This window comes from Bos indicus x Bos taurus, chromosome X (assembly GCF_003369695.1).
Source record: "Bos indicus x Bos taurus breed Angus x Brahman F1 hybrid chromosome X, Bos_hybrid_MaternalHap_v2.0, whole genome shotgun sequence".
NCBI classification, from domain to species: Eukaryota; Metazoa; Chordata; class Mammalia; order Artiodactyla; family Bovidae; genus Bos; species Bos indicus x Bos taurus.
In genome coordinates, this window is record NC_040105.1 from 58,515,372 (window position 1) to 58,585,660 (window position 70,289).

General features: G+C 48.1%; 3 protein-coding genes across 16 annotated transcripts in view; 1 reads left to right on the top strand and 2 right to left on the bottom strand.

Moving 5' to 3' along the window:
* The window catches only part of UBA1 (ubiquitin like modifier activating enzyme 1), a 21,939-nt gene extending 10,510 nt beyond the window's left edge, over nt 1–11,429 (bottom strand). Inside the window, exons 1-11 of one of the 4 annotated variants that reach the window (XM_027533507.1) lie at nt 11,285–11,429; nt 3,530–3,646; nt 3,341–3,399; nt 3,072–3,240; nt 2,849–2,983; nt 1,813–1,919; nt 1,462–1,552; nt 1,222–1,354; nt 629–726; nt 362–508; nt 54–230 (exon numbers count right to left, since the gene is read on the bottom strand). In XM_027533507.1, coding sequence (XP_027389308.1) covers nt 54–230; nt 362–508; nt 629–726; nt 1,222–1,354; nt 1,462–1,552; nt 1,813–1,919; nt 2,849–2,983; nt 3,072–3,240; nt 3,341–3,399; nt 3,530–3,646 — 1,233 coding nt within the window. In that variant the 5' untranslated portion in view covers nt 11,285–11,429. Of the gene's footprint in view, nt 1–53; nt 231–361; nt 509–628; nt 727–1,221; nt 1,355–1,461; nt 1,553–1,812; nt 1,920–2,848; nt 2,984–3,071; nt 3,241–3,340; nt 3,400–3,529; nt 3,647–8,102; nt 8,337–10,464; nt 10,752–11,284 lie in introns of those variants that run through there. The other 3 variants (XM_027533508.1, XM_027533505.1, XM_027533506.1) reach the window with 3 other exon arrangements.
* Nucleotides 11,430–18,884: 7,455 nt separating this feature from the next.
* RBM10 (RNA binding motif protein 10) lies at nt 18,885–44,932 on the bottom strand. Of its 11 annotated transcripts, none has more exons than XM_027535237.1 (24): nt 44,463–44,932; nt 42,444–42,585; nt 33,815–33,998; nt 32,089–32,322; nt 30,217–30,286; nt 28,323–28,396; nt 26,869–26,955; nt 24,722–24,782; nt 24,402–24,578; nt 23,879–24,039; nt 23,611–23,708; nt 23,437–23,524; nt 22,658–22,844; nt 22,418–22,557; nt 22,199–22,316; nt 22,017–22,108; nt 21,770–21,934; nt 20,706–20,855; nt 20,333–20,398; nt 20,067–20,255; nt 19,913–19,987; nt 19,519–19,625; nt 19,314–19,443; nt 18,885–19,227 (listed from the first exon to the last, which is right to left on the bottom strand). In XM_027535237.1, the coding sequence occupies exons 2-24, from the start codon at nt 42,458–42,460 to the stop codon at nt 19,102–19,104; spliced, it is 2,796 nt and encodes a 931-aa protein (XP_027391038.1). In that variant the 5' UTR covers nt 42,461–42,585; nt 44,463–44,932; the 3' UTR covers nt 18,885–19,101. The 11 variants fall into 11 exon arrangements, with proteins under 11 accessions (XP_027391038.1, XP_027391031.1, XP_027391029.1 ...); XM_027535230.1 differs by having other exon boundaries at nt 23,882–24,039; nt 44,432–44,877; XM_027535228.1 differs by having other exon boundaries at nt 44,432–44,877.
* Nucleotides 44,933–44,958: 26 nt separating this feature from the next.
* NDUFB11 (NADH:ubiquinone oxidoreductase subunit B11) lies at nt 44,959–47,497 on the top strand. Its single transcript, XM_027535239.1, has 3 exons — nt 44,959–45,489; nt 46,987–47,117; nt 47,272–47,497. Exons 1-3 carry the CDS (start codon nt 45,283–45,285, stop codon nt 47,396–47,398), a joined length of 465 nt encoding a protein of 154 aa, XP_027391040.1. The 5' UTR covers nt 44,959–45,282; the 3' UTR covers nt 47,399–47,497.
* Nucleotides 47,498–70,289: the final 22,792 nt, after the last annotated feature.

A 70,289-nucleotide genomic window follows, 5' to 3' on the forward strand; every position in this document is an offset into this window, starting at 1 on the left:
GGCAGGTAGGCGCCTGGCCTACCCCAACCCTGCCCTTTTCCACCTACGCTGACCTTCATGACCTCCTGGGCAGCAAGGCCCCCAATGAAGGCATTTATGGGAGCCAGGTCCCCAGCAGCCACATATGCTAGCTTCCGGATGAGGTCCTCATCCAGGCTGCCCTGCTGCACTGCGGGCAGGGATCGAGCGTTCACAGCCTGGGCTATGGTCACCAGCTCTGCTGCATCCTCCTAGTGGGGCCAAAGGAACCAAGAGCACGCTTGTTAGGTCACTGTGTCGGGGGTGAGAGGTGTAGACAGAGGGGCAGAACAGGCCTGCAGTGCTAAGGTCATCTGCCCTGGCTTGGCTCACCCACACGCACCTCATTGTGGGGCCGAGGGGACCGGCCATGCTGAGCACAGAAATGGTGCAGGGCCTGGAAGCCAATGTGTAGCTGGGCAGGGCGGGAATACTTGGCGAAGTCTGTCATCACAAAGTCAGGCTCTGCTAGGGAGGCTGGCAAGGATTTCTGTGGGAAGCAGGGCATCAGGAAAAAAAAAAAAAAGAATCAGAAGAGAAGAATTGAGAACCGTGAGATACCCAGCCCCAGCCCCCACATCCCCCACAGCCCACCGCCCCTCACACTCACAAAGCTGATCTTCTTGGGTACTTTGACCTGGCTGACGATGCCTCCGCGGATGTAGTCAGAGAAGTTGGAGGTGTCACAGATGCTAAAGGTGTAAGGACCTAGGATAGACAGGGAAAATGTCAGGACACCCACTCTCCCTAAAACCTACAACCACCTACGAGATGAGGGAAAATCCATTCCTGACCCAGCTCGGATATCAGGAGTAATCTCCTCTCCATCCTGAGTTCTACTCGAACTTCAGAAACCATCTCCCCTCTACCCCAGACCCAGCACCCATGGGACCCCGCATCTCTAACCCCAAGTCTACAATGGAAGACGTTCTCTGCTCCCTGTCTGAATCAGCTCAGACACAAGTGGATCCTCTGATCTTTGTTCAAACACCAGAGACCTTGCCTCCCCTCAGTGCAGACATCAGGGGCCTATTCTACGAACAGCTCAAACACAAGACAGCACTTCTCTCCCACACCCTGCTGGGTAGACCTTAGGAAACTCTACCTCTGGTTCATCCCAGATACCCAGGATGTGTCTCCCCTCACGCAGAGCCCAGGGAAACACCTCCTATCTCCCCTGGTTCCCCCCTGGCCCTAGCTCACCCAGAACTTTGATTTCCATGGGCTGACTTCCATTGAGTTCAATCATGCCCTGTACTTCCGAAAAGGAGACGAAATCACCACTCTCAAAGCCATGTCGGGCCTCATCCAGACAAGTAACAACACCGGGGTTGTCCTGGTTGAAGGAGGAGTACCTCAGAGGCAGGCTCAGGGTACTGGGAGTAGACAGGAAGGCCTGTGACCGCCCATCCGCCTGCCAGGACCCAAGGCTGGCCTCCTCACCTTGGTGACCATAGAAACCATAGCACTGAGCGGCTGCTCCCCATTGGAATCAGTGAGGATCATTTCCTCTCCAAAATCACAGAAGAGCTGCCTGTAGAGGGAGGCAACAGGGCTGATGCCCAAGTCCCACGCACATTGAGACTGCACGTGTCCCTCAAGATGCAGTGAGTATTTGCTGAGCAAATCAGCCCATCACTGCTGGGAATCAGACTGTGCTCATGCTACGTGAGGCAAGGTAAACACGCAGCATCCAAAACCCAAAGGCCTAAGGGGGGCTGAGGGCAGTCAGAGCTTGGGGGTTTTTTCTTGGACAAGGCAGGGGTCAGGGTGGAAAAGAGCAGGGGCACTCACCCGAACAGGCCCCGGGTGTCTGCCACCACCAGCTTGATGCCATGGCTGTGACAGAACTCACCTACCCGCAGCTGGTCCTCCAGGGGGCTGTTAGTGAGGACCACCACCTGTGGAGAGGTGGAAGCTCAGGCAAGGGCCCAGCACCAGGGTGAAGGGTAAAGGGAGCAATCATAGAGGAGGGCTGATAGGAGGGCTCACGGGGTCCTTAAGGCTTTGCTGGTTCAGCTCTCTATCACAAACAGAAAGTATCTACCACGTATCAGATTCAGCCCAAGCAAAACTCAATGAAAGGAAATGTGAATCCCTAGACTATGGCAGGCAAGGTAAAGAGGCAACTGGGAGGACAGAGTCTGGATAACAGCTGACTCCTTCATTTGCCAACACCCACTGCTGCCTGTTTACAGCCCTGCCATGCCCTGGGAGACACAGAAGTAAAACTTTGTCCTTAGCCAAAGTCTGAGCTCACTCCTACCACACCCACTTGCTCCCAACTCTTAAAACACCTGCTCAGCCATGAGTCTCTGCTGAATGCCTACCCACTCCCATCAGGGTGAGCTCCCACGGCTACAGCAGGGTTCAGCAGCAGTGTCCTGGCTCGCAGGGACACCCTGGGGCAGAATTTCAGCTCCCACAACTCCTCTTTCTGGCCCAGAGTTTTATTTAACCAACAACCAGCTGCTAGTCCATAGCCCTCACAAAACCTTTATCAAGTCAGCATTACTACCATTCCCATGTCTGCAGACAGACAAAGGCAGGAACAGGAGACTCCATTACTGGCCCGACATTATGCAAGTACAATGAGAGACTCGTGCCAAGGCAGTTTGGCTTCAGTCTCTGCACATAACCACTATGCCTTCCCACCTGTTGGCTTACAATATTCCTCCTAAAGAGGCAGGCCCAGGGCCTAAAGCCTGCTCGCATTCCCTTGCTGCAGCGTTAGCGGGAAACCTGACTCACAGGCTAGCCCATTAAATGTTTATCAAAAGAATAAACCAGAGCTAGGCTCTGAGAGAACTGGGCATGAGGCCTATGGTACCTGGAAGTCACTGAGAAAGTCCTCCACAAGGGGCCCGGTGTAGGCACTGACAGGCACATAGCTGTTGAGCTCAGCGAGACGGGGCTGGGAGACCTCAGCTCGGTTTTTTCCTATGTCTTCTTCCCGCAGGTAGAACTGCAAAGGAGAGTGTAGGAAGAAGTGAACTGGCTGTGTAGCCCAGAGGGCTGGGGCCTTGGCAAAGAAGGGGGATGGAAAGAGGAACCTGGGAGGAGAGGTCGGCCCACTGGGCAGTGCCCTGGTCATGCAGTGTGACAGCCTTGACCCCACCGAGGATGATGTTCTTGGCAATCTCCACGCCCAGGCCCCGAAGGCCTGATACCAGTACGCTGGAGGTCTGGAGCCGCTTCATTGCCTCATGGCCCAACACATACCTGCCGGGTTAGAGGGTGTCACAGGTCAGAGTCACGCCCTCCTGACCCTATCCATTCAGAGCCCCCTCCCACCTCACAGTCCAACTTCGGCCCCACTCACAGCTGCCGGGAGTAAAGGCCTTCATCTATGTCTGCGTCACTGACATTTTTCGCCATTCCCTAGAAATGGAGGGGAACACTAGGTTCAGGGAGATGTGCAGGAGGAGGGACGGGACAGACAGGACAGGGATACAGAAGATGTTTCCCACCCACCACCCCACCTGCCAGTCTCTAGGAAGAACACACTCACGTTAGCTGGCACCGAGGGCACTTCGGACAATACGGAGTGGGCAGGGGAACAGTTAGAACCCGGCTTTGGATCAGGCCCGGACACGCGACGTTTCTTGGACAGCGGCGAGCTGGACATCTGGAGAGCATAAAAGAAATCAGAAGTGAGCCTGGGGCATGGGGGTGTTCCTGCTGGTTAGTGATGACTGGGGGGCAGAAAGGGAAGATGTAAGAGCTAATATCCCCATTTTACAGAAGAGGAGACAGGTACAGAGAGGTGAGGCGACTTTCCCAGGGTCACACAGCTGTCAGAGCTAAGATCTGAACTCAGGTGGTCTGGCTTGCAATCCATGCTGCTGACCACCAGGCCATTCGCTTTTCTCCCCAGCCCAGCATAATGAGGGAGAGACTCCAATCCTGTGGGGGGAAAGGAGTGACAAGAATGTACTTGTGGGGGAGTCAGAGGAAGGATGTAGCTTCAGGTCAGACCTTGCCACTCCTCAATAGATATCATTTAACCCTTAAGGGCTTGGTTCCCTTGCCTGGAAAACACAGGTGAGAATACCACTTACCTACCCCATGGAGTTGAAGTGATGAGATATAACACAGACCAGAGAGCCTGACATGGAGCAGGGAGGGAGGCAACAGCAAGGAGCCATTCTCCTCCCCTTTAATCCCAACGACCAGGGTTAGAGAGGGAAACGTGGCTTGGACATCCACCAGGTGGCACGATGGCAGGAGATATTATGCCGAGAACTCAGCTCCCAGAGGGGTTCACAGAAAAGAGTTTCACAAAGTCCAACCCCCTCCCCACCACCTCCAGCTCCAGGAGGGGAAATCACCCAGAGCCAATAAAAGAAGCTGCAGACAGAAAGAGCAAATACACACTTCCCAAGCCTTGTCCCTATGTGGAGTCCTTTAAACAGGTCAACAATGATAAATGAATATTTATTAGGAGTCCTCCTTGTGCCAAATATCAAACTAAGCACTTAATGAGCTATGCCTCACTTTGTCCTCAGGGCACCTCTGTGGGGTTTGGACTACTACCAGTAAGACGGCCCCCCAACTCACACTGGAAGAAAATAATCCACTCAGGGACTTTGGAGACTTGACTGAGGTCCCCACAAAGAGAGTGGCCAAGCTGGAATCATACTAGGACCTGCTGACCCTGGAAGCCCAGGCTGCTTCCTAACCTTATGGCGTTTCATCTACTCAATGGTCCTGACCCTGCGAGGCAGGGCTGACTGTCCTTGCCAGACAAATGGAAAAACCTGAGCTCATGAGGACTAGGTCCCAGAGACAGAATAATGCAGCCTGCTGTGAAAGTGAGATCTTGGAGCGAGGGGGTGACTGGACCCAGAGGCTGGAGATGACAGGACTCTGAATCATTTCCCCTCACCACCAATGCACCTCTAAGCCTCTGTTCTCCTACACTGAGCCTTTTCTGACACCCAATCACACCAAGTACCCCCACTGTACCTGAGGCCACTTTGGCACTTGTCACATGCTAGCAGTAAGCAAGACGACAAGAGCACCCTAACATCTACTAGGAGCTTACTGCCCATCAATCTCTGGGTAAGGGGCTTTGTCTAGTTCTAACAATGCTCACAAACCAAATAACGTTATACCTATGCAACAAATAAGAAAACAAGGGCTCAGAAAACTCCAGTCACTTGCCCAGCGTCATGCAGCTGGTGCTAGACTGTTTGCCAAATGCCTCCTGGGGGAACAGAGTCAGGACCCAGCTTGGGGCACAGTCCACATGGCTGACAGATGAGAGGTGAGGGAGGGGTACCCAGGAGGCAGGAGGCTGGCTACAGTCCAAGGCACCCAGCTGAACTGCTGGGAATACCAAGAACCAACCCAGGTAGAAGCTTGGTGAATTAGCTGGGAGACCACGGCAAATTCCATTTTCTATGACTGACTTCCTGAGACAGAGTAGGGAGCTCATTTCCTTTGAGCCCCATTTTTTTTCCCCCGCAAAGCAAAAACAAATGGAAATACCCTCAAGGGGCTGCTAGGGAGGTTAAAAAGTCAGTCTGTGGTCAGAACTCAGCGACTTAAGCTCCTCCCCAGATACCTCCAGAGAGACCTCTATTACTTAGTTATCTCCTTGCCTTGCCACTGATTTGGTTGTTGAACACACACCATCTCCCTGCACCTGAAATTAAAAATGGTCCAGGGCCAGAGAGATCTCTGCTATCTAGACTTTGACATCGGGATCCCTAGTGCTGGCAGTGAGGGTCTAAGCAGGTTTCAGCAGATGGTCTGAGAGAGGACTTCAATTGCAGAGATTGGGAACAGGCCAGTCTCAGGGCAAGCAGAAAGGGGTCTGGGGCAGAAACCCCAGAGCAGATCTAAAGATCCTCCACCCCAAGTATAAAATCAATACCTTTTCTCTCTCAACACATGCTATGGCCCCAATTAGGACACACGTACTACCAAATGTTCAGCAAACCTGAACCAGGACTCAGAGAGCTTCAGAGCTTGCCTGAGATCTCCAAACTGCTGATTTTGAAGCCTGAGCATTCTCTACCACCCAAACCAGAGGCGGTGTGAGGTAGGAGCCCTGGAGCAGGCTTGAGAGCAAGCAGCCACAGGGTTAAGACATCAGCACGGGGAGAAGGTAGGGCACAGGATGCTGGGGCCTGTCAAGCTTCCTAAGAGGGATTAAATGAGAAATCCCTAGGAATATAAAACAGAAGCATCAGGAAGCGGTTGCCTGAGCCTCTGGAGTGTCAGAGGGAGACAGGAAAGGGGATGTTACAAGTCCGGGGCGGGGGGGGTGGGGGTGGTGTGTGATGGACAGCCAGGGTGTGACTGGGCAAGGTTGTTAAGACTTAAATCAGGGTCTTTGGATAAGGAGCTTTCAGGAAAGGGCAGGGAAATTGCACCGGAGGCCCCAGAGGCTACACAGGGAATGGATGGGGGATTCTGGGGCCCATCCTCCCATCCAGGAGGTTTCAGGAAGATGATGGGGTCTGGGGGCAAGGGTGCTCTCCATGAGGAGGATGCTGGGGCCCTGGGGGTCTACACTGGTGGCAGAGGGAAATCTTTGACCAAAATTAACAGGGACTTGCAGGGGAAAAGGTGTCTGTGACCTTGATGTCAGAGATCCAGGAGGCTACAAGGGTGGATGCTGAGCGTGGGGTTGTGGAGGGATTTCTAATAGAGCAACAAGGCCTCGTGTTGATCTCTGATTGGTACATGCTAGGTACTGCAACTGCTCTGAGGAATGGAAAGGGGAGGTTGAGCCCAGACAGTTCTGGCCCCAAAGATTTCAATACGCAGGGTTTCTCTGACCAATTATGTGGAAGCCCATGGAGGCTCTAAGAGTCAGTGCTGAGGAGGGGTTTTCTACTCTGATGGAGAACAACTGGACCTGTTGTGGGAAGGGACAACTGACCATGATGTTGGGGTCCAACGAAGCTGAAACCCTGAATGAAGATGCTGGGATCCTGGAAGGCTCTGAGGGCAGATTCTGAGGCCTGATTCAACGTTAAGCGATCTGTGAGAGAAGCCAGAACCCTGGTTGGCTTTTGAAGGCAGAGGTTGAGTGAAGGGTGGGATTTGAGAGGCAAGTCTGATGCAAGGGGCTAGGAGCCAATAGGGTCTGCAAGGGCAGAGGCTGGCAGAGACATCTCTGATGGAGGATTATGTGTCCAAGCAATGCCTCCCTGGTGTCTGGTCCCCTGGGAAACTCTGAGGTAAGATACTGGGGTTTAGAAGTGTCTGATGGGGGAGATGTTGAGGCCCGCAAAGGATAGTCTCTAAAGAGAATACTTGGACCACAAGACAAAAGGAGACACTCTTAAAATAAAGAAGTCTTTAAGGACAGATTCTAGGAATGAAAGCAGTCTCTAAAGGTGAATGCTGAAGTGGACCTCTGAATAGAAATGCTGGCCCAGAAGGGTTTCAGAGGGAAGATGCTAGAGCCAAGGTGGGTTGGGAGACCTCTGGTTTGTGGAGGAGTTGTCTCTGACATGGAGGCCAAGCACAAATAGCCTTTTACAGGGTCTAGACTCCTTGAAAGCTCTAAGGGCAGACTGTGTGTGTGTGCGTATGCGTGTGGAGGATGGTTCTGAAGGAAGATGCTAGAGAAGGTTAAATGAAACCAAATGGACCCTTCCTGAGGTTTGGCCCCTCTTGGAAGCTGCGAGGACAAATTCTGAGGAACGAAGGGTGAATGAAGAAAGCTTCTGGGGGTAGGTCCTTAATGACATACACTGGTAGGAGGCTTTGACCAGGAATGTCGATCCCGTTTAAGTCTCCATTGCTGACTGGGGGAAGTTCCGATCTGCTATGCAAGATGCAGGACAGGGCCAGGTCCCTGATTAGGAATGCTGGCTGAGTCTCTAATAGCAGATTCTGGAGGTCTGAGCCTAAGGTCAGATTTTGGAGCCCGAGGGACTGGACTGGTCCCAGATGGGGAATATCGGCCCCGCCCAAAATGGACCCCCGACTTCTCTTCAACGATCCCTCCGTCCAAGTCATCACCACTCGCCCCGACATTAGCTTGGCCCAGCACCGGCCCAACACCATCCAATCCCGAAACCCCTGCCCCGGCCAAGGCGCTGAGAAAGGCCGTTTGTTACCAATGCCGGTTCCCCGGGTCGCGCCGCCGCCAACTCCTCTAGGAGCCGAAGACAAGCCCGGCCGCCACCCTCCTCCTCCTTCTCCTCCTCCTCCTCCTCCCCGCCGCCTGGGCCGCCTAGAATCACCGCCGCCGACTTCTCCTCCCGCGTCGTAGTGGTTCTGCTCGTTCCTGCCACCTCCTTCACCTCCGCCGCCGCCGACACAAGATGGCGGCCGCGGAGCCCGAGGCCGGAACAAAACCTTGGGCCCCACCCCCCAGAAACCCGGATGTACGCAGGCCGCGCCCATTCATGAATCATGTATGACGGTCCCCGTTTGTAACTCATTCGAAGGGGAATACCACCATCTGCTGGCTTCTCTGGCAGTAACTAGGCAAACAGGTAAAACGACACAGAGGGCACGCCCGTCAAACGTGAATAATGAATACATTGTTACAGCCAGGATACCATGGAAACCCAGAAAGGCCACCAAAGACACACTTCCTGATTGTGAATTATGCATGAGGCCGGGTGGCTGGTTGACTAACACCCCGCAACCAGAAAGCCAATGTTAAAACATGGAAGCCACACCCCAATGCTCATGAATAATGAATAATCTTGCTGCAGCCTGGAAGCCAAGGAGACTGAGGCCACATTCATGAATAATGCATAAGGTGGGCAAGGACAAAAGAGACAGGTCCACCCACTGCTGCATCTAATACCCTGTAAACAGGGAAATAGGGCTAACACAAGAAAATACTCTCACCTGGCTCATGAATAATGAATAGTGATACTGCAGCAGCCCAACCTGGAAACTCAGAGAGGTCAAGAAAGGTACCACCCAGTTACTCATGAATTATGCATGAGGCTGGAGGGACAGAAATACAGTAAGGATTATGGTATTCCAGCCAAGACAACACGGTCACCGCTTCCTGTTCATGAATAATGAAAGATGCTGCAGAGCCGCAGGGGAAACCCAGGGGGAAGTGCAGCTGCCTCCTCCCCACCGTTAACTAAAAGCACGTGAACCAGAGCTGCTTTGGTCCACCCAAATCCAGGTTTACTACCGGCGTTTGGCAGTTGCCTCAGTTTCTACAACCGTAAAATGGGGGTAGTAGTAGAACCCACCTACATCATAAAGGCAAAATGTGTCACTATGAAAACCAGAGAGTATAAACTATGAAATGAACTCAGAGCAGTGCTGGCACAGAGCACTGTTACATTTTTAAAGTATTATATATTAATGTAAAGGTAACATGTAAATATAATATTTTGTATTGATATAAAATTAGTTATGGGTGAGAGTATACCCAGACACCAGAGAAACCCCCAATTTGGGGCATTATCTAAAAAATATTGCCTTGAAACACCCTTCCAGATTTACACTGTAAAACAGAGCACTAAGGTCACCAAGAGACACAACTGTATACCAAAGCCCCAGGGACATGATAAACACCCACTACATTTCTATTTAATAATAATAGATCACATTAACCGATCGCCTGCTATGTGGTGGTTCCTTTGGTGAGTCCTTTCCATGCATTGTGCCACTTGTCTCAGGAATGCAGAGCAGGGAATCAGTTCCTTCAGGTCTCAGGTCAAAGAGACCTCCTGAGTTCTCAAATCCTCACAAAAATCACTTCCACCCATCGATGACTAGCTTTGTGACCTGGGACCAGACACTTCTCTGGGCCACTGTATCCCCACCCATAAAATGAGAACAATAGTAACCTACCTTGTGATGAAGTTTAAATGAATAAACATGTAGAAAGGGCTCAGAACAGTGCCTGGCCACCTGGTGCTATATGACTAACAGTAGTAGTAGTAGAAGTACCAGTGAATTGGGTGGGTGGGAGAGAGACATTATGGTATTTAAGACTACAGACTCTCGAACTAGACTAACTGGATTTCAATCCTGGCTCAGCCACTCGCTAACTGTGAGTAACCTTAGGCAAATTACTTAGCCTCCTGGTGTCCCAGTTTCCTCATCTATAAAGTGGGACGATAATAACCTACCTCCCAGGGTTGTTGTGGGGATTAAATGGTCTAATAAAGCTGCTAAATGAGTGCAAACTAACCTGATCACCATTATGCTCAGACTCATTTTTTCAAGTTCACAGATCTGCCAAAGATCACACAGCTGGCAAGGATCGATGTAACTCGAATCTAGAGTCTTTGTTGATAATCTGGGATTATCGGGCAGCAAAGAATGAACAATGCGCCAGGCCTCATCCCTTCGTGAGACGCAAAACTTTTAAATCCTGAAACCTCTTAAGGAAAAGCTAAGAGCGGATCGTGCCGATGAAGCCCTAAAAGCTACGCCCCTCATGAATTATGCACAATGCCCCTAGACAAGCCACAGAAAACTCCGGCCGCTACTCACCTTTTCACGCTTTATCAGTGTGATCTAAATTTTCCCGGCAGACTGCAAGGCGCCCCTTTCAGCACGCCCCTTAAGCACAATGAACCGCTCCCTTGTGAATAATTCACAAGCTGATACTTCAACGAACCAGGTGTGAAAAGGGCCAAAACGGTCTTCTTCAACAGCTCATCTCCTCATGCATAGCGAATAAAGCCATGGCAAAGGAAAGCCGGTGACACTCTGTCCCCTCGGAAGAGCCTAGCACGCTCGGCTCCAGCGTCCCTTCTACAGCCTGGGCTGGGGGTTCCTCTTCCTAAAACAACATGTGGGCCCCAATGTGTCCGGTCTCTCAGCCTTTAATACCCAAGCGCGGTGAGACATCATAATAGAAGCAGAGGTCACAAAGGCCATTAGATACCTCCACATGCCACGTCGGTCCCGCCTGTTCCCACCGTCACCAGGACCCTTCCTGAATCAAGCCCTCCCCAAATTCCGCCTTGAGTTCAGGAACCTCAAACTTTGCCTCTCCCCTTGGGAAGCACACCAAATCCTACCTCATGGACAAGAGTATTCATACACGGATCCTAAGGGTCGCCCCAAACATCCCCCTAAACCCAGTATCTAAGGGGTATAAACCCTGCCTCCGAGGGACGCTCCGAAAACAGACTTCAAAGTCCCACCCCGGAGTCCCTAACGCCACTTGCGTCCCCTCAAAAACAGCCACCTCTAAATGCCACACCGGGCTCAGAGCTCCCAAATATGCCCCTTCGAGGATCCCCGAAATTGAGCTCCCTCCTTCAAATGCTGTTCAGGGGACTGGGGGGACCTTGATCCAGCTCACCCCCTGTGCCGGGCGGAAGCCTCTCCTTCCTGCTGGAGATGAGCCGAAGCCACGGGGCAACGGAAGAGCAAATCACCTCAGGCGTAGAAGAAGAGCCAGAGTTTGCGCGGAGCTCTGAAGCGCGGGGCCTTGGAGGGCCCCCGGTTTGGGACGTACCACAGATGCTAAGCTAGAGGGGAGCCCTCCCCTGCTCCTGCTCTCTTGGAGCCTGTGTCAGACCCAGACACCCCTATGAGTTGTGGTACTTCCCGAACGCGCGAGGCATGCTGGGGGTCGTAGTCCAGTTGGGCCGGTGCCTGGTGCACGTGGTGGGCAGGAGCTCCCAGGGTACTGGAAAATGTGAACTTGGGCTGTGGAATTCCGGGAGCTGTACTTTGGGGGGTGGGGTGGGTAGGAAAAGGAATCAGAACATGGAAGTAACTCCAGATGGAAAGGCACATTCATCCTACAGATGGAAAAGCTGAGGCTCAGTTGACCAAAGTTCATTCATTTGACACTTACAGAGCTCAAGCTGTGGGCCAGGTGCTAGGCATCTTCCTTGCCCTCAGGGAGCTGACAGACTAGAGAGACAGCCCATAAATGTAAAAATTTTATCTAATAAAATGTATCAATATTTGTAAATGTTACATGATAACTAGTATCAATATGTAAATAATTTACATCTGTAGGGAATTCCCTGGCAGTTAGGAGTCTGTGCTCTCACTGCCCAAGGCTCAGGGCAATCACTGATGGGTCAACTAAGATCCCACAAGGGAGCAGTGCTGCCCCCCCCCAAAAAAAAACTATATATATAATAAATATATCACATACACACTGTGTATAGTCTATATTCATATGTGAATATGCAATTAAATAGATATGTAAATATGTGTTGTGTATATGTGATAACTACTACGGAGAAAAATAGAACAAAGTAAGGGGAAATTAGGCTTCTCAGGTGTCGCTAGGGGTTAGGAACCCGCCTGCCAATGCAGGTAGACATAAGAGACACAGGTTTGATCCCTGGGTCTAGAAGATCCCCTGGAGTAGGAAATGGCAACCCACTCCAGTATTCTTGCCTGGAGAATTCCATGGGCAGAGGAGCCTGGCGGGCTACAGTCCATGGGGCCTCAAAGAGTCTGACATGGCTTAAGTGACTTAGCATGCACAAGGGGAAATCTGTGGGGGAAGGTTGCATTTTTAGATAGTCTGGTTATGGAAGGCCCTCCTGAGAAGGTGTTGCTCCAGCCAAGGTAATTAACACAAAATGCCTTTATTGCCTTATCCCAAATTCTGTATCACATATCCTGTCCTCAAATCCTCCAAATTTGCTCATCTGAAACAGATTCATTGAGTGCCTACTAAGTGCAGGGCTCCAGGAACACAGCAAAGAACACAGCAAGGAGACTCAGTTCAGTTCAGTCACTCAGTCATGTCTGATTCTCTGTGACCCCATGGACTACAGCATGCCAACCTTCCCTGTTCTTCTCCATCTCCCGGGGCTTGCTCAAATACATATTCATTGAGTTGGTGGTGCCATCCAACCATCTTGTCCTGTCATCCCCTTCTCCTTCTGCCTTCAATCTTTCTCAGCATCAGGGTCTTTCCCAATGAGTCAGTTTTTTGCATCAGGTGGCCAAAGTATTGAGCTTCAGCTTCAGCATCAGTCCTTCCAATGAATATTCAGGACTGATTTCCTTTAGGATTGACTGGTTTGATCTCCTACTCCCCTTGCAATGGTCAAGAGCACTCTTCCATCACATCTTTTCCTTCTGGTTTATCATTTGCCTCTCTCTGAGAGATCTTCCCTGATGCTCCATGTAGAGTAGTCAGGGAATAACTCTCTGAGGAGGTGGCCTGTGAAAAGTGAGGAAGCAAACCATGTATATTTAACATGGGGGGAAGCATCAGATAGAGGGAACGTCAGGTGCAAAGCCTTGAGGTTGGAAGTTCTTGAAGTGTGTGTAGCTGGAGAGGAGTGAGGAAGGGAGAGCACTGGGAGATGAGATCCAAGGCCATGTCAAGCAAAGCCTTGTACGCCAGGCTGTGTTTGATTAGGTTTTTATTCTAAGACCCATGGGGAGCCATAAAAGGATTTCATGTAGGGAAGTCACATTATATAAATTATATTTTAGAATAAACAATCTGGCTGCTCTGTGTGGAAGGAGAAAAAACTGTTGGGGGAGGGGGATGGGCAGAGAGAGGAAGCAGAAAAGCCAGCGAGAAAGCTACTAGAGTCCAGGAAGAGATGAGAGAGTGTCAGGCCAAGGGGGATGTGGGGGTGGGGATTCGATTTTTCAATTTATTTTGAAGGTAAAGACACCAGGGTTTGCTGAGAAATCAGATACAGGGCATGAAAACTAGAGAGGAGCCCTGGCTGACCCCTGGGTTTTTAGCCTTAGCTGCTGGAGGGATGGTGTTGTCCTTAACTGTCAGGGGAAATACTCCATTAGGAGCAGTCATGGGGCAAAATCAGGAGTTGGTTTCATATATGTTACATTTTCAGTGCCTGTTAGATATCCAAGGTCTGGTATATGTCAGTTGAGTGAAAATTTTGGGGACTAGATCTGAGATGCAGGGGTTGGATTTGGGGGCCATCATAGGTGGCAACTGAAGCCATGGGTGTGGCCAACTTCTCTGAGGAATTGACTGCCTTCAAATGGATCAGTAGGAGTAATTGAGACAGGATTTGGACTTTCCCAAGTGAGAGGGAAGGGCACTGTAGTCAGAGGGAACAGCTTCAACAAAAGCCTGTGGAAGTAAGAAAGCAGGGAGAGAGAGAAGTGGGGGCAAGAGGTGTACCATTCACATTGCCCACAGCCACATATGAGAGTGCAGCTGGTTTATTGCCTCACTGAGCAGATTGTCAAACCTTTGGATGTTTGCCAATCCAGTATAATTATAATATGCGTTTCTCTTACTAGGCATGAACTTGGGCATCTTTTCATAGATTTAAAGGTATTTGTCGTTCTTCTGGGAGTTTTCTGTTTGAATCCTTTATCCATTTTCTATGGGGTTGTTGTACTTCTTATGGATTTTTAGGGACTCTCTATATATTAGCCTCTTGAAAAATGGAGTCTTGAGGATGAGAGAGATTTGAACAGTTGTGGTGTGTATATTTATTCGTGCTTCCAAGGTCCAGTATGTGCCAAACCCTGTTCAAGGCATTATAGGCACAGTGGTGAGCAAGACAGACCAAAGTCCCTTCCCTCACGAAAGCTTTCATTCTAGTGAAGGAAACAAATAATGTAGGAAAAAACATATAGTATATTAGAAATTGAGAAATATTATGGAGAAAAAGAACACAAGGAATAGGGCATAGGAAATATTGACAGGGTAGAGTTTGGAACCTTAAATGGGGTAGCCAGGAGGTGACATTTGAAAATTCAAATGGGATATCTCCTTCAGTCTGGAACAGTTCTTCAATCTTCCCTTGACATTCATGACACTGACACTTTTGAAGATTATAAGCCAGGAGTTTTGTAGACTGTCCCTTAGTTGGACTTCCTCTGACATTTCCTGTGGTTAGATTCAGGTTCTGCATACTGTCTAGGAGTATCACAGAAGCAAAGCTGTCTCCTCACTTCATCCTATCGGATGGCTCAGGATTTTAATACTGCTTTATTGACTACGCCAAAGTCTTTGACTGTGTGGATCATAACAAACTGTGGAAAATCCTTAAAGAATGGGAATACCAGACCACTTTACCTGCCTCCTGAGAAATCTGTATGCAGGTCAAGAAGCAAAATACAAGAACTGGACATGGGACAATGGACTGGTTTAAAATTGGGAAAAGAGTACAACAGGGATGTATATTGTCACCCTGTTTATTTAACTTATATGCAGGGTACATTATGCGAAGTGCCAGCCTGGATGAAGCACAAGCTGGAATCAAGACTGCCAGAAATATCAATAACCTCAGATATGCAGATGACACCACCCTTATGGCAGAAAACGAAGAACTAAAGAGCCTCTTGATGAAAGTGAAAGAGGAGAGTGAAAAAGCTGGCTTAAAACTCAACATTCAAAAACCAAAGATCATGGCATCTGGTCCCATCACTTCATGGCAAACAAATGGAGAAACAGTGGAAACAGTGACAAATTCTATTTTCTTGGGCGCCAAAATCATTGTAGACGGTGACTGCAGTCATGAAATTAAAAGACACTTGCTCCTTGGAAGAAAAGCTGTGAGAAACCTAGACAGCATATTAAAAAGCAGAGACATTACTTCTCAGACAAAGGTCCGTATAGTCACAGCTATGGTTTTTCCAGTAATCATGTATGGATGTGAGAGTTGGATCATAAAGTAAGCTGAGTGCTGAGGAACTGATGCTTTTGAACTGTGGTGTTGGAGAAGACTCTTGAGCATCCCTTGGACTGCAAGGAGATTAAGCCAGTCAATACTAAAGGAAATCAGTCCTGAATATTCATTGGAAGGACTGATGCTGAAGCTGAAACTCCAATACTTTGGCCACCTGATGTGAAGAAATGACTCATTGGAAAAGACCCTGATGCTGGGAAAGATTGAAGACAGGAGAAGGGGATGACAGAAGATGAGATGGTTGGATGGCATCACCAACTGGATGGACATGAATTTGAGCAAGCTCCGGGAGCTGGTGACGGACAGGGAAGCCTGGTATGCTGCAGTCCATGGAGTCGCAGAGTTGGACACGACTGAGTGACTGAACTGAATGTTCACTTTTTTCCCTTCATTAAGATGGTATCTGTCAAGTTTCTCTACTGTAGAGATACTATTTTCCTCCTTGAAACTTTGGAACTATGTAAATATCCTGTTTACGTCAAAGTGTAACCACTGTCTTTAGCACCCAGAGATTTAATCACATTAGCTGAACATCATTACTGTACCGATTATTAGTTGACATTCTACTGTAAAGGAGATATTTCTCTTCTCCATTTATCTTTAGTTTCTGTGAGTATGGATTTATGGATTCTGGAACTGTATCAAATGCTATTTCTGTGGTTGCTGTTTTAGTCTATGTAGTGATATATATATATATATATATATATATATATATATATATTCCTCTATTGTTGACCCAATTTTGCATTCCTGAGATGAAGTATTTGATTAAAACATATTTGCTAAATATACTATTGGATTCTTTTAGCTAGGGTTTTATTAAGGATTTTTACATCTACAGGTGTTAAATGGCTTGAAATGTTTTCTTGTATTATCTCATCTGTTTTGGGGAGCTTGCTCAAATTCATGTCCATCCAGTCGGTGATGCCATCCAACCATCTCATCCTCTGTCATCCCCTTCTCCTGTCTTCAATCTTTCCCAGCATCAGGGTCTTTTCCAATGAGTCATTTCTTGACATCAGGTGACCAAAGTATTGGAGTTTCAGCTTCAGCATCAGTCCTTCCAATGAATATTCAGGACTGATTTCCTTTAGTATTGACTGGCTTAATCTCCTTGCAGTCCAAGGGATGCTCAAGAGTCTTCAACACCACAGTTCAAAAGCTGTGATGACACCAGTCTCATAAAATAGACAGCTTTCATTCTTTTTTCTTATATCTAGAACAACTTTGTATGAGATAGCGATTAACTGTTCCTTGGGAGTTTGGTAGAGTGCACCTATAACAACCATCTGGGTTCTTTTTTTGGCAAGGAGAGGGAAGATTTCAACTTTACTACTTTGCTTTATTCAAGTAATCTGTTTCTTCATGGAACAGTTTTGGCATTTTATATCCCTCTACTAATATATTCATTTCATCTATATTTTCAGATACACTTTCTCTATTACACCTGTAGTGAATTCCCCCCTCTGGTTCGTATTTTGTATTTGGTTTGTTTGCTTCTTTTTAAATTGATCAGTCTTGCCAGAGGTCTGCTTTTCCTCTTAATTTTTGTTTCAAAGATTCCACTCTTGATTTTATTAACCTGTTGTTTCCCTCCCTACTTCATCTATTTCTGCTCTTCTATTATTTCCTTTCCTGTTACTGAGGTTTGCTTTGGTGGTCTTTTTCCAACTTCTTGTATAATTTATATGACAAAATGCCCAGATTGTAATTATATAGCTTATTGAATGTATACATAGTTATACACCCATGTGACCAGCACCCCAGTCAAAATACAGAACATTTCATTTTTCTAGAAAGCTGCTTTGCAACTCTTTCCAGTAAGTCCAGAAAAATCTCTATCACCACAAATGTGCTGATTGAGAACTTGATATAAACAGAATGGTAAACAATGTTTCTTCTTTTATGTCTTTTTTCACTCAACATGTTTGTGGTTCATTTGTGTTGATTTTTGTATCAGTGATTTTGTCACTTTTTATTGCCAGGTTGTATTCTGTTATATGAATATACAATTTATCCATTTTCCTCTTGCTGGATGTTTGGGTTGTTCCCATTTTGTGGTTATTCTGAACACAGCTGCTGTGAATACATGTAACAAGTCCTTTTGTTGACATGTTTGCATCTAAGAATGGAATTTCTTGTTCACAGGGTAACCTTATGTGTACTTTTCTATGAAACAGCCATATTTCCAGAGTGGCTGTACCACTGACTACTGCCAGCCATGTATGAGGCTTCCTCGACATGGGATTCCTGGGAGCTACACTCTGGGGAACTGCAACAGGGAAGGGAACATGGGGGTGTCTCCAGACTGAAAGCCACTCTTTCAGGTGGCCTCTTTCTGTCCCTATTTCCTCTCCCTTTCCCACTGGGCCAACACCCCCACCCCAGATCAGCACCATCCCACTTCTAGGGGGCCCCATCTTTCTCATCTGTCCCTGCCACTGGTGCAGGGTGATGTTTCAATGCAGACTATTGGTGGGGGAGGGGCTTTGAGCCAATTGCTATTCCTACACCACCTCCCTTCCTATCTCAGAGCTTGTATGTTTGGGGGAGGGGCAGTTCCTGGCCCTGTTGCACAGCCCAGCCCCCTAAGGCCCAGAGAGGGCAGGCCCAGCCGTGTTCTGCTGCACTCAGACCTGTGCTGAAAGCACACACATGTATTTGTGAATCACAGGGTGTAGATTGGTTAGCATGACCAGAGTGGTAGGGCACTGTGGTAAAAGCCATGGAGAAGACTGGGACGTGGGTGGGCCCAAATGGTGGGGCATCCCTGGGACCTGAGAGTGGCAGGTTGACTTCTCTATCTCCATGGCTCTGGGGTCATCAGCCCGTTGAGAGCACAGGGCTCACTGGTGCCAGAGCACCCATCATCATTCACTTAGAAATGCCTTCAAGCACTGTCCCCACACCTAGGGAGGGCCAAGTACAGTTTAGCCTCCTGACTGTACAGCAAGTGTAGCTGTGGGGTGGCAAGGTCAGGGGGTGGGGGTTCCTCGTCCTATCTCTGATCCGGAGGGACAAGCCCAACAGTACCATGGTGGTGCTTGACTTCCTGGTACAGTCTAACCTGCTGGACCCAAAATGGTGAGGCGCTGTGACCAGATCTTGCATGTTGGGGCACAGGCCAGAACACCATGTCCTGCTACCAACCCTCACCAAGCTGGGAGCCACCATGAAAATCACTGTGAATGCCACCACTGCCACCCACCTCAGCCCGACAAAGCCTTGTCTATCTGTGTTTATGTCCCCATGTCTGCATGGGCCACAGGCCACTCTGGGACATGAGAAAGAGACACAAGCTGCAGACTTTTCAGCTTTTATTACAAAAACAAGGGTGATTCCAGCCCAGTTTTCCAATAAAAGTCTGCAACTCAAAGTTTGACTTGGTCACAGCTTCTCTGGCTGGGGAGTAGGGCTGGTAGACAGGTGCAAGGCTTCGCTTTGACCACCCAACATTTCATTTTCCCCCGCCCCACGCTAGACACCTGATGCAAGTATAAGTAGGTCTTGCAGCTGCTCACTGGGCCTCATTGAAGCGGGTCACCATTGTCTTGTGCAGCGTCTCCTTGTAGGACTCAGTTGACGTGACCCCATAGGAGCTGCCTCGGGCACCCAAGCCAGAGCCCCGCACCCGTGTCTGGGCCTGTGTGAAGGAGGAAAACTCTGTTAGTCAGCCAAGGCTACAGTGGAGAGTGCTGGAGGATGGGGACGGGATCCCAGCAGGCTCACCTCAATGGGAGTCACAATGCCCTGCTTCTTGCGGCCCAGACCACTGCCCTCTTTCCAGCCCATGGCTTGGAGCATGCGACTCCCAATGTTGTCACTGCCCAGCCCATCCCGTGTGGGCTGCTCAAAGTCCCTGCAGGGGACAGGGGCACAGTGTGAGCGGCAGACCTGCTGGCCCCACACCCCCCACCTGGCCCTGGATACTCACACGGAGGCCGCAGACATGCCGCTGTACTTTCTCCTCTTGGGCTCCGGTGGCTCAGGGATGCCGTACTTCTCTCTGCGTTCAGCTGCGCGGTCCCGGTACTTCATTTGCTGAAACAGCGTTATATGTGTGAGAATGAAAGGGCTGACAGCTCTTTGCAGGAAACATGGGCACAGCTGGGGTGGGGGGCCCACAGGGAATGAGATCTGGCCAACAGGTCTGAGGTCCTGCACGGGGTAGTTGGGAAGAAGCTTGTGCATGGGGACAGATGTGAGGTGGCTGATGGCAGCCAGGCTGTGTCTAGCTGAGGAACTTGCCCGCATCAGTTGCCTGCATGACAGATGGGGTGCTTGGCAAGGGACTGATGGATGGAGCCGGGGAGTGGGTCACACCTCACCTCCATGTCATTCTTCTCAAGTGCCTCCAGCTCGTTTTCTGACAGGTGGGCTCGCCGGTGAATCTCAAGGTTTTGCTGTAAAGGAGGACAGGAGAAGAGTGAAGCGGCCAGGTCAGGCCAGGCTGAGGTTCCCTGCCAGGCCTCCCTCAGTCACCTTGTGGAGCCCGGAGAGCTGCTGGTGCCGGATGAGCGCTTCCTTGCTGGGGAACTGGCGCCGGCAGAGCAGACAGGCCAGCTTCTGCCAGTCGGTGAGCTTCTCCTCCCGCTCTGGGCCCCCGCGTTCCTGCTCCTCCTCACTGTCACTCTCCCCGCTGTAGGCTGCCACCAGCCCCCTAGGTGGGCTCTGGAAAAGGGGAAGGCAAGAGGTCAGGCTTGGCTAGTTCACAGCCCCCCACCCTTCTTTCTGCCCCAGGCACTCACTGGGCGGTCATCGCTGGCCAGTTTTGGGAGGTCCATGCTGGTGTGCTGTCTCTCAGCTAGTGCTCCCTGAGGTGGAAAAGTGGAAGTGTTAGTTGCTCTGTCATGTCTGACTCTTTGCAACACCATGGACTATAGCCCGCCAGGCTCCTCTGTCCATGGGATTCTCCAGGGAAGAATACTGGAGTGGATTGCCATGCCCTCCTCTAGGGGATCTTCCCGTTCCAGGGATAGAACCCATGTCTCCTGCACTGGAGGCAGATTTTTCCATCTGAAGCACCAGGGGTGGAGGGACAAGGAAATTCAGGGACTCCACAGAAGGACCAAAGGGATGACAAGCCTTGGGACAGAGCACAGATGGACGGCCACAACATACCTTCTTCTCGAGGATGGCGTAGCCTGCATCCGCGGTGGCTGACTCCCGCCTTTCGTCATCTCGCAAGTTGCTGATGGGCTGGAAGCTGTTTTTGAAGTTTTCTTTTTGTTTGTTGAGGCTGCGGGCCCAGCGTTCCATGTCCTTCGCAATCTAGGGATGAGAGTGGTGAGGCGGTGAGGCTCCTAGGAATCTACCAACTGCTGGGGTCACCAACTCCAACCACTGCCCTTGTAGCAGCCCGCCCCTTCCTGCCCTGCAGCCTCAAGTGGAAGGAGAGAGAGGAAGAGGTTAAAGTCCCCATTTCTCTGTCATCCTGTCATTAGTGCTCCTCAGCAAGCCCCTCCCTTGCTGTGTCCCTATTCTCCTCATAGGTGTCCACACCACTAGGGTCGCTGTGAGTTCTCATCATTCTGAAATGCATAGAATGGCTTGCTCTGCATACAATTTTAATTAACAGGTGTGATTCTACGCCACATTCTGTATTGATGCCCAATCCCCACCCAGGCACACCATCAGTTTTAGAATTTACCAGGCTATCAAGGGAACACGAAGTTCTTGCTTCTAAGTGTTGCACCCAGACTGTCACACTCTTCCTCCTCAGACAAGACATGGAGGTTCCCTCCAACTGCCCACCACCACAGAACACTGCAATGGCTGTTTTCCTGCCCACCCCCTGATGGGCCTGGAAGAAGTTCTCTGGCATGTGTATACACAGACAGATGAATACACACCATCAGGTGGGGTTCAGGCCCATAGGAGCAGACTTGTGCATCTATTTCCCTAGGTAGGGTTAGCCTGGCTTCAGGTGTGCACAGACCAGCCCACACTGTCACCAACAGCACAAAGGTTCCCACCAGGGGACAGGAAAGTGGATAGGCTGCATTTGGATGGCAGTGGCCACCTCAGGAAGATGGACAGCCCCACTGTGTACCGAGGAGATGGCCCTGGCTCAAGGTCACAGTGCAGAGCAGAGCCGGACCAGGAGCCGGGTCTCTCTCAAGCACAGATACTACCCAGAAGACACCTAAAGGACAGACAGTGACTGCTGGGCTCCCAGTGTTCACCTGTTGGGCTGTCTTGGTCTTGTGCTTTTCCTTCTTCTCTTTGCCCTCCTTGGAGGGCGCTCCTGTCTCCTTATGCCCATCAGCTGACTGCTCCAGGGCAGGGACATAGGTCCGCCTCTCCCCATCCCAGTACAGGTACTGCTGGCTCTGGGCGTTGTAGTAGTACTGGGGTGATGGGAGAAGGTGTGTGAGGGAGGAATGAGATGCTGAGGAGCAGACACCACCCCCTCCCAGGCTGCCCCATCACCTGAGAGTTGGGATCATAGTAGAGGCCGGTCTGGGGGTCATAGTAGTAGCCAGATGTCTCATCATACTGGTAGGTGGAGACGTCAGGAACAGCTGGGGAGTGACAAGTATGGGGGGGTGTCACACACCTTGCTGCTTTGTGAAGGAGCCCCCCGCCCCTTGCTGCAGGCTGTGGCTACTCACGGTACTGGCTGTAGGACTCCTGGGCAGAGGGACTCGTGGCCGGTGGCAGGGTAGAGCTGGGATGGGTGGGACTCTGGAGCTCTGACTTGAGCACAGCGGGTGATATGATGGTGTATGACTGGTCATGGGGGCAAGAACAGGGAACAAGGCTCAGTGTCTGCCAGTGACCCCATGTCACCCAGGAGCCCCCCAAGGACCCCTCCCCCTTATTTCCCTCACCTGGCTGTTGGCAGCGCCCTGGCTCCCGCTTGCTTCAGCTGCTGACTGCTGGTAGACGCCAGGAGTGGCACCAGGCTGGGCACGGGAGAAAGCCTGTAGGGACACAGAGTCCACCCCAGGCTCCAGGGAGGTCTCAGGACCTGGGAAGGGCAACGGAGAAGAGAGAATGTGAATGGCAGGACCCAGGACCCTAGGCATGCCAGTGCCCACTGTGGGTTTGGGGGAGACGCTGACGCTCACCTGCTCCAGCCGGGTCCCCTTTGGTTCCGGTGATGCCAGGGCCCTTTGCGCCCTTGAGGTAGCCATGGGCATAGAGAGAGGACTCTGTGCCCTGGCTGCCGCCATAGCCCTCATCCTGTTGGTAGTAGCTGTAGTCGACCGTTGGCTCCTCGGGGGTGGCCCAGGCACCCTCCCCACCCTGGGAGGCCTGAGGGGCAGTGGGAGGGGCTCATTAGCAGAGGAGGTGGTGTAGAGGGGAGGGGAACCGGCTAAGAGGCATCTGCCCACAAGGGAAGCTAGTATCTGTCTGTTGACAGAAAGCATGCAGCCTTCAGACAAGGAACACCGGGCCACAGTGGAGTGGGGTGGTGACAAAAGCAAGACTGGAACAATGACATGTGGCAAAACACTCCCAGAGCTGACACTGCTAGATGCGCTGCGTGTTATATGGGTTGGGGGTCAGACCCTCCCCTCCTATATTTTCCTCTCCCAATTTTCTTACAGCCACTTCTAAGTTCCCTTTTATCAAAAAAAGTTGAAACAATTCACAATGACACATGACCACCAAACAGAAGAGAAAAGCAACTGCATGGCCCTGGAAAGGGAAGCCTGGGAGGAGGGGCTGGGGAATGGAGCTGCCATGAGGCCCCTGCAGCCCACACCGGCAGCCACTGGGAGAGGGTTTCTGGTCCACGGGAAGCCGCTACAGCAAGGCAGCCCTCCTGTTTGCAGAGAGGGAGCGGGAGGGTGGAGGTGGCCCAGGTACGGGGGAGCTGGGGTGGAGGGGAGTCTCTGAGTACCTGTGAGATGGCCCACTGGGCTGCGGCAATGGCAGTGCTGGCCACAGAGGCAGCATTGATGCGACTGCCTTCGTTGGAGGCCATATCCCTGGGGAGGATGTCAGAGACTGGAAGTGAGACAGGAGGCCCCAAGCTGGGGGGCAGGCTGAGAAGGGACACAGGTGGGGCCCTGACCTCTTAGAACCCTTGGCAAACTCAACGTTGATGGTCTTGCCGTCGATGGTGAGTGGTGGGTGTAAGGCCTGCAGGATCTGTAGCAGCTGGGCTGCCTCCTGAGGGTGGGGGGGGGCAGGGCAGAAGGGTCAGGCCCGGGGAGGCCCCCGGCTCCATTGCCCCATTTCCAGGTTTGGGGCCGCGGTTGGGGAGCTAGGGTCAGGGTCCCTCCTCCCTGCCCTGGGGGCCGGGACTCTGGCTGCCCGGCCCCCCCCTGTGCCGCCCTCACCACGATGGTGGAGAGCTGGATAAAGGCGAAGCCACGGTTCAGTTGGGTCTGCTTGTCCTTGATGACGCGTACATTGGAGGAGGACAGCACTGCGTAGGGTGCCAGGGCCCCCAGGATGGAGTCCATGGTGCTATGTGGGTTCAGGTTGCGCAAAATGATGGCTGTGGGAAGGGACCCAGCATTAGGGAGCACGGATAACCTGCTCCGGCCCTGCCCTCTGCCGGCTCCCCACTGCTTCCTATCCCTGGCCTCCATGTTCTTGTACCTGCTGCTTCCTCCCACCTCTTCCTCTCTGCTTGTCAGCCCAAGTCCCAGCTCAGCCACTTGCCTGGTGAGAATCGTCTCAACACACCCTTCAAGTAGAGTTTGGTAATGCTCTTCTTCTGCTCTCCCTACATTATGTGTCTGACTCCAAACCCGTTGGACCCCCGGGAAGACTAAGTCCTGGTCACCATCGTCTCTCTGGCCTCGGGGAGCCCAGCCTAGACACCCTAAGGCAGAGAGGAAGGAGCAATGGACTCACTGTCGTTGGCGTTCTCCGAGCTTGGCTCCGAGCCCTGTGACAGGGCCTGGGAGGCCAGTACTCCCTGGGCCTGGTAGGGCTGTGGCAGGGGCAGCAGACCCTGGCTTAGCTCCCGACCCCCCAGTGGCAGCGTCTGCTGATCCAACCTCGCTCCCAGGGGCAGCTTCTGCTCCGCCTCTGCTAGGGGCATCAGGAGAGAGGCCGGTGACAAACGGGAAGGAGCTCCCAGGCAGGTCACCCTCCTTCCAGAGCTGTGGTCCGTCACCCTTTGCCCCTCTCCCCACAATGTCCCAAGGAAGAGGGAGGTAGGAAGGCCGTACCTGACTTGGGCACCCCACATTTGAAGCACTTCTCGCGGCGTTTGAAGTTCTGGACGCCACACTGTGAGGCACAGGCCAGGCTGTCAGAGGCAGCAGGGGGTAGGGGGTGGGAGCTTTCCGCTGCACCCTCCAAACATGGATCCAGAAATCTTCCAGGGATCCCGCCATGCCCCAGGAAGGTCCCAGGGTCGGGGGAGTGGGGAGCAAAGGGCTTTGGGGAATGGCTATCATTCTCAGACACACGACTCTTTACATGGTTTCAAATTTCTCCTCAGCGCCCACCCCTCAACTCAGGAGTCCGTAACCCACCCCACACCTCTGTTACCAACTGCTGTCTCCTCCAAGGGACCAGCTCAGAGACGTTTCCGCCTCCAAAGTCCTTTTAGTAGGTTCCTCTTCCCAGAACGTACTTTCCTTCTCAGAAACCTTCATCACTTTTCTATCCTTAAAAAGTCAGTAGCCCCTCTCCTGCCAGGCCTCATCCCTTCATCTCGAGGTTGGATCTTGCCACTCTTGAGAAATAAATCTGCCTTGGGTATTGCAGCCTCTGGAGACCCCCAGTTTTCACCACATTTCAGTCTCTGATCCGCGGTCAAGTCCTGAGCACTGTTCCCATGCCAGGCTCTCCGCAGCATGCGGCCTAACAGTAGGGAGCAGATGTAGCACAGAGGGGCAGCAGGTCAGTCTGGAAATGGTTACCACCAGGGACTCCAGGAGAGGAGTGGGCCTTGAGGCCCAGCTTACTCAGCTGGGTATAGTCCACATGGCTGTTTCACCTGGGAGGCCCAGAGGTTTGGTTTTGCTGGGAAGCACTTGCTAGCAGAGGACACAAGACATTTTGTGTAGCTGGTGTAGGAGGGTGGGGAGAAAGGCAAAAGCCAAGGCTGGAGAATAAGGTGACACTAGATCCCAGAGGAGCATCACACTCACATTCAGATATGTGCAGGTTTTTGGCAGAGAAGAAGGGACATGGTCAGAAGTGGGTGTGAGGAATGCCAAAGGTGAGGGAGTGGAAGACAGGCAAGAGGCCAGAAAACCAGAGAGGGGCCCATGGCAACTGTCTGGAGGGGTGAGGACCGGCCTGCACAGTGGGAATGGCAATGGAAGGCGTTTGTGTGATGGACGTGACAAGACCAGAGAGCAATGTGGTAGATAAAGGAGAGGAAAGAACAGACTGCCCTAGTTTCAAGGAGTATCTGAAAACACAGGAGAGATGGAGTGAGTCCTCCTGTCACTCTCTCCGGAGAGTTTGGACATCTGCCTTCTGGTGTTACTCTTTTCATTTTCAAACAAAGAGGCGCCCCCCCCCCCTTCCCGCTCCACTTTACTGGGCAGAATTCTTCTTGGGGAGAGGCTCGGGGCCCCCTGCAAGCTCTCAGGACTCCCTTTAGGTCTCAGGGCTGCCAGCCGGCTGTGGGAGGTGAGGTTGGCCTGAGGGGAGACCTGAACCCACGGTGGCACCCACAGCCCATGATCAGGAATAAGACACACAGCTCAAGGTTCCATCTCTCTGAGCCTCAGCCTCCTCCCAGGGAACATGACCGCAAAGACCTACAGCTTGTACAGTCAGTTTCCGTGGACCTGGCTTTGTCAGGGGTTGGGTCACCTGACACAAGCTCTCAGAACACCCTACACGTTATTCAGGACAACAGCTGACAGGTGCTGTTCCAAGTGCTACCCTCTCATCACTGCATTTCAATCCTTCTGACCACCTCTGGGTATTTAGCATTTGCATTTTCGAGATGGGGAGAGTGAGGCAAAGAGAGGTTCAATACTCTGACCTCAAGGGAGATTTTGAGGGAGTCTAATTTCAGCCAGTCTGGCCCTGATGCCCACGTTTCATACACCATGTTATGCTTCACCGTCACTAGTCACTCACATAAACGTCTGTGTGACATCTACTGGGGCCTCAGGCAACATCGTGCTGCATGAGGGCAGAGCCTGGCACTGAGTGAAAGCTCAGTATGAATTGGCAGCTGACTGGGTAGACGGGGAGGGGGCTCCGGGGGAGGCAATGAGCGGTGCTGCTGGAACTGAGCCAGTTCCTCCATGCCCACACCTCTCAGAGGCCCCAGGGAGATAGACACATCACCACCCCTGCCGCGGCTGTCTCAATCCACGGCACCTGCTGCCCACTGCCCCTGTACCTTATTACACAGCCAGTCCTCATTGATCTTGGGCTTGGGGTCGCTGTAGTGCATGGACACCTTCTGGCCCAGGATGTTGAGGGAGTGCTGCGGGGAAAAGCAGAGCACAGTGAGGCCTGGGCAGCAGTGCCCCACGCACCGTTTCAGCACAGGAGAAGAGAGTGAGCGAGCCCTTCAGCTGGATGGATGAGGGACAGGGAACGGAGGGAGGTCGGAGAACTGACAAGGGAAGAAGGAAGGGAAGGAGGGAGGGAAAGAGCCACAGCCCTCGGGCGCAGCTGTTTGCTGCCTTTCCAGGCACGCACACGTGAACACACTCCACCAGGCACACAGTGCTCGGCTGCCCGAAGCTTGCCGGACAGTGCGGCAAACCCCCACTCAGCCCTAACACTGCCAGGCCACACCCAGGGCCAGCACTACACAGGCTACACTTGGGATGAGGGGGGACAGGGAGGGGAGGGAGAGGAGGGGAGAGAAAGAGAGAGAGAGCGCACGCGCACTAGTGCTGGAGAAGGGGAGAAAGAAAGAGCTATATTTCAAAGATGGACGGTCCTGCAGTGAAGCTGTCTTCCCATGGCCAGCTGGGTCCTTGGGCCCACTAGCCTGTGGACCAGCAGAGATGGCCCCAGGGCCGCCACACTGCCCCATCGCCCCATTCCCCTTCCCCCAGCCCGAGGCACAGTGCCCCATAGCAGTGAGCTGGGGTCTGGGTGGGTGAGCAGAAGCTTTGGGTCTCTGAAGGCCCCAAAGCTGTTGGGTTAGGAGCCCATGCCAGGCTGGGGGAGTGAGCTCCCCTCCCTTCCAGACAGTAAGACTCCTTGCTGGGAGGGCAGGACCACTGGAGACTCCTGGGTGGGCCAGGTACAGTGGGAGGGGTGGGGCTCCAAAGTGAGTCCTGGTGAATGAAACTATGACCCCTGACTGGTACTTTAGATCAATAGAACCCTGCTGGCCTGTCCTATGGAAATCACAGGGCCGAGCTCACAGGGAGAGAGCTGGCAAAACGGGACTTGCTAGTTAGTATGCCAACAACTAAGTTTCCCCAGCAGCTGGACTTGCAGTGGTGCCTGAGTGAAACAAAGTCCTGGCTCTGCCTCACCCCAGGGCAGGGTGGTCCCCCGGGGAGTGGGCACCTGGGTGGAAAAACCCCCCTACCACCCCCAAGGCAGCCCTTCCTCTGAAAACTCAGTTGGGAGAGGAGGAGAGGCAGAGCTAGCGCCTGACCAGCGGGAAGGGCCAGTGGCAAGTGTGGGCTCTTAATGGGAAGCCCAGTGGGTAGCGAGAGACAGGAAGAGGAGATAGTGAGGGTCAGGAAGGGGTAGAGAGAGGGGTTGGGGGGGATGGGACACAGGACCACAGGGCAGGGAACTGTGTCCGTAAGAATCAGGCGATGGGGAGCGCTCGATTACAAAGTAGTATTTGTTTGGGGGGGGGTTCAAGTGCGGCAAAGCAACCTGATTGGCTTCCATCCATCGTGTAGCGTCCTGCAAGTGACTAAACTCGACGAAGGCGAAGCCCCGGCTCTGACCTGGAGACAGCATTCAGATACAGACGCAGTGGGTTAGTCAACAGCTTTGGACACACGGCGTTCCCGGGGGCGGGACCCGAGGGGAGAGGACTGGGGGTGGGGGGCAGAGAGGGAAGTGGAGAGAGGAAAAAGGAAGAAAGGGAGAGAGAAAAGCAAAGAGAGAAAGACCAGGGTGTGGGAGGCCAGGGAGATGGTCGGGAGGGGCAGGAAGGAGGGAGGAAGGGAGGCAGGAAAACACAGCCGGAGAGGAGTTGGGGGCGGGGGATATACACACGGTAGCTGGGAAGAAAGACAGAGATGGGGGCTCAGGCACACCTGCCCAGACAGCCTGGGGTGACAGAGACGGAGAGAAGGAGCTGGGAGGGAAAAGGTACAAGGAGAGGTCTGTCTCCAGAGAAGGAAGGAGGGCAGAGGGGCAGGCTGATGGTTTCACCTAGGCCAGAATCAACACTGGAATGGTGGGGCCCAGTATGAGGCCAGGGTAGCCCAGGAGGGGTCCCGCAACAGGTGTGTAATGGAAGGAGCAAAAGAGAAGCGGGGCTAGGCTGCTTGGTGAGGCTGGGGAGGCTCCAGGACCATTAGGAACCAGGGGGAGTCAGGGACACAATGTCCCCCTCAGCCTCACCACCATGCAGGGAAGGTGGGACTCCCCAGGGAGCCACCTCAGGGCCAAGCTGGGAAGACTATAGCCACCCCAGTCCACGTCCTCCAAGATGGCAGGAGAATGGGGGCCAGGTGGTCCAAGGAGACCTTTAAGAATCTAGGGCCATGGTAAGAGCACCCAGGGCCACAGAGGAGGCTGCACCTGGGACACCACCCCAGGGAGACCAGAATCCTGCCAGCCTGGCTAGAGTGCAGCAGAGCACGACCAACATGCTACCAAGAGAGACTCCAGGCCTGGCCAGGGCTGGGAGAAGGATCCAGGGCTTGAGGCCGCCGGAAAGCAGCTCCTCCTTTGGAGGTGCACACACTGGGAGGGCTTAGACACGGCAGGGCATGCTTGATCTCCAAAAGAATAACCGTTAGGATGCACAGGAGGATGAAATGGTATAATTACAGAGAGAGTGAGAGGTAGGGACAGAGATACACACACACACGCGCGTGCGCACGCGCGCGCACACACACACACACAGACACACACACAGATGGAGGAGTGGGGAGGAGACTGAAGATGGAGAGAGAAGCCCAGGCAGAGCGAGGCCTCACTGGGCCTGACTTGGGTAGCCTGGGGCCGGAGATCCTGCAGAGATACCCCACCCCGCCCACTAACCTCAGGCCAGCTCCAAGCAGCCTGCAAGAGGGAGGGAGGGAACGAGCAAGGCCAGCGACCTGGGCTGTTCCTTGGGATGCACTCTTGGACAAGAGCCATACCCTGCCTCCCCTCCTGGGACACATGGGTGGGACCTACTTTCTGGTCAGAGGCTGTTACCAGAACAGTGTCAGGGAGAGCAAGGAGCAGGGGAAGGAGAAGAAGAGGGAAGGAAGGGAGTCTATGAGGGGGATGGGGTTACCGTCTCAGATTCTCAGAGTCCCACAGAGGACGATCCCCGGAGCCTGGCCCTGGCCCTGCCCCTGGGGAGCACTCAGCACAGCTCACAGCTGCACCCCCTCCCCGACAGCCCTGCATCAAAGGCTCCTGGCCAGAGCTGTGAGGAGGGTGGGAGGAGGGGTGAGAGAAGAGAGGGTACCCCCAAGTGGCCCATTCCCAGCTGTGGCAGGAAGGCAGGGTGGGGAGGATGGGGGAGAAGGCAGAGGCAGGAGGGAGACTCGGAGGCTGAGGCTGGCCAGCAGAAGGGGAGGGTACTGGAACGAAAGCTCACCTGAGGATTTGTTCCGCATCAGCCGGACCTCCCGCGCTTGGATGCCATGGGATTGCAGCTGGCCACGGATCTGTATGGGGTGATATGGATTGGGGCAGGCTCAGCACAAGGAGGCTGTGGGTACCAGGGGCTGGCTGGAGGTCTCCGGGACCCCAAGGGGGTCACAGGGGTTGTGCGCACACTGTATCCACTCCCTCTCTCAGAGATTCTCCCCCAGTGATCACAGCCCCGGCCCCCTACCAGTACCCAGTCTCAGCTTTCAGACCCAGACTTGCAGAGGGAATTAAAGGAAGGAAGGGGTGGGCTACAAGGTGAAGCATGGCAGTGTAAGGACCTTCAGGGGCGGAGAATGTCAAGAGAGCAAGTGAGCCAGCAGCTCAAGAACGGTGGGCATGGGTGGTCTGCCAACAGGCTTAGTGCAGCCACAAAGCGAGGAAAGCTGGGGCGCAAACCTGGCTGTTCATGAACAGACTGCCCTCCAGCTTGCATTGAGAGAGACCCATGACACAAGCCCCAAACTGGGAAGAACTGGGGTCTGAGCAAAGCCCAGCCATGGGCACTAGATCACGAACAGAGTGGGAACTTGGGGTTGAGACCAAAAGGCACAGCTGTGGGGTATGGAAAGCTTCCTGGATGACCTATGCCAGGCGAAGCTGCAGATGCAACCTGGGATTTGGACCAGGTGAGGCAGGGTCCTGAGGCCAGTGGCGCCTCTTGCCAACAACTGGATGCCTGTGCTGGGCACTCTGGGCCAGTGGCCATAATGCCTCTGGGCCTCAGTGCCCTCACCAGGGTCAGCAACAGATTGGAGGTTCAACAGGCACACATGAGAATGGAGAAGAGAGATACACAGAAGATCAGGATCGCAATACTCAGGGAGGGCTCAGGAAATGGCTGGAACATGGGCTCTGGAGCTCAGCTGCCCAGTTCAGACCCCAACTCTGCTCTGTCACTTGCTGGCTGTGGGAACTGGGGCCAGCTGCCAGGGGCCTGGCCTCCTCATCCATAGGATGAAAAACACAGAGGACCTTCTCTGCAAGGTGGCGGTGCATGTGGCCCACCATGTGACAGATCCTCCACAAATGAGAGTGTGCAGCTACCGCCTGACCCTGAAAAGGGCAGGTGGGCCAGACTTGAGAGCTCTCAGACACACAGGTGGAGTTTTCTCTGCAACAACACAGGCAGCCAGCAGGTTTCAGGGGAGAGCTGAGTGGAGCCTTCACAGGCCGTGAGGAGGAGGAGGAGAACTGGGTAGGGTAGTGAGGAGGCTATTCTAGTGGCCCCCATGGGGTTTTCCTGCTCACGAAGGGAAGTCGGTACGGACAGGGAGGGAATGTCACACAGGCAGACGGGGTGGGAAGGCTGCAACAGCAGTGAAGGAAGGAGGACCCAAGGCTCTGTGGTTGTGCCAGTGAGGAGATCTGGGGCTGCTGGCAAAAGAGAGCAGGTGGTAGGGAATGATAATAAAACCTCAGAAAATCCCATGGAGAGCCTCCCCAGCCTGCAGGGTCTCCACATCACCTCTGCCACCAGCGATATCTGGCAGCGGGCCTGGTGAGCATCTGGCCTTTGATCGACATATGCAGAAGGGATGGATCACCAGCAGAATGTATGGAAGGAATGCTCTGTTCCCTCCCATAGCCACCGCCGCAGCCCCCTGGCCAAACCAGCCTGTGCCATGCTCCTCCCTTCCAGCCTAGGAGACAACAGGGCCTACCCCAGGGGCAGAGCAGTGCTGGGGGACAGGGCTGGGGGGAGAAGGGCTGAAAGGTGCTGAGGAGGTGGGGGGTAAGGGAGGGGCTGAGGGCCCTGGAGGGGACCCAGCCTGGCCTCCTGCTCTGCCGCCTGCCCGGGGACATGGGGAGCACGTACGTCATCCTCAGTGGCTGCCTGTGGCAGCATCCTCAGCATGACGATGTTACTGGCCTTCTCCTCCTCCTCCTCCTCCTCCTCCTCCTCCTCCTCCTCCTCCCCTTGCTCGGTCCGATAGTCCTGGTCCCGATAGTCGCCGTCTCGGGGGAAGCCTGGCGGGCCGGTAGGGCTGTGCCTGTGCCGCCGCCGCCGCCTACGCTGAGTCTCGGAGCCCGGGGAGGCCTCGTAGGAATCCTGGCCAACAAAATGAGATGAGAGACACCAGGCGGGCAGTCAGTCTGAGGGTGGGCCTAGGGGCTGGCCGCTGGCTCTCCGAGGCAGGCAGGCTCTGAAAGCCAGGGGTGGGCGGGCTCCGGCTAAAGGCTCAGGGCAGGCAAGGTGGGCAGGCCTTGAACTGCAATCCTCCTGGGATTGGAAATTCTCCCTCAGATGCTTTGGGGGGGCTGCTTTGACGGGGAGTGGGGGAGAAGCAGGTGGCAGTGTTGGTGTGGGGGAGGAACTCCCACAGACAGGTGAGCAGACACCACTGAGACCTCCCTGGGAAGAGACTGTTGGAGGTTGGCACACTAAACCCTGCACTCTTTCTGCCCCCTCCTCCCTCGTCAGCTCAGCTAGTACAAGCACAATTGTTCCCTGTGCCACAGAAGGCCACAGGTCACTTAAGACTCCCAGCCTGGGCCCTGTCACCAAGTTGTGGGTTTAGGAATTGCTTAAGACCTCGGCCAGAGACAGCCAGCAAGAGCTGGCAAAGACTGCGAGGACTACAGCGCTGCCCCTCGGTCCCTGATCCTCTGCCAGGCCAGTCCTCCGTCACCACCACGCTCCTTCCTAACAGGGTGTGGTCACTGGATTCCTGGGCATTGCCCAAACCCTTTGCTCAGCACTAAGCAAGGCAGGCCTGGGTCCATGCCCATCCTGCCCTCACAGGGGCCAGAAAACTCAACTCTCCACTCTTCCTGGTCCACCCAGGGCCCACCCAGTGCTCTGGACACATCCAGGCACAGCTCACAGTTGCCACCAAGGAAGCCTGACTGCCCACCATGGGGGTCTTTGTGCTGGACCCCCAGAGGGTGGCTGGCTACCCATATTCTGCTTCCCAGGGCTGGGGTTGCAAGGGTACCCTTCCCACTCCTCTGTGCCTGTGTGGACCAGGGCCCTGAGTAGCCCCTCAACCTGGGGTTCGCATAAGGCAAGGCTGCTTCATCCCCTCAGATGGGGGCTCCCTGATGGTGGGCATCATGCCTCCCCCTCAGGCCAGGGCTAACTATCCAATATGGAAGTGGTTAGCTGGAGCTCAGAGGAGAGTCCTGACGGGGCTTTCCTTTCTGTTTAGGGGCTCTGCCACCACTGGGAATGCCCACACTCAGCCTCTCAGAGCCACTCTGCTTGCTGATACCCACGTGACATCCAGGTGCCCTCCTGACCCTAGACGCTGGGTCCCCAAACTGGCTGGGAGCAGGCAGTAGAGGGCTTGCAGTGAACCCTGAAGAACAGGGAAGAAGGGAGAGAGGTGGTGGCCAGGGGACCTCAGAAGTACAGAGCCAAGCACGTGGAGGTCAGGGAGACCCAACCTGGGAGAGGAGCCGTCAGAGAGGGGAGTGGGGACAGACCCTTCAGGTGAGGCAAAGCCCTTGAGCACAGTCTGAAGGCATGGGAATGGAGAGCTACTGCACGCGGGGCTGCAGCCAGATCGAGGCCCTGCAGGAGCCGGCCCCCCAGCCCTCACCTCTGCACTCTGCTCCTCAGATGAGTCATCATAGTCATGCTTGCCCTCCTGGCTGCCGTACTCGCGGGGATATGAGCGGTAGTCCATGTCCCTGTAGTCATGATCCCGGCTACGGTTTTCCCCACTGTCATCCTGTGAACGATCGGTGGCTCCGTAACGGCCAGTCCTGTCTCCACGTCCCCCTCTGGGGAAAGAAGGATGGGAAGCAGAATATGAGGGCAGTCCTTTCCAAAAGAGGCCCTCAGCTCCACCCCTACAGGGATCCCTAAGGCCAACCCCTAATCCCCAGGCTGCCACCACCTCTCCTTCAAAGCCAGCCCACTTCTCTCCTTCCCTTCCCCACCTCTCCATTCCCTCACTGGGCCTTCAGGTGTGGCCCCCTGCCTGGTCTCTTCACCCCCCACCCAGGCCCCCTCCAGTTCATTCTCTCCACCCTCAAAGCAAGTGAGTGTTTCATAAGGCAAAGCCAATCAAGCCCAACCACAGTTCTCCTCCGACGGCTCCCTCTTATTCTAAAGACACCAAAACGCTCACCAAGATCCTACAAGGCCTGCAGGGTCCTGTGGGCTGAGGTCCCTGCCGACCTCTTTCCCTCCAGCTCCTTGGGCACTGCACCACTCTGCCCCTCTGTTTCATGGTCACCTTGCTAGCACTGGCAGCTGTTTTGTTAAAATTTCTCCTACTGAAATAACTGTAAAATAATTAGCTCAACATTGATTTAATGTGCCTTTCTGTGGTGATTTAAAAAATTACTAGAATGAGTCTGGGGAAGGGACCATGCCTGTTTGGTTCACTGCTGTATTTCCCAAAGTTTAGCTTAGTGCCTAATACTCAGCAGGTGCCCAGTAATTCTCTTTTGATAAAATAATGACTCTAAAGAGCACTAAGTCCTAACCACTGGACCAGCAGGGAACTCCCAGTATTCTAAATGCAACCAATACGTATCTACTTAAAAGAAGAAAAATTGGACATCAACGTAGACTACTACTAGCAGGATCGTAATCCTGGTTAGAAATGACACTAGAATGCCCATTATCAACACCATAATTACTATTCTAAGAAACTAGCTAGTAAACAATTAAACAAAGGAAAAAAGAGATTAAAAGCTGGAAAGGAGATGGTAAAATTACTATTACTTGTAGATGATATGAGGATGTATCTGCCTTTGCCTAAGAGAGTCAATGGAAAAATCATTACAAATAAATCAGTAAAGATGCTGTGTTCAGAAATTAATATTCAGGAATAAATACCTTGCTGGTATTCAGAGAGCCACTGTTCAGAATCAGAAGATTCCAAATATAATTGCATCAAAAGGTTAAATACCTAGACATATGCAATATCTTATGACTATATGTCACACCAATGGGCCAGGATTCATCTGAAATCGGTCAAAGATTTAAATGGAAGAAATAAAACCAAAGACGAAAAGAAGAAAACATGAGATAGTTAGTTTTTTTTAATAATCTTGAAATGGGGAAAACTGTGACCCAAATCAAGAAGCGATACAAGAAAAAGCTATCAGATCTGACCATATAAAAATAAAACATATCTGTTTGGGAAAAAAACAAAAACAGAAAAACAAAAACCATCACGAGCCAAGTCAAGACAGACAATAAACAAGGAAAAGGTATGGGGAAAAAAGAAAAAGAGAACTGGATTTACAGAAAATAATACAGTTGACCCTTGAACAAGCACTGACCCTCTGCTCTGTTGAAAATCCGAGTATAACTCATTGCCGACCCTCTGCATTTGTGGTTCCTCTACACGCTCGGATTCAACCAACCATGGATTGTGGCGCACTGTAGTATTTACTACTGAAAAGAATCTGTATATCAACAGACCCGTGCAGTTCAAACCTGTGTTGTTCAAGGGTGAACTGTACAGATGGTTTATATTTGAAAAGATGCTCTATCTCACTCAACAAAAGATGAAAATTAAAACTATACTGGACAGTTCATTTTTGTAACACTTAAAATTTATTTTTGTGTATTTTCCCAAATATTTTTTGTGATAAATTATATACATAATTAACAAAAATGTTACCATTTTAAAGGGTACAACTCAGTAAGTGGCACAATGTACATTCACAATGTTGTATAATCATCACTACTACTTCTCATCACCCCAAACAGAAACTCCATACTTTAATTAAATAATCATTCCCCACCACCCCACCTAGCAACCTCTATTCTCCCCTGTAAGTTTGCCTTTTCTATGCACTTCATATAAGTAAGTGAAGTCGCTCAGTTGTGTCCAACTCTTTGCGACCCCATGAACTGTAGCCTACCAGGCTCCTCTGTCCATGGGACTTTCCAGGCAATAGTACTGGAGTGGATTGCCTTTTCCTTCTCCAGCGGATCTTCCTGACCCAGGGATTGAACCCGGGTCTCGCACATTGTAGACAGACGCTTTACCGTCTGAGCCACCAGGGAAGTCTGTGTCTAGCATACTATCTCAGCAGAATGCTATCAAGGTTCATGTTGCAGAATGTATCAGAATTTCATTTCTTTTTTATGGCTACCACATCTGTTGACTTCATGTTGCAGAATGTATCAGAATTTCATTTCTTTTTATGGCTACCACATCTGTTGACAACATTTTCACCTACTGGTTATTTTGGATACTGTGTATAATGTTGCTATGAACAATGGTATACAAGTATCTGTTTGAGTCTATTTTCAGTTCTTCAGCCCTACATACCCAGGAGTGGAACTGCTGAATCCTATGGGTTTCCCAGGTGGCTCAGTGATAAGGAATTCGCCTGCCCAATGCAGCAGACACAAGTGATACCAGTTCGATCCCAGGGTTGGAAAGATCCCCTGAAGTAGGAAATGGCAACCCATTCCTGTATTCTTGCCTAGAAAACTCCATGGACAGAGCAGCCTGGTGGGCTACAGTCCATGAGGCTGCAAAGAGTAGGACATGGTAACTTTAATTTTTTGACGAATTGCCAGTGTTGCATAGCATCTGTACAGTTTTACATTCCTACCAGTGATACAGTTGCCAATTTATCCACATTGTCATCAACACTTGTTACTTTGCCTTTTTTTCATGTGCTTATTGGTCATTTATACTTCTTTGAAGAAATGTCTATTTGAGTCTTTTGCCCATTTTTGAATTAGGTTTTTCTGTTACTGTTGTAGGAGTTCTTGATATATTCTGGGCATTAATCCCTTATAAGATATATGATTTGCAAACACATCCTCCCACTCTTTAGAATGTCTTTTCATCCTTTTGAATAGTGTTCTATGATGTACAAAAGTTTCTAATCTTCTAAAAAATTTTATTTAATTTTTTGGCTGTGCTTGCTCTTAGTTGTTGCAGTATGCAGGCTTATCCCTAGTTGTAGCATTTGAGCTCTCTAGTTAAGGTGTGAGTTAGTTGCCCTGAGGTATGTGGGATCTTAAGTTTCCTGACCAGGGATCGAGCTCATGTCCCTGCACTGGAAGTGTGGAGTCTCAACCACTGGATTACCAGAGAAGTCCCAAAGTTTCTAATCATGATAAAGTTTATTTTAAAAAATGATAATTTTAGACTTACAGAAAAGTTCAAAGATAATAGAATTCTCATATACACTTCACACAGTTTCTCCTCATGTTAAGAGAACCATGGTACATTTGTCAGAACAAAAAAGTTAACTGATCTACAGATTTTATTAGCATTTCACTATTTTTCCACTACTATCCTCTTTCTGTTCCAGGATTGAATCTAAGACACTACACTGCATTCAGTTATCATGCCTCTAGTTTCCTCTGGCCTGTGAAAGTTTCTCAGTCTTGCCTCTTTTTTTTTTTTTAATGACCTTGACAGAGGTTTGAAGCACGCTGGTCAGGTAATTTGTGGAATGTACCTCAACTTGGGTATAGCTGATATGTTCTTGTTATTTAGACGAGGTTAACAAAGCTGAGCCACCCATTTGATCACACTACATCTCAGGTGCGTGCTATCAACGTGACTTACTACTGGTGATGCTGAACTCGATCATCTGGTTATGGTGGGGTCTGCTGTAAAGTTTCTTTTTCCCTTACACTCTATTCTGTAGAAGCAAGTCACTAAGATCAGCCCACACTCAAGAGGAGGAAAAATTAATCTCTACCTCCTAGAGTGGGGAGTATCTACATATATTATTTGAAATTCTTCCCTAAGGAAGATCTTGTGATCAAATGTTTTTAACTCAACAAATCTTCAGAAGTCCAAATGTTTAACAACAAACTGTTGGCAGGGCTGTATGGAAAACAGGTACTCTCATATTGGTGGTACGAGTGAAAATGGAATGATCCCCATGGAGGGGAACCTGGCAATAGCTGGCAAAACTAAAAATCTATATGCTTTCTGACCCCCAATTTTCCTTCCGGGAATTTAATGTGCTGAAGCACTAGTATGTATACAGAAATAGTATTCAATGTGACACTGTTTATAATAGCAAAGGACAAGAAACAACTTAGAAGTGTCGTGAAAATTCTGTTTAAAAAAAGACTAATGATGGGGAGAGGAACCCCATCAACTATTAAAACGTATTATAAATGTCCTAAAAGGACGTTTTTGGAACAACTGATGACATCTGAAAACAGACTTAAAAGAGAAAAGTACTGAATCAATGTTAAATTTCTTGATATTGATAAGTATCCTGTGATTATGAAAGAGAAAGTAGAAGGAACTGTAGTATTTTCTATAGTATCTACTGCTCATGTCTTCCACTAACTCAAAAGATTCCGAAAAAAAGGTGTTATGTATAGAAAGGGAGAGGGAGAGGGGAAGGGAGAGGGGAAGAGAAAAAAAGAGAGGGGAAGGAGGAGAGAAGAAGGAATAGGTCTGTAAGTAGGCAAAGCAAATGCGGCAAAATATTTACAGTTGGTGCTTCTGGGTAGAGGATTAAGGGAGTTCATTGTACTTGCAATTTTTTTGGGTAAATCTGAAGTTTTTTCAAAATAAGGAGTTATAAACATACATATACATACCACGATCAAGGAGGGTATACCTTAAGAATATCAAGGATACAATTTAATGCAATTATGAAGTTGATAGACAAAAGGAGAAAAAAGCATGTAATTATGAACTTCAATACTCATTTCTGATCGGTTTTAGCAAACCAAAATTCGAGAATTTTCCTGACTTATTAAAGACTACATTTTAAGAGCCTACAGTACACATCACACTTGATGCCAAAGCAAAGGAGGTTGCCTATCAGGCCTGGACTGATTTAGAAAGACAATCAAAATCAACAATGATTGAGTAGAAATAACAAGAGAACACAGCAGAGATAAGGTAATTTACAAAAATCAACAGCATTCATTTACCCCAGCAAATACCAGCTTGAGAAAAAAAAAATAGCCAATAAAAACTACTGAAGTACCTCTGAATTACTTTAACAAACAATACACAACCAGATTAAATTTAAAACCTTTTGCACAGCAAAGAAAACCATCAACCAAACAGAGACAACTGACTGAATGGGAGAAAATATTTGCAACTGGTACGACCAATAAGGGATCAATATCCAAAATATATAAACAGCTCATACACTCAATATCAAAACAAACAAAAACAAACTTGACTTAAAAACAGAGAAGACCCGAATAGACATTTTTTCCAAAGATGACATACAGATGGCCAAGAGGCACATGAAAAGATGCTCAACATCGTTAATCATCAGAGAAATGCAAATTAAAACCACAGTGAGATACCACCTCACACCTGTCAGAATGACTATCATCAGAAAGAACACAGACAACAAATGCTGGTTGAGAATGTGGAGAAAAAGAGGACCTTCATACACTGTTGGTGGGAATGTAAACTGGTGCAGCCACTGTGCAAAGCAGTATGAAGGCTTCTCAAAAAACTAAAAACAGTCTACTCCTGGGTATATATCTGAAAAAAAAAAAGATCAAACACTAATTCAAAAAGATACATGCACCCCAATGTTCACAGCAGCATTATTTACAATTGCCAAGATAAGGAAGCAACCTATTAGTGTCCACCAATAAACTGAGTGGATAAAGAAGATGTGTTACACACACACACACACACACACACACAGAGGAATATTAATCAGCCATAAAAAAAAAGAATGGGATTTTTCCATTTGCAATAACATGCATGGACTTAGAGGGTATTAATGCTAAGTGAAATAAGCCAGACGGAGAAAGATAAATTCTGTATGATATCACTTATATCTGAATCTAAAAATTAAAACCAGTGAACACAACAAAACAGAAATAAATTCACAGATATAGAGAACTAGTGGTTACTAGTGGAGAAAAGGAAAGGGAGAGGGACAAGATAGGGGAGAGCATTAAGAGGTACAAACAACTATGAATAAAATAAATAAGCTACAAAGATATATTGGACAGCAGGGGGAATACAGCCAGTATTTTGTAATAATTATAAATCAAATGTAACCTCTCAAAATATATCACTATGCTGTGCACATGAAATAATGTACATCAACCATACATCAATGGGGAAAAAAAGGAGTACCCAAGACCTGTATTTTGGTTTATTCAGATTTTTATGTCCTTTAAATGAACCTTGTAGGTATTTATGACCTGTTTAAGAGGATGAGATGACTGCTTACAAAGATAACAATTCTCCTGAAATATATAAATTTAATGCAATCTCAAAGTTCTTGAACTTTTAGAAAGACTTGATAACTTTTTACATAAAGCTACAAAATGACTAAGTCAACTTCAAAAAATAAGAGCAGAACAGGCACTATTAAGACATTCTATAAGGCCACAGAACACTAAGGTTCTGCACAAGAATAGCAAAAAGACCAATGCAACAAATCAGACCACTCAAGACAGATCCATGTACATGAGGGAACTTGAGATGAGATGAGGTACCACAAATCAATAAAGAAAGAATGACCTATTTTGGGGGTGATATTAGGAACACTGACCACTATATGGAGGAAAATAAAACCAGAACCTACATTATAACATATTTAAAAGTGGACTCTAGATGGATTTAAAGACCTGAATGCAAAAGGTAAATAAAGTTAGGGATCCAGAGATAAGAATAGAGAAGATTTTTCAAAGGACAGATTTTAAGACAAAAAAGTGATGAATTTTAGCACACCAAAATTAAGAACAGGTATCCACCCTTGAGAGAATTATTAAATAAGAGGCAGCAGACACACCCCATGGTGTCCTTGGGACCAATTAGAAGCAAAGCACTAACATACAGGTAGCAATATAGACAGATCTTTAAAATGCAGTGCTGAATAATATAAAGCTCAGGAAACAGAATTAAAACTAACATTCTGTCATTTGTGTAAACTGAAAACACTCCAAACAAAACCACATATTTTAGAAGGATACATTTCAAAGACAACACAGCAGCTGCCTACAGCTATGGGAATTGCAAATAAAACAGGAAAAAATAAATATGGCAAGAGGTGGTCTTGTACCAATCTGTGATAGAAATGTACCTTGAACTGGAAAAGTATGATTAACTCAAACCCTTGCACTTGAGGTTCTTTAAAAGCCAAAAGAAAGCCAGTGGCTTTACCTCGTAATGAAGTCTAAGGCAAGTAAGCTACCTACTCAAAGTCAGAAATTGCCACACAGCACTTCTATTGAATACCATCCAAAATCGAATGCCTTTCACAAGACATTTTGAAAGGTCAAGGCTGAATAACACCTGATGATAACCACATCTCAAATTCGGGCTCATCACTTTTCAGAAACCAAAACATTATAATTCTACATTTTTCAAAAGGGGGTGGTAGCAGAAACCCTCTGTAAGGCAATAAAAAAATTATTTCCTCCTTGACTTTTTCATAAACCTACTGACTTTTGATAGAGGCTCTCTGGGACAGTTAGGTCTACTTTTCTATACAATCTTTAAATATCAGGAATGAATCATCTACATTAGAATCAAGTAAGGTGATCCACCAGTATGGTAAAGGTATGATCTGGCATCTCTGTATTTTACCAAGTGTCCCAACTGTTTCTGGTTAGTCCCTGAGTTTAAAAATAACTGGATAAGAGTGTCCACACCAACTTCAGCCCATCCTGTCCCTGAATCCCAGATCTTAAAAAGGCCGTGGCTGAGTAATACTATCTGACCTGGTTTGCCCCATACATTTTCTGGGCAAATTTCTGACTCTGAAGGCAACCCCTCCCCCATCCATCCCTCAAACCCAAAGCTACAGCCCACACCTCTCCCCTGAGAATCCACAGGCACTTACAACCCAACAACTGCCCACCTGTCACCCACTTTTGTCTGTCCTGCGGTGGCTGTCCATACCTTCCATACCTACCTGCGTCATCCAAAGTGGAAACCTGGGCATCGGTCTCCATGCCTCCCTTTCTCTTGATCCCTTCCCGCCCTGCAACCACACGTGGCACCTATCAACCAGAAACTGTGTGGCTTCCCTTGTGAGACCCTAAGTGAGGAGAAGGCTGCAATCTTATTTGTCTCATTTATCAATGCACTCTCAGAGCCCAGTACATGTCCTGGCTCTTGAGTGCCAAGTACATGTTTGCTGAAAAGAAACCAATCATCTGCAGCACTGTTTGGTTTTTTCTTGCCCAGATGCCCCCTCCAAGCACTTTCCTGGATCAATTCTCACACAGGGACAAACCTAAGCTGCTTGGGGGAGGGTGGGGGTTAGAGGGGAACTCACCGTCTTTCATACTCCATGTCCTGACAGGGCCTGCGAGGGCTGCTAGGGCCCCTCCTCAGCCGCTGGCTCCGTTTCACTTCCCAGCCACCCCCAGTGCTGCCACCATGATCTGCCAGCCTGGGTGATGCCTCCTGCAGGGACTCTGGGGAGAGCAGAAGGAAGAAAGAGGTCAGGGCAGTTATGGCAGAGAGGGTCTCCTTGAGAAACACTTGGTGCCAAGGCTCTCTGCTGTCCCCAAACCCAGCAACACTGTATCCCAACTCCTAGGGCTCCTGAGGATTGGAGCAGGAAGGCAGCCCTTATTTGGCCTGCTGCTTCCCTTCCCTATAAACGTGAGGCTAGAGCTGGCCACCCTGGAAATAGCACGGCCCTCGGCAGGCATGGAGCATCTTGCAGAGAGACCTGGTGGTGCCACCCATCCTGGGATCACGGCTTTGCCATCTGAGACTGGTAGACAAGCTCAAGCCTGGAGCTACTTGCCCGGGAAGGGGGGGGGGCTCTCGGTGCTGGATGACTTGTCTGAGATTGGGCACACTAGGCATGGAGACAAGTTTTCATGACAGGAGTCCCAGGCACCCACCAGGCTCCTTCCATGAGCTTCCAGGTGCCATTTCATCCTCCCAAGAAGATGCTGGCTGCCCACTATGAGACGGCAGGAGACCATGAAAGGCTCTGGGGGTAAAGGGGCGAACTTGGCAATGAGACAGCTGCCGCCTCCCTAGGTTCCGGGCCAACACAGTTTTGGCCCTCACTTGGCAACTGGCTCGGCCCTGAGCCTGCCTCTTATGCACAGCCAGGTTCCCCAAGACGGCTCCCTACCCAGGGCTCTGGGCCCAAGTTATTCAGAGGTTAAAAGCAGCCCTTTTGGAGCCCGTTTTGAAGCACTGTGTTATTCTGCTGGAATGGGAGAGCAGTCACTTCACGGCAACCCTCAGTGCTGCGGTGAGAACTAAGGAGGGCCGAGAGCCATGTGACCGGGCCAGGGGTCACCACAAAGTATCCCTGAATCTTCAGGCCCCACCCTCTGAACAACAAGCAAGCAAAAGTCAGGCGTTAACAGCACCTGCCCAACACTAGGTTGCCACCACACCTTTCCTTCATGTATACACTCCTATCAATTTTCTCTTCCTCCTAAAGTCTCAGGGAATGAGAGTTACCTGCTCCCAGATGGGTAAGACTTAGAATCACAACCAGGGAACCCAGTGGATGAGAGCCAGAGACAAAATCCTCAGTACATCTGGCAAAAGCATCCATAACAGATAGTGACCCAAGTCACAGACTCGAGCCCCGAAGAACTACGGGCCAAAACCACGGACAGGGACCCACAAAAATACGGGCCATAATCACACAGGCCCCCCTCCCCTTTCACAGAATAAGCATCAGAGTAACCAATACGAACCTCCCCTCCCCCCCCAAAAAGGAGCAGTCAAGTCTTACACACCTTCCTTGCACTTTCCGCCCCCACCCAGTAAGTGGATTATGGCCAGTCCTAATAAGACTTTCTATGGGTAAGGACCCCCTCCCCATAGATAACCAGAGTTACAGACAGAGGTTCCGAGGATAGAGATCCAAGTCAGACCGACGATCTCCCTTCTCCTCCACCCAGAGCCACAGAACACTTCCCCATGGGTTGGTTAGTACCAAAGTCACACACAAAAGCAGGGAGCACACTTTTTCGGCTAAAAAGAAAAGTCGCAGTCAGCGGCCTTCCACGGAAAAAGTTCGGCGTCGCAGACACAGTGAGCCATAGGAGCCCACTCCCATCCGTCCCTCCCTTCCCCCAAGCCGCGTGCACCCATCCAGTGCCCCAATCGCGCACGCGCCTCTGCTCTCAAAAGGAGAAAAACAAAAAACAATAAAAAAAGACACCCTCTCCCAGGCTCAGACTGTGCCAAGCATCGGTCGGTTCTGCGCGAAGCCCAGACCCATCGACCACAGTCCGCCCTCGCGGTTCCTCTATGCAACCCCCTCCACCCCCGGCCCCTTACCTCCGCCCCCACGACCAGCGTTGACTCTCACCTTCTGCGCCCGGGCTGTCAAGGGAGGGCTCCCGGACATCACCTCGGCCCGCCGCCACCTCCTCCAACTCTTCCAGCTCTGCCCGAGCCGGTCCGCACAACTACCAAGTCCGAGGCTGGAGGCAAAAGGGCGGAGGGGGGGGGAGGGGAGGGGAAAAGCGCCAGGCGCGCTGCCCTCCCCGGGAAACCCACTGTCGCCTACTCCCAGCCGGCCGCGATCACCAGCACAAAATGGCGACGATGAGAAAGGAGCCGGCGCTTCGACCACCATCCACCTACTAAGGGAGCGCGCTCTAGCCAACCCCGTCTATTGGTCGCTGTCAGCCCTCGGTCATCCCTGGCCTACTCTGATTGGCAAGCATATTGCCACCTCCCCGCTCCCCTTGCGAACGCCCGCAAGTCGAGAAAAGCGGTAGCTATTGGCCAATCCCGCGAGGCTGTCGTTTTAGAAGCTTGGCTTCCTTCGAAGATGAAAGAGCAACGGAAGCTCCGCCCTTCTCGCCGAAGGGCGAGGCAGCTCTCTGCGCGATTGGTTAGGAACATCCACGCAAGTGTCATTGCTTTCTTTTCGTCAAGTAAATTCCACAGCCTAGCGGTCAGAAGTTCCATAGTCTGATTGAGAGGATTAGAAGGTGGCTGCTTCCCTGAGGTCATGACAGAGTGAGGCAAAGAGAACCTCTCACCATTCGAAAGCAAAGTTCCGATTCGGGACCTATTTAGTGCGGCGGGGGCGGAGCGACAACTCTCGCGCTTAGGACAACTGCAGCTGCGCGGAGTCACACTTCCGTCCCCGACCCCGAGAGCTTGCAGAACGATCTGTTATGGCGGCTAGGATGTTAGGTTTGTGCGGCCGCCGCCTTTTGGCAGTAGCGGCGACGCGAGGGCTCCCTGCTGCCCGTGTTCGCTGGGAATCCAGCTCCTCCAGGGCTGTGATCGCCCCGTCCACTCTGGCGGGAAAGCGGCCGTCAGAACCGACATTACGCTGGCAGGAGGACCCAGAACCCGAGGACGAAAACCTCTATGAGAAGGTGAGAGGGAGGGGAAACGGGACGCCAGAAGGGTCAATCGGGGACCAGCGGCTAGGGCGCCGTAGAGGACGGTCTTAGTCGGCTGGGAATTGCGCAGCTGGCGAAATTTTCGAAGATTTGGAAATTCTGCCTAGCTTGTTTCCTCCTTTGTATGGGTTCAGGGTCAGAAATTGGCCTTATTTTGCAGACAGACATCAAACCTGAAGTGGGCAATGTTCAAAGCACGTTTGAAGCAATATAGAATAACAACGTTACTAAACACTGGTGTGGTGCTTACTCAGGTGTTCGAAGCACTTTACATACATTAACTCGTTTAGTTCTCATAATAACCGTATTTCGAGGTAGGTGGTTTTGGTGTACCCATTCTACGGATGAGGAAACTGAAGCATAAAGATGTTAAGTGACTTGCCTAAACTCACATAACTGAATGTGTGGCAGAACCAGGTTTGCTGTGCTATCTGATAGTGGACTGAAATCAGAATGCCGTAGTTGGAATACAGGCATTGACCTTGTGCAAGTAGCTTAAGCCCTTGATGCTTCAGTTTCTTTGTAAGATGAGGAAAGTATTAGGACATTTTCTAAAAGAATAAAATACTACATGTGCCTCCGGTATTTAAATGAGTCAAAATGCTCAAAACAGCAGCTGGCACTTAGTACAAATACTCACCATTAGAAGGTGTTGTGGTTTTTTTGTTTTTTGTTTTGCCACTTTCCACCTCACTGGGATATTGTGCAATTTGTGCTTGTGAAAAGGCCTGGCATATAATAGATGCTTCATCCATACTGACCTCTTGTTGAGGGGCTTGGTTATATAGGATACTCATTCATGCATTCTGTAGCTATGTATTAAGGGCCTGCTGTATGCCAGGCTAAGTTCAGGGTGCTATGAATTCACCAATATAGAAATCAGATAAAGCCCTTGCTTTCATAGAGCTTACGTGGTAGTGGAGAATACAGAAAATAAACATGTAAAATATTAGAAAACATTAAGATAGAGTATGCAACCAATAATATAATGTGATCAGAGTATTTGAAGGATATGCTACTTTGGTAAACTAATAAATGCTTGAAAGAAAGTTAAATAAGATAAGTGGATGGAGAGTGACTTGGGGATAGGGAGTTACGAGGTTGAGGAAATAGGAAATAGCCAATACCAATCATTTTTGACCTGTAAAAATGTCAATTTCCTATAGGTCAACTTAATAGATAAGGTGACTAGGGAGTGCCTCCTAAGGGGAATGAAGATGAACCCAAAAGCTTGAATAAGGAGACAGATCCAGCCCTGACTAAATCTGGGGGAAAGGCTTTCCAGACAGAAGGAACAGCAAGTACAAAGGCTCTGTGGTGGCAAGGAGCTTGACAAGTCCTAAGAACAGACAGGAATTTAGGGAGGGAGGAGAGATTGGTCCGAGGTGAAGTTGGAGACCAAGTTATACAGGACCAGCATCAGGCTTTGTGGAGCAGCAGGAAGCCCTCGTTGACTTCTCTCTGCCGTAGAACCCAGACTCCCACGGTTATGACAAGGACCCTGCTGTGGACATCTGGAACATGCGGGTTGTCTTCTTCTTCGGATTCTCCATCGTCTTGGTCCTTGGCAGCACCTTTGTGGCTTATCTGCCTGACTACAGGTGTGTGGGGTGTCCAAGAGAGTGGGATGGGTGGGGACAGAGGCAGGGGTGGATACTGAAGGAGACCGCCAGGAGTCCATTCCCTGGGGAACTAAGATGGGGATTGATGTCCACTGAGACTCCCTCATGTCTTCCCCCATGCTACTGCCTCCAGGATGCAGGAGTGGGCCCGCCGGGAAGCTGAGAGGCTTGTGAAATACCGAGAGGCCCATGGCCTCCCCATCATGGAATCCAACTGCTTCGACCCCAGCAAGATCCAGCTGCCAGAGGATGAGGACTAACTGGTTGCCAAAAGGGGCATAAGAAGCACCACCTTCTCTACCCTGCCTGCCATTCTGCCCTCTCCTCAGAGCCCCTAATTAAAGGGACTGAAAGTGTGACTGGCTGGTGTTGCTTCTGTTGTGAGAGGGATGTGGGAGTGGGGGCGTCAGAGTAGGGGTGCCTTTTCTGGGTATTCTGGTTATTTGTTGCCATGTGACAAACACCCTAAAACTTGGTGGCTTAAAACAATTTAGTATTATGTTTCATGCTCCTATGGTTGACTGGGCTCAACGAGGTAGTCCTTCTTGAAGATTTGGGTGGTTGCAGTCAGATGGTGGCTGGGGCTGGAATCATTGGAAGGCTCAACTGGGTTGAACGTCCAAGATGGCTTCTTTATTTCCATGTTTGGTACTTGAGTCTTCTATGTGGCTTCTCTCACCAGCAGAATAGCCTGGGTTTTTTGTACGGTGGCTCAGGCCTCCTCTGCATAGAGGTGTAGCACATGGGAAGAAATGGACAGCAGCCATCTTTAGAAAAAAAGCTACCATACTGGGACTGCATGTGTTGGAAGAAGGGCCAGGGTGACCAGGGACTGAGGATGGTGGCTCAGAGCTGGGCATTTCTATTGCTGAGGATGAGTGTTTGTCTCCCTCCCTGCCTTCTTCTCTGTTTTTCTCAGTGCTGGGGTTTTCGCCTCTGCCTTGTGTCTTGGTGAATCTGGATGCCTCTCTCTTCCCCTCTGTCCCAATCTGAGTGGTCTCTGACTCAGGATGCACATCTCTCTTGTCTGTGCATGTGTGTCTATTTCTCTCCCTGCCCCCTTATCTGTCTCTGTCTTTCTCTGTCTCTCTTTTGAGCAGGAAGTCTCTCCCCACAGCCTTTCCCCAAACATTCTTTTTTCTGGGAGTAGACCATCTGCTTGCATTAGGGACTCATTCTTAGACTCTCTCTGTCTCTGGATCTGGAAGATGGAGTTGGATACTTGCTCTGCCTCTTTGTTTCTTTCTGGGGAATATCTCCTAAGATCACTGTTAACTCGCCATCTGGGCTGCCCTTCATGCCCCTGGCATCTCTGCCCTCTTCTCTGTGGCCCCCTTCCACAGCTCCAGCTTGCACATTCCCACATCATGCACTCATTGCTCCCATCTCTGTGAGTGTCCCTGCCTGGAATATCGGAAAGTGCAAGAGCCCCCAGTCACTGGCTACCGGAAGAACATCTGGCCTAATGAACCCTCCACTACAGGTGATGCGTATCCCTAACTTCTGAGTCGGGAGGAGTCGTAGTTCACTTGTATGTGGCTAAGGTGAGAGCAATGTCCATGTGAACCTTTGAAAGTGAGCAGTGTCATTCCCTGAGTACTCCCCTGTGGGGCCAGTCTCCCAACTTGAGGGCAGCTCCAGAGCAGACAGTACTAGTGTGTAGAGGGAGAACTCCCACTACTGGGCATATACCCTGAGAAAACCACAGTTCAAAAAGACATATGTATCCCAATGTTCATAGCAGCACTATTGACAATAGCCAGGACATGGAAGCAACCTAGATGTCCACTGACAGATGAATTGATAAAGATAATATCACACACACACACACAGGAATATTATTCAGTCATAAAAAGGAACAAATTTAAGTCAGTTGTAGTGAGGTGGATGAACCTAGAGCCTGTTATACAGAATGAAGTAAGTCAGAAAGAGAAAAACAAATACCATATATTAACACATATATATGGAATCTAGAAAAATGGTACTGATGAACCTATTTGCAGGGAAGGAATGGAGCTGCAGAAGTAGAGGACGGTCTTGTGGGCATGGCATGGAAAGGAGAGGGTAGGACAAATTGAGAAAGTGACATTGACATATATACACGATCATGTCTAAAATAGATAACTAGTGGGAAGCTGCTATATAACAGGGAGCCAGTCTGGTGCCCTGTGATGACCTAAAGGGGTGAGATGGGAGCAGATATATATATATATATATATAAATATATAATTATGACTGATCCTCACTGGTGTACAGCAGAAACCAACACACCATTGTAAAGCAAAAATCCTCCAGTTAAAAATAAAAAAAGGAGAATGTGAAACAAATGCCAAAAGCTCCCTTCAGGTCCAATCTTCCACCCCAAGGGTAATCACTTTCTGGACTTCTAACAACTTTTGAGCTTATGATGTTGGCACGATGGATCCACGTTGTTAAGGAACTTGTGGTTTGCCCATATTCACTGCTGTATTCTCTTTCATTGCTGTGAGTAGATCACACTTCATCTATTCCATTGTTGATGGGCATTTGGGTAATTTTCTATTTGGGGCTATTAAGAATAATTCTTCTGTGAACATTCTTGTATATATCTTTTGATGGATATATGCAGTCATTTCTCTTGGGCATATACCCAAGAGTGCAATTGTTCAATCATGGGAGTAGACATATGATCAGCTGTGTAAATCATGCCAGTTCTCCAATCTATGCTTCCCCAGTGGTGAATGCCACGTCCTCAACATCACATGGCACTCCCCATCTGTTTCATCGTAGCCATTCTGATTACTGACTGACCTTTTACGGACCACATTGGGATGAAGGGCTGGGAGTTGAATGCCTACTGGTGCCAAGCCCTGACAGGGTGCCAGGAATGACAGATACCAGGATCCCTGTCCTTGGGAATTTCACAGGATTGGGGTGGAGGCCAGTGTGAGTGGTCAGAGACTTAAAGTCAATGTTTTCATCCTGCTGTTTGGCTCCAAGGATACTTGAACCTTGGTATCCAAGCCAGGCTTCAGCAATATGTGAACCGTGAACTTCCTGATGTTTAAGCTGGTTTTAAAAAAGGCAGAGGAACCAGAGATCAAATTGCCAACATCTGATGGATCATGGAAAAAGCAAGAGAGTTCCAGAAAAACATCTATTTCTGCTTTATTGACTATGCCAAAGCCTTTGACTGTGTGGATCACAATAAACTGTGGAAAGTTCTGAAAGACGTGGGCATACCAGACCACCTGATCTGCCTCTTGAGAAATTTGTATGCAGGTCAGGAAGCAACAGTTAGAACTGGACATGGAACAACAGACTGGTTCCAAATAGGAAAAGGAGTACGTCAAGGCTGTATATTGTCACCCTGCTTATTTAACTTCTATGCAGAGTACATCATGAGAAACACTGGACTGGAAGAAGCACAGGCTGGAATCAAGATTGCCAGGAGAAATATCAATAACCTCAGATATGCAGATGACACCACCCTTATGGCAGAAAGTGAAGAGGAACTAAAAAGCCTCTTGATGAAGGTGAAAGTGGAGAGTGAAAAAGTTGGCTTAAAGCTCAACATTCAGAAAACGAAGATCATGGCATCCGGTCCCATCACTTCATGGGAAATAGATGGGGAAACAGTGGAAACAGTGTCAGACTTTATTTTTCTGGGCTCCAAAATCACTGCAGATGGTGACTGCAGCCATGAAATTAAAAGACACTTACTCCTTGGAAGGAAAGTTATGACCAACCTAGATAGCATATTCAAAAGCAGAGACATTACTTTGCCAACAAAGGTCCATCTAGTCAAGGCTATGTTTTTTCCTGTGGTCATGTATGGATATGAGAGTTGGACTGTGAAGAAGGCTGAGCGCTGAAGAATTGATGCTTTTGAACTGTGGTGTTGGAGAAGACTCTTGAGAGTCCCTTGGACTGCAAGGAGATCCAACCAGTCCATTCTAAAGGAGATCAGCCCTGGGATTTCTTTGGAAGGAATGATGCTGAAGCTGAAACTCCAGTCCTTTGGCCACCTCATGCGAAGAGTTGACTCATTGGAAAAGACTCTGATGCTGGGAGGGATTGGGGGCAGGAGGAGAAGGGGACGACAGAGGATGAGATGGCTGGATGGCATCACTGACTCGATGGACGTGAGTCTGAGTGAACTCCGGGAGTTGGTGATGGACAGGGAGGCCTGGCATGCTGTGATTCATGGGGTCGCAAAGAGTCGGACACAACTGAGCGACTGATCTGATCTGATCTGATTTGGGGTCAAGCTTTGCTCCAGCAACATAACAGGTAACAAGCACCTTCATCCTTCAATCTAGGGGAACATTTATTATCGGCAAGGCCCAGTGAACAGGATGGTCACAGTCCCTGTGGCAGACACTGTCAGTTCCCTGCCCATAACCCTGTGACCTCACTGCTTTACCGTGTGCTGGTCAACTGGCAGCTGCCTGGGTTTGCATCTCTTGGCTAGAGGGCTTCCTCTCAAGCTGCAGAAGGCTGTTCTGCCTCGGGGTCTCACCGGCTGGAAGGGGCCAGGAAATGAACACCTCCTGGTGGCAACCCTCAGCCAATGACTGACAAGAGCTGGTAGATAAATACCCCTTCCCCCTTGCCCCTCAGATGGGACATGCCTGACGTCTATGTTCTCCATCAGTCCTTAGAACTCCACAATGGGAACAAGCCCCAGTGCTAAGTCGCTTAGTAACACTCTTCATCGACTGCCCTCCCTTTGTCTCACTTCCTTACTTCCCACTGCCCAACAGGTGCTTCCTGGAATCACATTCTAGATAAGCTGCTTGACTTCAATCTTTGTCTCAGGGTCAGCTTCCAGAGGGACACAAACGAAGACAGTCTCTCTCCTCATGGACTTTACCTCAAGGTCGTGGGTAAGACTGAAGTAAACAAGCATGGAAACCAACAGAGGAGATAAATTCCACCAGAAGGCCAGTGTGGCTGGAATATTGTGCTTACTAGAGTCACTGGAATCTTCCTGCAAAAGAATAGTTACAGATGAGATTATAGAGGTGGTCATGAGCCATATCTGTAGGTCCCCATGGGCCATGGTTAAATGAAGTTTAGATTTTTTAAAATTGAAGTACAGTTGATTTACAATGTTGTATTAGTTTCAGCTGTACAGCAAAGTGATTCATACACACACACACACACACACACACACACACACACATAGGGGCTTCCTTGACAGTGGTAAAGAATCCACCTGCAGGAGACCCCAGTTCGATTCCTGGGTCAGGAAGATCTGCTGGGGAAGGGATAGGCTACCTACTCCAGTATTCTTGGGCTTCTCTTGTGGCTCAGCTGGTAAACAGTCCATCTGCAATGTTGAAGACCTGGGTTCCATCCCTGGGTTGGGAAGATCTCCTAGAGAAGGGAAAGGCTACACACGCCAATATTCTGGCCTGGAGAATTCCATGGATTGTATAGTCCCTGGGGTTGCAAAGAGTCAGACACGACTGAGCGACTTTCATATATAGATATAGATATAGATACAGATATATATGTCCATATATATATGTTTCAGATATATATTGCAGTTATATATCAGATACTTTTTTGTTATAGGTTATGACAAGATATTGAATATGGTTTTCTGTGTGCTACAGTAGGTCCTTGTTAGGAGTTTAAGATTTTATACACTATACAAAGTTGACCAGAACCTTACTGAAAAGCCAGCTTAGCAAAGCCCATTCCATACAATTCCTGAGTGTCTAAGGGGACTGCTTACAATTTTTCTCCTGGATTACCCAGGAAATAAAAACAAACTGTCTTACCAGTTTCACAATGACTATTATTGATAGACATAATCACTGCAGAATAAACTGACCACAGCTAAAATTGATAGATCCACTGCTCTCAAACCAAAGATGAACTTGCAAATTTCAATCCTGAAATATTAGACTGGGTGAAAACTTGTCACAAATAAAGCTCAGAAGAACTAGAGCTGTTAATTCAACAAATATTTATTGAGTTGCCAGGCACTATTATAGGCAGGAGGGGACACAGCCAGGAACAAAAGATTCAAAACTTCCTGCCCTCATGGAGCTTTTATTCTAGTAGAGGGAGATAGACAATAAAAAATGCAATAAATTACATTATATTTGTATATTGGGGTGTGATAAGTATGAATTAAATGAATAAAGGCAGAAGAGGGATAAATTAAGACTTTGGGATTAGCAGATATGTAACATTATATATAAAATAGATAAACAACAAGGATCTACTGTATAGCACAGGGAACTATATTTAATATCTTGTAATAACCTATAGTGGAAAATGGAGAAGGCAATGGCACCCCACTCCAGTACTCTTGCTTGGAAAATCCCATGGATGGAGGAGCCTGTTAGGCTGCAGTCCATGGGGTCGCTGAGTCGGACACGACTGAGCAACTTCACTTTCACTTTTCACTTTCATGCATTGCAGAAGGAAATGGCAACCCACTCCAGTGTTCTTGCCTGGAGAATCCCAGGGATGGCGGAGCCTTGTGGGCTGCCATCTATGGGGTCGCACAGAGTCGGACACGACTGAAGTGACTTAGCATAGCATAGTGGAAAAGAATCCGAGAAAGAATATATATATACATGTGTGTGTGTGTGTGTGTGTGTATGTGTGTATGTATGTATCAGTTCAGTCACTCAGTGGTGTCCGACTCTTTGCAACCCCATGGACTGTAGCACGCCAGGCTTCTCTGTCCATCACCAACTCCTGGAGCTTGCTCAAACTCATGTCTATCGAGTCAGTGATGCCATCCAACCATCTATCTCATCCTCTGTCATCCCTCCAATATTTTGGCCACCTGATGCGAAGAACTGACTCATCAGAAAAAAACCCTGATGCTAGGAAAGATTGAAGGCAGGAGGAGAATGGGACGACAGAGAATAAGACATATATGTATGTGTATATGGCTGGGAAAGATTGAAGACAAGAGAAGTGGGCAGCAGAGGATGAGGTGGTTAGGTGGCATCACTGACTCAATGGATATGAGTTTTAGGTAACTCCAGGAGATAGTGAAGGACAGGGAAGCCTGGCATGCTGCAGTCCATGGGGCCCCAAAGAGTCAGACACAACTTAGTGACTGAACAACAGTGTGTATATAGTTGAATCACTTTATACTTGAAACATTGCAAGTCAACTATATCACAATTAAAAAGATAAATAATTTAAAAATAAAGGCAGTAAGGGGGATTCAGAGTACAGGATGGGAGAAGGTTGTATTTGAATAGGGTAGTCTGCTTAGGCCTTGTTGAAAGGCGATTTTTTTTTTTTTTTTTTGAGGAAAAAAAATATGATGCAAGAACATTTCTGGCAGATGGAACAACCAGTACAGTTCCTGAAGCAAGAACGTGCCTGAGATGTTCAAGGAGCAGCCTGAGATTAAGGAGATATCTGGGACAAAGCTATTATTGCTGAAATATGACACAGATAAGAATGTGTGGATCTAATCATCACTATAAAGATTAATCCAAAAGTGAGTCATCCCAGTGAAAATAATTTCAGAAAGTGAAAATGGCCAAAATTGGCTTTGGCTTAACTTCATCACTGTATGGCATTGAATGAGGAATTACATTGGCTCAAAATTCACTCCAGGGCAAACTTTCTCAATAGAAATTCATCCGAATTGGTATAATTCTGATTTTAAACATTAATATTTGTAAACAGAGCCAATATATCTGCAGTAAATAGCATGGGAGTTTGAAGGGTGAATCCAGGGCCAGCCAGGGTCCAGGCAAGGCAGCCTGGAATCAGCTGTCATTGGAAGGGTTCATTCACTCACTTATTCATTCATTCCACAAAGGAAGGGTTCATTCATTCATTACACAAATATTTGCCAAATGCCTACTGTGTGACAGGGGACACAACAACAAATAAAACAGGTGAAAATTCTTGCCCTCTTGCAGCTGACTGCTAGTGTAGGAGACATATTAAATGTAAAGAACAAATAGTAATTTGTGATAATAATTGCTAGATAAATAAATGAAATATATAATATAGTGATAAACGTTGAGAAAAATTACTCAAGAAAGGACATAGTGAGGGAGTGTGTGTGTGTGTGTATAAATTTTAGCTAGAATGGCCATGGAAAAGGCCTCACTGAGAGGACATTTAAGAAATCACAGCAGGATCCTCTATGACCCACCTCCCAGAATATTGGAAATAAAAGCAAAAATAAACAAATGGGACCTAATTAAACTTAAAAGCTTCTGCATAACAAAGGAAACTATAAGCAAGGTGAAAAGACAGCCTTCAGAATGGGAGAAAATAATAGCAAATGAAGCAACTGACAAACAACTAATCTCAAAAATATACAAGCAACTCCTGCAGCTCAATTCCAGAAAAATAAATGACCCAATCAAAAAATGGGCCAAAGAACTAAATAGACATTTCTCCAAAGTAAACATATAGATGGCTAACAAACACATGAAAAGATGCTCAACATCACTCATTATCAGAGAAATGCAAATCAAAACTACAATGAGGTACCATATCACGCCAGTCAGAACGGCTGCTATCCAAAAGTCTACAAATAATAAATGCTGGAGAGGGTGTGGAGAAAAGGGAACACTCTTACACTGTTGGTGGAATGCAAACTAGTACAGCCACTATGGAAAACAGTGTGGAGATTCCTTAAAAAAACTGGAAATAGAACTGCCATACGACCCAGCAATCCCACTGCTGGGCATACACACTGAGGAAACCAGAATTGAAAGAGACATGTGTACCCCAATGTTCATTGCAGCACTGTTTATAATAGCCAGGACATGGAAACAACTTAGGTGTCCATCTGCAGACAAATGGATAAGAAAGCTGTGGTACATATATGCAATGGAGTATTACTCAGCCATTAAAAAGAATACATTTGAGTCAGTTCTAATGAGGTGGATGAAACTGGAGCCTATTATACAGAGTGAAGTAAGCCAGAAAGAAAAACACCAATACAGTATGCTGCTGCTGCTAAGTCACTTCAGTCGTGTCCGACTCTGTGGGACTCCATAGACGGCAGCCCAGCAGGCTCCCTCATCCCTGGGATTCTCCAGGCAAGAACACTGGAGTGGGTTGCCATTTCCTTCTCCAATGCATGAAAGTGAAAAGTGAAAGTGAAGTCGCTCAGTCGTGTCTGACTCTTAGTGACCCCATGGACTGCAGCCTACCCGGCTCCTCTGTCCATGGGATTTTCCAGGCAAGAGTACTGGAGTGGAGTGCCATTGCTTTCTCCCACAGTATACTAATGCATATATATGGAATTTAGAAAGATGGTAACTATAACCCTGTATGCGAGACAGCAAAAGAGACACAGATGTATAGAACAGTGTTTTGGACTCTGTGGGAGAGGGAGAGGGTGGGATGATTTGGGAGAATTGCATTGAAACATGTATAATATCATATATGATACGAATCGCCAGTCGAAGTTCGGTCCATGATACTGGTTGCTTGGGGCTGGTGCACTGGGACGACCCAGAGGGATGGTACGGGGAGGGAGGGTGGTGGGAGGGGGCTTCAGGATGGGGAACACGTGTATACCTGTGGTGAATTCATGTTGATGTATGGCAAAACCAATACAATATTGTAAAGTAATTAACCTCCAATTAAAATAAATAAATTTATATTTAAAAATAAATAAATAAAAACCTAAAAGTCCCAAAAGGCAAAAAAAAAAACAAAGAAAGACCTAAGGAAAGTATCTATTTGAAGAAAGAACTTTGAAACAAGAGCCATGATTGCAAGACAGTCATAGGGGTTAAGGGTATGGATTCTAGAGTCGGACAGAGTTCAAATCACCAGCCCTCTCCATATCCAGTGTGTAACCTTATATTCCCATCTTCCTCCTGAAAGGTTGTTGTTGAATCACGCGAATACACCAGGATTCTTGGCCCCCGGAGGAGAAGAATTCAATCCGGAGCCAGAGACGAGGCTTGATCGCTCAGAGCTTTTGTGTAATAAAGTTTTATTAAAGTATAAAGGAGATAGAGAAAGCTTCTGACATAGGCATCAGAAGGGGGCAGAAAGAGTACCCCACTGCTAGTCTTTAGCTGGATGTTATATAATCACTAGCAGTCTGTTAATGAAAGAAAGGAGTGTCTTAAAATTCAGAATGGCACCAGGCCCCTCACCCATAAGATGCATTTTGGGATAATCTTGGCACCAAATGGTTTATCCTGGGCCATAAAATGATTAACTTGAATCTTGAAGAAGGGCAGACCACCATACAAATAGTTTCATTTACATAGATTAGGGGAACAATATCCATACTGGTTTGTCAAGTAGGTTCTGGGCCAAGAGGCAGAACCGACTTGGAGACAGAGTTTGGGGTAAAGGCATAGTACATTAGCATAGCTTAAGACAAACATTTCCATAAGAAAAAGGCATTGGTTATCTCTAGACTCGAGAATAGCTAACTTCAGGCGAAGCCGGGTGTCATTATGGCAACACAATATTTTAAGAGAAACCTCCCTTTAAATTTGTATAGAGAAGGAAAAAATATTGCTAGTTTGTTTCCTCCTGCCTCTTAAGAGAGATAAAAATGTCTGACACTTGCAGGCTATTTCCTCTATTTGGAGACTCCTGGCCTTCCTGCCTGTTACCCTCTCACTCCTCTATCAACTGGGGCTAACAACATTAATTACCTATGTGTGTGTAAAGTGGTAAAGAATCTGCCTACCAATGCAGGGGACACAGGTTCCATCCCTGGATCAGGAAGACCCACTGGAGGAGGAAATGGCAACCCACTCCAGTATTCTTGTTTGAAAAATTCCATGGACAGAGGAGCCTGGCAGGCTACAGTCCATGGAGTTGCAAAGTCAGACACAACTGAGCAACTGAGCACACAAGGATCTTGAGAGGATTAATCTGAGAATACTTACAACACTGCCTGCCGCAGATTGGGTGTTTGTAAATGTTGGTTGAGTGAATGAATCCTCATTAATATTACTGTAGTGGCCATGGACATGCCCTATAAAATGAACTTGTGGTAGTCATGGTTTTGGGGATGTTCAGGTTGTGGAGTTGGTATGGACGGTGGTTTGGAACCCTGGCAGTCAATACTGAGAGGTTTAGGGTCTGGTATAGAAAGTTGTGGTTCCAGGAGACAAGGTTTGAAAAATTACTTAAGCCAGCCTGTTTAGTTACTTTAAGTAGTAGCTATTGGAAAAGCTGCATGATTCTTGGAGTCAATTGTCTCAAAGGTATAGAGGGTCTGCCAGGGTTGGAATGAGGATCTGGGGTCTCAGCTGAAGTTTAGGAAGAGAGCAGCTATCAGTGAATGCCACAAGGTGTCAGTTAGAGGTACACCTCTGGGGGCCCTGCAATGCTCTGGCCTTATCTTTTTATTCTTTTTCCAACCCCTTCATCTCCTTCAATTCTTTGCTAAATATCAGCTTCTCAAAGAGGACTCCCCTTATTTAAAAGAATAATCCCCCTTATTATTCATTCTGGTTTTTTTTTTTAGTTCTTTTTTTCCCTTCATAGCACACACAAACTGTGTTATGTGTGTTGTCCTTGTAATTGAGGTCATGTTACCAGTAATTAAACAAAAATAAACTAGATTGTTATTTTAATGAGGGGGAGAGAGAGAAAAGGAGAGAGAAAGGAGGAGGAGAAAGAAGAGAGAGGGAGGGGGAATTAATTTTCAAAAACCCTAAACCCATCAAGGTGGGGTAGGAATGGTACTTTGGGACCAGATCATACTGGACTCCGAATGTCACACCAATGTTTGGCGTGTGTGTGTGTGTTTCAACAAATTCCATCTAAATGAAAAACATCCTGTACACAGTTTCCAAACTCTGCTTCTGCCAAGATTCTAAGACATAACAACCTCTGGGCCACTGTCTTTTCTCACCTGGAATCCACTTTCTCCAGAGAATTTTTCAGAAAATTCCACTCACCCTACAAACCTGGCCTTTTGGGGGGGAAGAGCTCACTTTGAAAAAAAAGCTCAGAGGGGTCATTTGGGCTCTGACCTTGAAAAAAGCTTTTGATTAATGAAATTTACCATTTTTAATTTAAAGTCTATTTTGTCTGATAATATAGCTACACTTGTCTTTTTTTTTAAGCAATCATTTGCTTGAAATACATTTTCCATCCCTTTGCTTCCAGTCTATATGTGTCTTTAAGACTAAAATGAGTCTCTTGCAGGCAGCATATGGTTGGGACTTGTATTTTTATCTGTTTTACCTACATCCTTTGATTAAAGCATTTACTCTATTTACATTTAAGGTAATTATTGATAGGTAAGGATTTACTATGAGTTTGAGCAAGCTCTGGGAGATAGTGATGGACAGGGAAGCCTGGCATGCTGCGGTCCATGAGGTCCCTGAGATGGACATGACTTAGCAACTGAACAACAAGGATTTACTATTGCCATTTTGCCCATTATTCTCTGGCTGTCTTGTAAGTCCTTGCTCCTTATTTCTTACCCTGCTGTCTTTGTGTTTGTGTGTTTTTCTGTGTGTGTATTTGTGTGTGTGTGTGAGATGTCTTTCTGTATCAGTATGTTTGGACTTTTTATCATGTTCTTTTGTGCAATTACTGCAGGTTTTCCCCTTATGGTTACCATGAGGCTCAAGTAAAGTATCTTAAAATTATAACACCCTATTTTAAGGTGATAACTTCAATAAAATTTTACACTTTTCCTTGCAATTTAGGTTTTTGATGTTACAGTTTATATATTTTTTATATTATGTAATCAATAAGAGTATTGTTCAGTTCAGCTCAGTCGCTCAGTCGTGTCCAACTCTTTGCAACCCCATGAATTGCAGCATGCCAGGCCTCCCTGTCCATCACCAACTCCCAGAGTTCACTCAGACTCATGTCCATTGAGTCGGTGATGCCATCCAGCCATCTCATCCTCTGTCCTCCCCTTCTCCTCCTGCCCCCAATCCCTCCCAGCATCAGAGTCTTTTCCAATGAGTCAACTCTTTGCATGAGGTGGCCAAAGTACTGGAATTTCAGCTTTAGCATCATTCCTTCCAAAGAAATCCCAGGGCTGATCTCCTTTAGAATGGAGTGGTTGGATCTCCTTGCAGTCCAAGGGACTCTCAAGAGTCTTCTTCAACATCACAATTCAAAAGCATCAATTCTTCAGCGCTCAGCTTTCTTTATAGTCCAACTCTCACATCCATACATGAACACTGGAAAAGCCATAGCCTTGACTAGATGGACCTTTGTTGGCAAAGAAATGTCTCTGCTTTTGAATATGCTATCTAGGTTGGTCATAACTTTCCTTCCAAGGAGTAAACGTCTTTTAATTTCATGGCTGCAGTCACCATCTGCAGTGATTTTGGAGCCCCCCAAAATAAAGTCTGACACTGTTTCCACTGTTTCCCCATCTAAAGAGTATTGTAGTTATGGTTATTTTTTACTACGTTAGTTTTCCAGCCCGAGTTGTAAGTGAATTCACGCAGGTAAAATTTCTCAAGCAGTCTGAAGGAAAGCCAATACCTAAGCGCCAGGTTGAGAACACCAAAGCAGCTCAGCAGCTCGCTGAGTTAATCTTTAAAAGTGTCGTGGACCCATCCCCAGGTTTTTGTTTTTCCAGAATGCAGCTGAGTGGAGACTCGGTCCCTCTGCGCTCTTTCAGTCGGGAAGCCAACACTGCCCCAAAGTACCCCTTCCCTGGTCGAGACGGGCCTCCAAACTGGACATCTTAAAAGGACCAGCAGAAGAAAGCTGGGATGGACGCAGAGCCTGTTTGTGGGCCCGTGGCTTCGTGTCAATGGATGTCTGGAAAGAGGCACAGCCAATCGTGACAGATCTGTGCACTAGTGACAGCCCTTGGGATAATCAGCTGTTTATCACAGCAGCTTTGCCTCCTTTGGCGGGGTGGATTCTTCATTTGAAAGGGCAGCAGGCGGCCAATCAAAAACTCTGGCTCCTGGGGGCTCTGGGTGTGCTGAGCCAGAGGGTGGAAGACTGATTCAGCAGCCACCCTGTCTGTGAGTACAGGGTCTGGACCCACTCCTCTTCTGCGAGTAGGGGGCGGGAGAGGGACTTGATTGATAGCCTTCCAACCAGTGAGAACGTCTGAGTCACAGGGCACGTGTCTATTGGCAGTCGAGGGTAGGGTCTTGCTTTGACTGACACATTATCATCCAGTAAGCATGTCTGCTTGAGTTGGGGGGGGGGGAGGGCGGGACGGCTGGTGGCAGAAAAGGCAGGGTCTTGTCCTTGACTGACCCTTGTTTTGTTTAATGAGGAAACTGAGATTTCACAAGAAGCCCCCGCCCTTTTCTGTTTTTAAAAAGGCTATGATACTTTACAAAGTTGGAAAATTACAGCTTTAGAGCAATTTGGCTTTCTCATGCTGGACAGAAATGGCAGCCTCACTGAATCTGTGAAAAAGAGCAGCCCCTAGGAAAGGTAATCTTAGGGGTGGAGACTGGAACTGGAAGTGGTTCTCAGAAGCAGCTGAACAGCAGTTGGCATAGAGTTGGGACTTGATTTGAATTTTAGGGCTTCAGAGACTGTGATGGAGGAGGCGGTCTAATACAGGGTCTCTGGTGAGAGTGATGGGGGTTTCTGAGGACAGTGGTGGGAAGTCTGTAATGCATGGTGAGCGGTTGAAGTCAGTCTGGGTGACCCGTGTTGACGATGATAGTTCAGGTTTGTTCTTTGATGAGACCAACTGGAATCAAGCAATGGATGGAGCCTGCACTGTCCAGATCACTGCTGCTGCACCTTGGACATGGCATCATATCCACCACCAGAGACTGGGTACAAAGCAAAAATCTCTGTGTTGCTAATGCAGACTGTTTGCAGTCTGACAGTGGTGCACCCAATGATGCTTCCTACTATCAGCAGATATCTGATATTGTTGAACATTGTGTGTTGTGTTTACTCAATCATGTCTGACTCTTTGTGACCCCATGGACTGTAGTCCACCAGGCTCTTCTGTCCTTGGCGATTCTCCAGCCAAGAACACTGGAGTGGGTAGCCATGCCCTCCTCCAGGGGATCTTCCCAACCCAGGGACTGAACACAGGTCTCCTGCATTGCAGGCAGATTCTTTACCATCTGAGCCGCCAGGGAAGCCCTGAACATTGAACAGCCTCCTAAGAAATGAACTGAAGGATTTCAGATGCTACCTCTCCCACCTCTTCCTGGTCCACACACTTAAATAAGTCAATTTGCTCACTGAATGTGACTGTCACCTGAAAGGGATCATTGCCTATTCGGTACCTTCTGGGTAATGGTTAGGACAAAAGTGATGACAACTCAGCCCAAAATGGGTCTAGGGGATTTGAACTTCATCCTGGTTCAGTCACCTGGATTTTCTTGTTGAATGGACATGGTTGTAGATCATAAGCATGATGACCACTTAATTGGAGACACTGTTCACTGAATTCCCCTCCAGTGGCCCACAAGGGCCAAGATAGATGACATTTAAATAATCTCATAAATTTTATAAAAATGCCTTTTATCCTCTTGCATCTGACCCAGTGTCTGGATGAAAGGTCTGTGTGCAAACAGGAGATGATTGAATAAAAGTGAAGTTATAGGCACTAGGATGGGAAACACCAATTTCATGGCTATGGAAGGAATGTACTTGGGGAAGGAAAATCTTAGACCCTGAGAGGTGTGAGATGGGAACCAGTTAGTATTCTTTGTCTCCTACATTGAGCACTAAAACCTGGCAAAGCAATCAAATGGTTTCCCAGAGTCAGGCAGACAGCTAGCAATCTGACCTGCTACCAGGTGTGTCATCCCTTCCTTGGGATGACAAAAACAGAAAATCTCACTTGAACATGGCTGGTCTTAAACTATTCTGCTGTGCCAGAGGCCGTCAATGTCACCTCCTGAACACAGACTCCCTCATCACTGTACAAACACAGGGGCCAACATGACTTTGTTTAGATCTGACTGATACAAATTCATATTCTCCTGATACCTGAGAGGTCTTGGATTATGCCACATTTAGCAATTGATGTTACCAAGCATGGGACTTAACCAAATCCATGTTGTGGTGTTCCCAAACAGATCTAACAACAAATTCTGAACTGAGTTGAACCATGTCCCTTTGGGTTATGTGTTTGTATATGGAGGAAAGACGGGGGTGCATATCATCGCTCCACTGGGATTGGGGTTTGATTTTGGACTCTGTCATTGTTGCTGGTGACACCAAATGTGCAAAAGTCAGTCTAAACTCCTTTGTGTGGGTTGCAGTGTAATAGCCTGGCCTTAGACTACTTTGTGGTTGTCGAAGAGTGGGCTCTGACCACTTAGCCATTTCTCAGGGCTATGTTGACAGTGAGGAATCTTGAGGGATTTGGTCATGTCTCCCTCTGGGACAAAGAGCTGCCTGAATTCCCAAGTTCAGCTTTTCATGGCTGTGATGTAAACCCACTATGTATGCTACATCCACCAGGGTCCCTCTGTGTCACCTCTGTGGGACTTAGAGGACATGGGGCGCTGATATGGTGTGAGTGCTGCACCCATGGTGAGTAGTAAACTTCCTTTGTCTCTGCCTCAGGAATCTTGTGTTTTCTGTCATCATCTCTAAAATTTGCTATCCTATAAGAGAGTAAAGTCTCAGACACTTTACAGAAGAATCTTGACCCTGACTGGGTCAGTCTCTCCAGGACTGAGGGATGGTTCTGTGTATTCTGATAGTCCCTGTGATTTGGCTATTGGCAGTTTTGGACGGTCAGTGATCTGCTGCCGGTGGTGTCAGAAATGTGATTCCAAAATTTTGAGTCCTGAGGTAATTAGTGATTGGAGACCTGCAGGGCTGCTGGCATATGACTGTCAAACCACTGGGAGGGAGGCTGTGCTGATAGAGTTTATGGGGCAGGGGGCAGTGACGAGTAACACTCTGATGGGGTTTTGTTGTCTCCTTCGTTGGATTCTTTGAGGGTCAGTGTTTGGGGCTGGGTCATGGGTGTTTGGGGATTTTGGAGGACCCTGTGGGAAATAGAGCTGTCTTCAGAAAGATATGGAATCTTCAGGGAGATATTGGATAGAATTTTTCTTAGATAATAGTTACCCTTTAGATTAAGACCCACCTGCATTTGGTACTTAGCTCTTAAAAGTGAAAGAAAGTGAAAGTGAAAGCCGCTCAGTTGTGTCCGACTCTTTGCAACCCCATGGACTATACAGTCCATGGAATTCTCCAGGCCAGAATACTGGAGTGTGTAGCCTTTCCCTTCTCCAGGGGATCTTCCCAACCCAGGGATCAAACCCAGGTCTCCTGCATTGCAGGCAGATTCTTTACCAGCTGAGCCACAAGGGAAGCTCACTTAGCTCTTAACCACTTACCACCTGTGTAGAAAAATCATCCAGCTCTCTCGCTTCTGTATAGGAAAAATAAAATCCTACTCTCTCCCTTCCCTCTCCGTCCCTTACTAACACTTTACTTCTGGCACGCTGGTCACCAAATGTGTGCAGGTTTTTCCCACATCAAGCAAAATTCTCTGCAACATCAGCTGGTATCCTACAATTTAACTCAATTCTAACACTACCTGGAGAGTGCATCAGATCCAAGAGGTTAAGGGATCAATCCCACAAAATTTTCCCATATCCCATTACAGATGCTAATTACAAGTAGTAGGTCCCCAGGTTACCCACAAATTCTGTCTGATTTGGTTGCAAATTGGAGGTTCCCATGACCCGCCTCTTCAAGTTAGATTAATTTGCTAGAGCAACTCACAGAACTCAAGGAAATACTTACATTTACCAGTTTATTAAAGGACATGATAAAGGATACAGATGAACAGTCAGATGAAGACATACATAGCGTGAGATCTGGGAGGGTACCAAGTGCAGGAGCTTCTGTCCCTGTGGTGTTGGGGTACATCACCCTCCTGTTATGTGGATGGTCCGCCCATCCTGAAGCTCTTGGGACTCCACATTATTGGGATTTTATGGAGGCTTCCTCACATAGGCATGATCAATTATTAACTTCATTTCCAGCCCTCTCCCCTCTCTGGAGGATGGGGAGATGGGTCTGAAAATTTCAAGCTTTTAACTATGGTGTGGTCTTTCTGGTGACCAGCCTGCATCCAGGAGCCATCCAGACCCACCTAGAGTCACTTCAGTGGAATAAAAGATGCTGCCGGTGCTCTTATCACATAGGAAATTACGAGAGTTTTAAGAGCTCTACCAGGAACCGGGGGCAGAGACCAATGTATTTATTTTCTATTATCTCACACCAACATAGTTTTACCTTGGTCAAATTCCTTATTCCTTCTGAGCCTCAGTTTCCTGATCTGTGAAATGGAGATAATATATAGTACAAATAGTATGTAAAATGTATAATAGACTATTGTGGAAAATGCTCAGCATGTCCATAGTATAAGACTATACACAATTTGAGGGAATAGGGACAGTAATACACCAGGGTAACTCCTATGGATTCAGGACTTGCAGGATGGGGGGACATTGTGGATAGGGAGTGACTTACTTTACACTGTAAGATACATTTATTAGGATTTTGTTTTAAATTTTAGCAGTTACTTTTTAGACATCTATTAATTATTACATGTTATTTTCTTGTTTAACTTGATAGTATATTTAAAAATTTCTGATGTTGATCCTTGGATTTATTTTAAATATATTTTATTATAGCATAATTGATTTACAATGTTCTGCTCATTTCTGCTGTACCTCAAACTGATTCAGTTTTATATATATATATATATACATTTTTTCATATTCTTTTCCATTGTTGTTTATCATGCATATAGTTCCCTGTGCTCTACAATAGGACCCTGTTTATTCATTCTATATGTATTAATTTGCATCTGCTAACTGTAAACTCTCAATCCTTGCCTCCCTTACTTCCCCTTGGCAGCCACAAGTCTGTTCTCTGTCTCTTGAGTTTGTTTCTGCTTTGTATATAAGTTCATTTGTGTCATATTTGAGATTTCACGTATAAGCGGTATCATATGGCATTTGTCTTTGTCTGATTTACTTCACTTAGTATGATAATCTCTTAAGTCCATCCATGTTGCTGCAAAAGGCATCATTTCATTCTTTTATATGGCTGAGTAGTATCCATTGTATACATATATATATATTTATATGTGTGTGTGTGTGTGTGTAAGAATCCCTGAAATTTACCCTTTTATTAATAGCAAATTTCTAGTATACAATACCATATTATTAACTATAATCATGTAGTACATTAGATCTCTAGAACCTATCCTACAAAACTGCAACTTTCTCCACTTTGACCAGCATCTTACTATTTTCCATGACAATTGTTAACCACTGCATTTTCTTTTTTCAAGATTGTTTTTGACTATTCAAATTTTAGAACTGTTTTTTCTATTTTTGTGAAAAATGTCATTGGAATTTTGATAGGGATTGTATTGAATCTGAATCTGTATAGCACAATATTGATTCTTCCAGTCAATGAATACAGGATAGCATTCCATTTATTTGTGGCTTCTTTAGTTTATTTCATCAGTGTTTTATACTTTTCAGTGTACAACTCTTTTACCTCCTTGGTTAAACTTATTTCTAAGTATTATATTCTTTTTGTTGCTATTATAGATGAGATTGTTTCCTTGATATCCTTTTCAAATAGATCATTGTTGGTGTAAAGAAACACTACTGGTGTTTTTTGTTTGTTTGTTTTTCCATGCCGAGAGGCATGTGGGATCCTACTTCCCTGACCAGGGATTGAACCTAGGCCCCCTAAATTAGGAGCTCGGAGTCTTAGCCACTGGACCACCAGGAAGTCTTCCTCTCTCATTTCTGACTTTGAGTCTTCTCTTTTCCCTAGTCAGTCTAGTTAAGGGTTTGTTGATATCCCACCTCCACAAACGCACTAAGTTTTTTTATTTTTCTACTGTGTTTCAAGAAAATTAGAGATACCAAGGGAACATTTCATCCAAAGATGGGCTCGATAAAGGACAGAAATGGTATAGACCTAACAGAAGCAGAAGATATTAAGAAGAGGTGGCACGAATACACAGAAGAACTGTACGAAAAAGATCTTCATGACCAAGATAATCACAATGGTGTGATCACTGACCTAGAGCCAGACATCCTGGAATGTGAAGTCAAGTGGGCCTTAGGAAGCATCACTACAAACAAAGCTAGTGGAGGTGATGGAATTCCAGTTGAGCTATTTCAAATCCTGAAAGATGATGCTGTGAAAGTGCTGCACTCAATATGCCAGCAAATTTAGAAAACTCAGCAGTGGCTACAGGACTGGAAAAGGTCAGTTTTCATTCCAATCCCAAAGAAAGGCAATGCCAAAGAATGCTCAAACTACCACACAATTGCACTCATCTCACATGCTAGTAAAGTAATGCTCAAAATTCTCCAAGCCAGGCTTCAGCAATATGTGAACCATGAACTTCCAGCTGTTCAAGCTGGTTTTAGAAAAGGCAGAGGAACCAGAGATCAAATTGCCAATATCTGCTGGATCAAGGAAAAAGCAGGAGAGTTCCAGAAAAACATCTATTTCTGCTTTATTGACTATGCCAAAGCCTTTGACTGTGTGGATCACAATAAACTGTGGAAAATTCTGAAAGAGACCACCTGACCTGCCTCTTGAGATACCTATATGCAGGTCAGGAAGCAACAGTTAGAACTGGACATGGGACAACAGACTGGTTCCAAATAGGAAAAGGAGTACGTCAAGGCTGTATATTGTCACCCTGCTTATTTAACTTATATGCAGAGTACATCATGAGAAATGCTGGGCTGGAAGAAGCACAAGCTGGAATCAAGATTGCCAGGAGAAATATCAATAACCTCAGATATGCAGATGACACCACCCTTATGGCAGAAAGTGAAGAGGAACTAAAGAGCCTCTTGATGAAAGTGAAAGTGTAGAGTGAAAAAGTTGGCTTAAAGCTCAACATTCAGAAAACGAAGATCATGGCATCTGGTCCCATCACTTCATGGGAAATAGATGGGGAAACAGTGGAAACAGTGTCAGACTTTATTTTTGGGCTCCATAATCACTGCGGATGGTGATTGCAGCCATGAAATTAAAAGATGTTTACTCCTTGGAAGGAAAGTTATGACCAACCTAGATAGCATATTCAAAAGCAGAGACATTACTTTGCCAACAAAGGTCCATCTAGTCAAGGCTATGGTTTTTCCTGTGGTCATGTATGGATGTGAGAGTTGGACTGTGAAGAAAGCTGGGCACTGAAGAATTGATGCTTTTGAACTGTGGTGTTGGAGAAGACTCTTGAGAGTCCCTTGGACTGCAAGGAGATCCAACCAGTCCATTCTGAAGGAGATCAGTCCTGGGTGTTCTTTGGAAGGACTGATGCTGAAGCTGAAAGTCCAACACTTTGGCCACCTCATGCGAAGAGTTGACTCATTGGAAAAGACTCTGATGCTGGGAGGGATTGGGGGCAGGAGGAGAAGGGGACGACAGAGGATGAGATGGCTGGATGGCATCACCGACTCGATGGACATGAGTCTGAGTGAACTCCGGGAGTTGGTGATGGACAGGGAGGCCTGGCGTGCTGTGATTCATGGGGTTGCAAAGAGTTGGACAGGACTGAGTGATGGAACTGAACTGAACTGACTGTGTTTCTATTCTCTATTTGATTTATTTCTACTCTGATCTTTATTATTGTCTTCCTTCTGTAGCTTTGAGTTTAGTTTGTTTCCCCTAGTTTCTTGAGATATAAAGTTAGGTCATTTAGTTGAGATCTTGTTTTTAATGTAGGCATTTACACCATAAACTTCCCTCTTAGTCTGATGTTGAGTCCCTCTACTGAATTTTTCAAGTCAGTTATTGTATTCTTCAGCCCTATGATTTCTGTCTGGTATTTAAAAGAATATTTTCTCTTTATTGAAATTCCTACTTTGTTCACGCATTCCTCTCCTGACCTCAGTGAGAATCTTTATGACTGTTATTTTGAATTCCCTGTCAGGGGAGTCACTTATCTTCATTTCATTAGGGGGCAGTTTCTGGAGATGTATCTTCCTCTTTTGTTTGGAAGTAAAACATCGGTTTCTTCATTTTCCTTGACTCCCTCTGTTGGCTTCTGTGCATTAGATAAAGCAGCTGCTTCTCCCAGTCTTAACAAACTTGCCTTGTGTAGAGATGAACCTCACCCAACTTACCCAGCCAAAGATTCAGAGTGCCTCTCAAGCCTTTGTGCTTGTGCAAACCACCATCTTTGTTCTTAGTGGGGCCCCAGGAGACTAGGGTGTACCTAGTCCTTTCAGTGCTGTAGAAGCAAGGCAGATCCTCACATGCCTGTTCAGTCTCCCAAAAGACTACTACTTGCCTGCCTGTTCAGCTCACAGTGGCAAGCTAATTTGTTTGTTTTGTTTCTTGTCTGTTTGCTGCACTGAGTCTTGTTTGCTGTGTCTGGGCTCTAGCGTGCAGGCTCAGTAATTGTGGCACAGGGTTTAGTTCCCCCATGGCATGTGGAATCTTCCCCAATCAGGAATCAAACCTGTGTCCCCTGCAATCGCAGGTGGATTCTTAACCACTGGACCACCAGGGAAGTCCAAGCAGGTTAATTTGAAGCTTGACATTATATCTACTACTGTGGGCAAGAATCCCTTAGAAGAAATGGAGTAAGCCTCATAGTCAGTGAAAGAGTCTGAAATGCAGTACTTGAATGCAATCTCAAAAACGGCAGAATGATGTCTGTTTGTTTCCAAGGCAAACCATTCAATATATGTCTATGCCCCAACCAGTAAAGCTGAAGAAGCTGAATTTGAATGGTAAGTAATGCTCAAAATTCTCCAAGCCAGGCTTCAGCAATATGTGAACTGTGAACTTCCTGATGTTTAAGCTGGTTTTAGAAAAGGCAGAGGAACCAGAGATCAAATTGCCAACATCCATTGGATCATGGAAAAAGCAAGAGAGTTCCAGAAAAACATCTATTTCTGCTTTATTGACTATGCCAAAGCCTTTGACTGTGTGGATCACAATAAACTGTGGAAAATTCTGAAAGAGATGGGAATACCAGACTACCTGATCTGCCTCTTGAGAAATTTGTATGCAGGTCAGGAAGCAAGAGTTAGAACTGGACATGGAACAACAGACTGGTTCCAAATAGGAAAAGGAGTACGTCAAGGCTGTATATTGTCACCCTGTTTATTTAACTTCTATGCAGAGTACATCATGAGAAACACTGGGCTGGAAGAAGCACAAGCTGGAATCAAGATTGCTGGGAGAAATATCAATAACCTCAGATATGCAGATGACACCACCCTTATGGCAGAAAGTGAA

Excerpts from the sequence above, each read along its gene's own strand:
- RBM10 (XM_027535227.1), bottom strand. The coding sequence starts at position 44,732 with ATGGTGGTCGAAGCGCCGGCTCCTTTCTCATCGTCGCCATTTTGTGCT. Across the intron at positions 22,845-23,436 it reads CCCAGTGGGCCATCTCACAG|GCCTCCCAGGGTGGGGAGGG; the intron begins GTACTCAGAGAC and ends ACTGCCCCTCAG. Across the intron at positions 19,228-19,313 it reads GCATTGTGACTCCCATTGAG|GCCCAGACACGGGTGCGGGG; the intron begins GTGAGCCTGCTG and ends TCCTTCACACAG.
- NDUFB11 (XM_027535239.1), top strand. The coding sequence starts at position 45,283 with ATGGCGGCTAGGATGTTAGGTTTGTGCGGCCGCCGCCTTTTGGCAGTA. Across the intron at positions 45,490-46,986 it reads ACGAAAACCTCTATGAGAAG|AACCCAGACTCCCACGGTTA; the intron begins GTGAGAGGGAGG and ends TCTCTGCCGTAG. Across the intron at positions 47,118-47,271 it reads GCTTATCTGCCTGACTACAG|GATGCAGGAGTGGGCCCGCC; the intron begins GTGTGTGGGGTG and ends TACTGCCTCCAG.